The 72,089-nt window shown below is 43.9% G+C and overlaps 1 protein-coding gene across 1 annotated transcript; it reads right to left on the reverse strand.

Moving 5' to 3' along the window:
* Nucleotides 1–14,597: 14,597 nt before the first annotated feature.
* POLR2H (RNA polymerase II, I and III subunit H) lies at nt 14,598–36,698 on the reverse strand. The gene is made up of 6 exons (XM_073626605.1): nt 36,549–36,698; nt 28,585–28,672; nt 19,869–19,952; nt 18,529–18,622; nt 14,937–15,020; nt 14,598–14,848 (listed from the first exon to the last, which is right to left on the reverse strand). Exons 2-6 carry the CDS (start codon nt 28,655–28,657, stop codon nt 14,731–14,733), a joined length of 453 nt encoding a protein of 150 aa, XP_073482706.1. The 5' UTR covers nt 28,658–28,672; nt 36,549–36,698; the 3' UTR covers nt 14,598–14,730.
* Between the last annotated feature and the right edge of the window lie 35,391 nt (nt 36,699–72,089).

Consider the following 72,089-nt stretch of genomic DNA (forward strand, 5'->3'; position numbering starts at 1 on the left):
CAAGCATCATATTTTTTTTGCTATAATCCTCACCATGTTACATCATCTGGCACATACACAGATGTGTTAAAGGGCCCTATGGCACATGCTGAGATCTGGGACTTCCATGTTGCTTTTTCATGCATGTGCAAGTAACTTCCCCCTGCGTTAGCAGATGTGCCACAGGTCTCTGCTGGGACCCTGGGATCCCAATGTAAAAGACTGGTTGGAACCTGAATCAAATAAACTTTGAAAAGGGATTCTGAAAGCACTGTGGTTAAACTAACAGACTATCTTCTTTCAGGAAGATTGACTTTTACTGAAACCTTTTACTGAGTCGGGCTTTCACACTGAAGAGACAGGAGCGGCTCTTTCAGGGCTCTTTGCAGGCGCTGTTTTTAGCGCTGTAGTGCCTGCAAATTGCCTCAGTGTGAAAGGGATCTTAGAGAAGCTGGTTATTAGCGCTCTTCTCCTCTCCTCATGCTGTCAGCATTAGGAAAATAGTGGCGATAACCGCTTTCTGTTGAGATACGTAATCAGCTGTGATTGGACACAGCTGATCATGTGGTAAAGAGCTGCTGATTGGCTCTTTACCTCAATATGTGATCAGCAGTGTTCTTTCGGATACTGCAATCACAGAGCACTCTGCCTGCGCCCCGCTGCGGGTGCGATCATGGGATGCTGTCATGTGAAGGCATTCCACAACTAGATGACTGCACTGTAGCTGTCATTCAGCTATACCATGGTCGGCAAGTGGTTAAGCACTAGCAAAAAGGTTTAAACTGCATGTCGGGGCATATAAAAGAAAACATATGACATACATCTCTATATAATGAATGCACATTTCCTCATGTTTTATCCATTTAAAGATCCTTGAAGATTAGATCTGCCAGAAATAAATGCAGCTCCCAAGTCCTGTTGTGGGATGACTGCACACAACATTTTTGTGTAAGTAGTGTCAGCACTGCCCAGTTGTCTTTTGCTAAACTACTCAAACTCACCTACTAATTCTGTAGTCCAAGATATGAAATAGGAGGGCTAGTTGGTCTCAATAGGTATTTTTGAACTAAAACGGATACAACAAAAAGATGTTTTATTGGTATAATTAACAGGTCAAAAATAGCAAATATAACAAATTTGTTGAGGTTTACAAAACAGTTTATTAGCATTTCTGTGGGTCATATTTTACTATATATACCATATAACACTACCATGGGTTATGCTGTTTGGTTACATTACAAAGTGTTTATCCATGGCATGAGAAATTTCACACAAAATGCTGCCTTCGAAAGAGTATCCTCTGATGCACTCTAGTGGCAGAATATGTTGTGTAACAAAAAAACTGCAGCAAATGTTGATAGAAAGGGCAACACTTAGACTCCTTTCACACTGGGGAGGTTTTCAGGCGCTTTAGCGCTGGAAATAGCCTCTGCTAAGCGCCTGAAAACCGCCTCCCAATCATTCAAGTGTGACTTCTCACACTAGGGGGGGGGTGCGCTTGCAGGACATTACGGAAAGTCCTGCAAGCGGCATCTTTGGGGCAGTTTGGGGGCACTGTATTTAGCATTTCCAAAAAGCCCTGCTCATTGGAATGAATGGGCAGCGCTTTCAAAAGCGCCACAACACGTTAGTTTTTAACCTCTTTTTTGGGACTATAAATTAAAGACAGACCCAGCTCACAGCATTCTCCTTTTTGTCCTCACCTGATCAGGACTGGAGTCGCAATTTATCCCTTACCGATGGTTGCCCCAGCAAGATTCAGCCTCTCCTGGGTGGAAGTCCTTCTTGTACAGCCTCTAAATGAGCTATATGGTTGGAGCACCATTCTGGTGGTCTGGGGGGCATGGTTTAGCCTCTCCTGAGTGCAAGCTCCATTCTGGTGGTGCAGGTCTGTCAAAGAAACTTTAAGCCTTGGCGTAAGTGGCAGCATTTTCCCTTTGCTTTCCATATGCTTGGAGGAAGCGGCAACTGACAAAAAAGGGGTTGTCATCGAAGCAGCAGCCTTGATTAAAGAATTGGCCAGGGAGTCAATATACGAAGCATATTCCTCAGTCTGCGGCTGAATTGCCTAGAACTTCCAACCAGAGCCAGCAGGTGGTGTCCGAATTGGGGAGCTTGTCAGAGAAAGAAGACATTAAAGGCTTTGACGTTTGCCTAAGGCTGGATTCACACCTATGCAGTTTTAGTGCTTTTTGCATTTTGCAGATTTGCACTACAGTCCACTTAACATGGTTTCCTATGGAACACGTTCTGTAGTGCAAATCTGCGAAATGCAAAAGGCACTAAAACTGCATAGGTGTGAGTCCAGCCTTAGGCTCCATTCACACTAGCGCGTTTTTTGATGCATTTTGCATTTTGCAGAAATGCATGGGAATTTTTTAACATGGGTTCCTATGAAACATGTTCACATCAATGCATTTTTGTACCTCTGCGTTTTTGGAAAGGTTCAGGGACTTTTTTCATGCAAAATGCAGCGTTTTGCATGTAATAGAATTCAATGGACCAGCATCAAAAATGCAAGTACAGAGTTTTTGCAGCGTTTTGCGTTTTTGGCAGTTTTTTTTTTTTTAGACTGTATACAGTTTAAAAAAAACAGTAAAAAAAACCAAAAAAAACGCAAAACGCTGTAAAAACACTGCAAAAACGCTGCTCAAAAACGTGGCAAGCATCACAAAAAAACCCCCAGAAACGCTCAAAAGCAACATGCATAGGTGTGAATCGAGCCTTATAGAGCCTTTTGCAAGGGCAGTTAAGGAGGCAATTGCCTGGGGTGAAGTGGAGGAAACTCTCCACAAGGTTAGAAAGTAAACGAATGAGCTATTGCGCTGACTGGAACCCATCTGTCATTTAACAGAGCACATAAGAGGGCCAGGAGAGTGGTAGAGAACATCAGGTTTAATGGATGAAGCTCCTCTCAGATTAAGTTCTAATGCACATATAAAAAACAAATACAAGAGGGTGCCTCCAACTAGGTGTAATGATTTATTAAAAAAAGTATAAAAGACAACAAAAATGCACTCACTAGATAGAAGTGGAGCAAGGCTTATCATAAACCCATATAGACCCCCATAGGATTACCATGCGGTTGCAGAGCTCTGCAGGCATGTGGCTAGTTGAAGCAGAGATATTGATGGAAGTACAGCTGTCAGGCTTCAGGCTGGAACATAGGCATTAGCAGCTTCCAGAAGTAGCAAGATGGCTGTGGCTCCAAACAGCGCCTCTCTTGGCTGGTGATGACAGGAAGTGGAGGGGATGTGGCTCCATGTTTCAGGGCAGACATTAGCGCCCCTTTATCAAACCATAGGAAAAGAACTCTGCTTCAACTAGCCACATGCCTGCAGAGCTCTGCAGGCTCATGGTGATCCTATGGAGGTCTATATGAGCTTATGACAAGCCTTGATCCACTTTTACCTAGTGAGTGCATTTTTATTGTCTTTTATACGTTTTAATAAATCACTACACCTAGATGGAGGCATCTTCTTGTGTTTGTTTTTTACAAGGTTAGAAAGTACTTTCTTTCCTGCTCTGGAAGACTTAAGAGCATATTCAACCAGGGCAGTGCCAGCTCTGCGGAGAGTGTCTTCTGAGGCTATTTGCAAGTCAGCAATATGGTCCTCCCAGAACACCTTTATTACTTTTTATTAGGTGAACCCGGCTCAGCTCACAACAGTAAAATTTAGAAAATTTGTTGTCCAGGTGCATACTTACGCTACTGACCATTACAAATTTGTTTCTGCACCCTCCCGTATGGCATACTGTATATACTGTTTGTATGCTGCCATGATGCGCCAGGAAATGGAAAATTGTATACTCACCTTTCCATAATTTTTCTTTCCTGGTGCATCTTCATGGCAGCATACACATTCCCAGCCAAATGATGGGAGTTACAGAGAATGCTGTTAGCTGGGTCTGTCTTTGATTTATAGTTAAGCAGTCCTTTTAGGTTGTGGGAGCGGAGGCACAGTATGCTGCCATGAAGATGCATCAGGAAAGGAAAATTACGGAAAGGTGAGTATACATTTTTTTGTTTTATGACTTTAGGTCCACTTACAGTGATACTAAAGTCTCGTTAATTTCGTAAAAAATAACAAACATGTTACACTTACCTGCTCTGTGCAGTGGTTTTGCACAGAGCAGCCCAGATCCTCCTCTTCTTGGGTCCCTCTTCAGTGCTCCTGGCCCCTCCCTTCTGTTGAGTGCCCCCCCAGTGACCCAGCCCCACCCCCTTTCTCTCCTCATTGGTTCACTGACTTTGATTGACAGCAGCAGGAGACAATGGCGCTGTGCTGCTGTCTTAGCCAATGAGGAGGGGAGTCCCGGACAGCCGAGTCTCTTGTACAACATCGCTGGATCTAGATGGCCTCGTGTAAATGTTAGGGGGGCTGCTGCACACAGAAGGTTTTTATCTTAACGTATTAATATAAAAAAAACTATTGCCTTTACAACCATTTAAAAAGAACATCTACCAAAAAATGAAAACATTTTTAATCCTTTCTGATCCATTAAAGTAGAGCTACCTTTTTCATTTTGTATAGTGTAATGGAGTGTTATAAACCTTGCAAGGTTTTGTTTTTGCCATCTGTGTCCTATTGGGGAGATATCCCTTCACCAGGGTCACCAGATCTAGTGTCCTCATTGTAAAATTTCCTATCGTTTACTGTTCTGGGGACAACCAAAAATGTGGGACAAATAGGATAAATCTCTAGAGATTAGAGGTACACCTGACGGGTGGTCTAATCCTTCTCCACCCTATCCAAAACTAAAAAAAAAAAAAAGTTTTGCATTTAGTTACACTAAACAGCACTTTTTTATTTTTTTCAAAAGGTACCATATTCAGAATGTTTTCATTAATTCTGCACACACAAATAACTTTTACAAAAAGGTCAGTTGGGAAGAATAATGGACAAGCTATTTGGTGCCCTGTAATAATATTATTATGAAAAAATAAGAAGAAAGGTTTTACTTTTTTATGTATTTTGTTTGAATCAGGTATAATGGCATCAAACTGGGTGGAGTACTTAATCCCCATTCTCTTGGGGTTCCTGTTTGTCTCACTTGTATGGAAACGCCACTAATCCTTTAACTGTTTAACTTGTATTTCTTCTTTTTAGTATTTGAAGATTACATTGAGGTCTGTTTTTCCTATTGTTTGATTGAAAAGGAAGCATGAACTTGCAAATATGCAAAGGTTACTTCTTTGTAACGTCTGCTAGACTATGATATGCTGAGACACTGCATGGTGATGCACATGGGCAGTAGTAGAGACAAGCAAGATTGTTAGGCTCCTTTCACACGGGACGGATCCATGGTGATCCGCCCCGTGAACATCCACTTGCTCAGCGGGGATCGCTCAGTTGATCCCTGCTGAGCCGGCGGATGACAGGGCGGTCCCTGCACATTGTGCAGGGACCACCCTGCCAGATCTCCACTCTCCCCTATGGGGGATCGGATGAACACGGACTGTCTGTCCGTGTTCATCTGATCCGCTCTGCAGACGGATAGAAAAATAGGATTTTCCTCCGTCTGCAGAATCGGACGATAGCGGGGACGGATGATATCAGGTGTCAGCGGATGTTCATCCGCTGACACCCGCTATCCCATAGGGATGCATGTATGTCCGTATTTCATCCGAAAACGGATGGATGAAATACAGACATACTGCCCGCACATGTGAAAGGGGCTTAAAGGTGGAGGGGTACAATACTGCTTGCAACGCATGATATTTCAATTAATAATACACCTTCAGCAGGTGTTTTCTACACTGCAAATGCAACTATTTAAATAGCTAAACTGTTTGCCTAATCTGAGTTCCTTTAGAACACTAGATATCACTTGGCACTTAAAGGGTGACTTGGAGCTCATTATCCTTAAAATGGTTCTAAAAGCAAAAGTTTTATTTTACCTTAATGCATTAAGATCAAAAACCTTCTGTGTGTAGCAGTCCCCCTAGCCCTGCCTAATACTTACCTAAGCCCGATCCCGAGATGTGCATGAGAGCCTCAACTCTCCAGCAACTCTCCCTCCTCATGGGCTGCCATTGGCTCCAGCTGCTGTCAATCACAGCCAGTGAGCCAACGAGGAGAGAGGGGGCAGGGCAGAGCCACAGCTCTGGGTATGAACTGACATGCAGAGTAGCGGCTCAGGAGCGAGCTTGCTTGGGTGCCCCCATTGCAAGCCACTTGCTCTGGAAGCACTGGGCAGGAGGGAGGGGCCAGCAGTGCTGGCAGGGGACCCGAGAAGAAGAGGATCAGGGCTGCTCTGTGCAAAACCATTGCACAGAGCAGGTTAATATAACATGTTTGTTGGTTTTTTTTTTTTTTAATAACAAACTTTTGCCTTTAACCACTTCAATACAGGACATTTATACACCTTTCCTGCCCAGACCAACTTTTAGCTTTCAGCGCGCTCACACTTTGAATGATAATTACTCAGTCATGCTATATATCTAAACAAAATTTTTATCATTTTTTTCTCACAAACAGAGCTTTTTTTTTTGGTGGTATTTAATCACCGCTGGATTTTTCATTTTTTGCAATATAAGCAAAAAAAGAGAGAACATTTTGAAAAAAAAAACACTTATTTTTTAGTTTCTATTGTAAAATTTTGCAAATTAGTAATTTTTCTTCATAAATTTGGGCCAAAATGTATACTGCTACATATCTTTAGTAAAAATAACCCAAATTAGTATATATTATTTAGTCTCTGTGAAAGTTAGAGTCTACAAGCTATGGTGCAAATCATTGAAAATTGATCACACCTGATGTACTGACGGCCTCTCATCTAATTTCTTGAGACCCTAACAAGCCAGGAAAGTACAAATACCCCCCCAATGACCCCTTTTTGGAAAGCAGACATTCCAAGGTATTTAGTAAGAGGCATGGTGAGTTTTTTTGAAGTTGAAATTTTTTCCCACAATTCTTGGGAAAATTAAGAATTTTTTTTTTTTTTTTACACAAAATTGTCATAATAACAAGTTATTTCTCTCACACAGCACATGCATACTTGCAATGACACCCCAAAATACATTCTGCTACTCCTCCTGAGTATAGCGATACCACATGTGTGAGACTTTTACACAGCCTGGCCACATACAGAGGTCCAACATCCAAGTAGCACCTCCAGGCGTTCTACGAGCATAAATTGCACATCCAATCCCAATTTTGAAAAGCTAACACCCCAACGTATAATCTATGAGGCATAATGAGTCTTTTGAACGATTCATTTTTTTCCAGAAGTTTTTGTAAAATGTGGAAAAAAAATGAAAACGCATTTTTTTTTTACACAAAGTTGTCCATTTATGAGATGTTTCCAACACACAGCATGTACATAGCAATAATGGCACCCCAAAATACATTCTGCTATACATTCAGGCGTTCTACGAGCATAAATTGCACATCTCATTTGATGACAACATATCACACTTTTGAAGGCCCTGGAGCACCAGGTCAATGGAAACGCCCACAAAATGACCCCATTTTGGAAAGCTAACACCCCAACGTATAATCTATGAGGCATAATGAGTCTTTTGAACGATTCATTCTTTTCCAGAAGTTTTTGTAAAATGTGGAAAAAAATGAAAACGCATTTTTTTTTTACACAAAGTTGTCCATTTATGAGATGTTTCCAACACACTGCATGTACATAGCAATAATGGCACCCCAAAATACATTCTGCTACTCCTCCTGAGTATGGTGATACCACATGTGTGACACTTTTACACAGCATGGCCACATACAGAGGCCCAACATTGAAGTAGCACCGTCAGGCGTTCTAGGAGCATGAATTACACACATAAACTCCTGCCAACCTATCACACTGTTGAAGGCCCTTCATATTTCTAACACATAGCATGTACTGTACATACCAATTACAAACCAAAATACATACTGCTGAGCAAAGGGTAAAGAAAAGATTACCTGTGGTTTTAGTAGTGCAGGGGACCACAGAGCATCGGTCCAGGCAACAGGCAGGAACGTGGACAGTGACAGCAAAACAGGCAGCAGGCAGGATCAGTCAGTACAGGTAGAGATGTCAGCACAGCCAAAGCATTGGTCCAGATAGCAGGCAGGGATGTGGTCAGCAGTAGCAAAAGGATCATCCATGCAGCAGGCAGGAATACTGTCCATAGTTAGTACAGTACATGCAGCAGGCAGAGATATGGTCAGTACAGCCAAAGTATTTGTCCAGGGAGCAGGCAGGACCATCAAGCTTAGGGCATCGGTCAGGAAAGAATGGGGACAGGGGTAGAGGCTTCTCCCACCCAAATCACTTTGAAGCCTCCGGACAACCAGCCCCTGTTCTGGGAACACAGAAAACCAAAAACTGGTTTTCTCAACTCAGAACACTATTCTGGAGCCGCTCACATATGTGAGACCCCTGTGTAGCAGGGTGAAAGATCAGTCCAAGGGGCAGGCAAAAACATGGTCAACAGGCCGAGGTCAGTGCACATAAAAGGCAGAAATAGACGGTAGGCAGAGGCATAGTCGATACAGTCCAGGGTCAGTTCACGTGAAAGGCAGAAACATGGCGGATAAACAATGCAGACGGCAGGTCAGTTCACATGGAAGACAATGATATGGTTGAAAATGGGGAAATGGCAGTCTATTGGAAATATGGGCTAATAGTTTACAAGAGTGTGATAGTGTTTGAAGCATTCTCCGATGCAAAGGCCAGGTTTGGAGGGACATTGAGGACAATGGAAACTGGTGTCTTTCCTAACTCCTCTTTTGGTGCACACCTGACATTCTTTTTGGCGTCGTCTTCCAGATCCTGATGGTGGAATATTGTCAGGAGAATGGCGCTCATGTAGTCTGCTGACACAATCGGAGCAAATGCTTTCTGGGGGGATACTTGTTGATAGATCAGGGCAGTGACAATGGCTTCAATAAACTTTAGAAAGGTGTTGGGTGTTTCCATCGATTTTTGGTAGGTTATGAAAGAATTATACATGGCCAAATGAAAAAAGTAAATTGCGACTTTTTTGTACCAGAAGAGGGATTTTCGTGTTGATAGGGCTGCAACATTTGATCATTTAAATCCAGCCCCCACCCCCACCCCCCTGAATTTATTGTACTCAAGGATACAGGAAGACTTTCGAATGGGACCGCGTCGTCTGCGAAATTCCACCGAGGTGTCATCATGGATGGTGGACATGATGTACACATCTTTCCTATCCCTCCACTTCACAGCCAACACTTCCTCGTTCTTCTTTTTGGACGGACTACTTCCTCCTCTGATTCAGATCCTGCTGTGCTGCCTTTGACGGGCTCATATTCTGAACCAGAACTGTAACTGGGCGATGAGAGCTCCCCGTTGCTCTCATCGGCCAGATTCAGTATTTGGTTTGCCTCTTCTGGCGTGTATACCTTTCTGGACATAGTGGCTGTATGACGGGTGACACTGATGGGCTGCACGTCAGGGACTAATGGGCTAAACGTCAGGGACCAATGGGCTGCACCTTGGTAGTAATTGGCTGCAGACAGGTACTCTGATGGGCTCACGGCACAGGTACTCAGATGGGATGACAGGTACTCTGACAGGATGGATGAACAGGTACTCTCAAAGCTACTGATGACGGGTACTGATGGCAGGTACTCTTTATTCGGGGGGGGGCAATCTGGGCACAGTAAAAGTGTAATGGCACAGTGGTGTGGTGGGAGCACTCTCGCCTAGCAGTAAGAAGGGTCACTGGTTCGAATCCCAACCAGGACACTACCTGCCTGGAGTTTGCATGTTCTCCCTGTGCCTGCGTGGGTTTCCTCCGGGTACTCCGGTTTCCTCCCACACTCCAAAGACATGCTGGAAGGTTAATTGGATCCTGTCTAAATTGTCCCTAGTATGTATGAATGTGAGTTAGGGACCTTAGATTGTAAGCTCCTTGAGGGTAGGGACTGATGTGAATGTACAATGTATATGTAAAAGCGCTGCGTAAATTGACGGCGCTATATAAGTACCTGAAATAAATAAATAAATAACTCACTGTTAGCTCGCTCTCCTCCTACTCACACTGGTTTGGTGTGTGAGGAGGAGAGCCCAGCAACAGCCGTTACACTGCAGTTCGTTTACATTTGTGACCAGCTGTGATTGGACACAGCCGGTCACGTGGTAAAGAGCCATTTCATTGGCTCTTTACCCTGATTGGGGCTGGGCTTTGTCCGAGGGAAAAGCCTCAACCCCGAAAGCCCGCCCGCCGCTCTGCATAGTGACCGGCTGTGATGGATACAGCCGGTCACGCTGCTTTCTAGGCTCCGCCACCCACTCATTACTCTCATCGGGAAACGGCTGTGTCCCGAGGGCCACGCTGGATCCCTGATCGCCGCCGAGGATGTCATATGACGCCCGCCCAGGATGGGAGATCCCATCTGCGAACGTCATATGACAATGGCTGGGTAATGAAGAGGTTAATATCACTTTAAAAACGTAATTTTGTATTCTAAGGGTAATGTGGTTTTATCTTAGATAAAGCTATTCTAATTGATTCCAAACTCTCAAATATTCTACTTTTGAATTCAACATGTGACTATATTACACTGGGGAGGAAATTTTGTACAGTATAGTCATAACATGTCCATAGTCAGATGTACAGTGAGGGGGAAAAAAAGTATTTGATCCCCTGCTGATTTTGTACATTTTCCCACTGACAAATGATCAGGCTATAATTTTAATTTTAGGTTTATTTTAACAATGAGAGACAGAATAACAACAAAAATATCCAGAAAAACGCATTTCAAAAAAGTTATAAATTGATTTGCATTTTAATGAGTGAAATAAGTATTTGATCCCAATCAGAAAGATTTCTGGCACCCAGGTGTCTTTTATACAGGTAACGAGCTGAGATTAGGAGCACTCCTAATAACAGCTTGTTACCTGTATAAAAGAAACCTGTCCACAGAAGCAATCAGATTCCAATTTCTCCACCATGGCCAAGACCAAATAGCTGTCCAAGGATGTCAGGGGCAAGATTGTAGACCTACACAAGGCTAGAATGAGCTACAAGACCATTGCTAAGCAGCTTGGTGAGAGGGTGACAACAGTTGGTATGATTATTCACAAATGGAAAAAACACAAAATAACTATTAATCTCCCTCAGTCTGGGGCTCCAAGCAAGATCTCACCTCGTAGAGTTTCAATGATCATGCGAATGGTGAGGAATCAGCCCAGAACTACACGGGAGAATCTTGTCAATGATCTCAAGGCAGCTAACACGGAGGTGGAAACATTATGCTTTGGGAGTGTTTTTGCTAAGGGAACATGATAACTTCACCACATCAAAGGGACGATGGACGGGGCCATGTACCATAAAATCTTGGCCGAGAACCTCCTTCCCTCAGCCAGGGCACTGAATATGGGTCGTGGATGGGTATTCTAGCATGACAATGACCCAAAAAAGTAATAATGAAAGGAACGCTCTCACATAGCCACATCCATAAACTGAGGGATTGAATTAAGGGAAAAAAAAGGTGTACTATAACAGTAAACCTAGGTCGGACTTTAAAGGCATAGGAAACAACAAAAAGTTATGAAAATAAACACTATTTATAGAAAAATACACAACATGAATAGAATACAGAAAGATTTTAAATCATGTATACTGATACATAATGTGCAGTGAGCCCTTGTGTATTTATGCGTTTCACCATTAAGCTTATTCAGGATACAGTCAAGGTTCTACAGATGATAGCAAATAAAGAGAACGGACCTCACTGTCTTGCAGAGAGACAAGTCTCAAATATAAGTATCCAGAAACTGGTTCAGAGGGTACTATCCCACTGGAAACAGGTTCTACTACACCACCGTCAGGATCTATGCACAGATAGGTCAGGCCAGCCCAATCTGCTAGTAAGAGAGGAGCAGGAAAAGCCAGACGGTTCCAGGGACAGGGGCAAAATAATGCACAGAGTGTGGACTCAGTACCAAAGAGGGAGGGGAGCCAACTATGGGCTTCAAAGCCCACCAAGCAATGAGGACACCCACCAGGAAAAATAGTCCCAATATGAGACTGAAAGATTTACCACAATGCGTAGCAAAATTTTAATATTTAGACAAAGATGTATGGCCCCTGGGAGACAGCCTTGTGCTAGTCACATGTCCCAAAAAACACACGGCCAAGGCAACAAAGGAATGGTTTAAGAAGAAGCACATTAAGGTCCTGAAGTGGCCTAGCCAGACTCCAGACCTTAATCTCATAGAAAATTTGTGGAGGGAGCTGAAGGTTCGAGTTACCAAACATCAGCCTCAAAACTTTAAGCATCTGCAAAGAGGAGTGGGACAAGATCCCTCCTGAGATGCGTGCAAACCTGGTGGCCATCTACAAGAAACGTCTGACCTCTCTGATTGCCAACAAGAGTTTTGCCACCAAGTACTAAGTCATGTTTTGTGAAGGGGTCAAATACTTATTTCACTCAATAAAATGTAAATCAATTTCTAACTTTTTTTTAAATGCGTTTTTCTGGATAATTTTGTTGTTATTCTGTCTCTCAATGTTAAAATAAACTTACCATTAAAATTAGACTGATCATTTCTTTGGCAGTGGGCAAATGTACAAAATCAGCAAGGGATCGAATACTTTTTTCCCCCCTCACTGTAGCTAGGTCTATAAAATCTTACAGAAAAAAAAAAAAAAAAAAAAACGTAGAACAAGTGTTTTATTTACAACGGAAAATCATTTGACAACAGCTTTCAACTTCTCTAAAACGTATTACTGAAAAGAAGGCCAATTTCAAAAACTAGTAAAATATATGTACATCTAAAATTAAATTCCACCAGCTAGCCTTGGGTCACATTATGCAAGAAATATGAACACCATTAAAGTGCAGCTGTACCTTTATTAATAAAGAAAAAAAAAAAAAAAAAAAAAACACACGTAGTAAGCATTCTTACAAAATAGTAAAATGTATGCCTGTTAGCTCCGACCATGAGCACTGCACACCACAGCCTGCTTCCAGTGTTCAGAGCCGCTGGCCATGCTGTTTCTATCAGTGATTCATGATGTAGACATGTCTGTTTCATACTGTCCACTTCATGAAAGGACAGACCAGAATTACCAAAAAGAACAGCACGGCCACTGAACGATGCATCACTAATGGTCAGAGTACACAGTTAAAGTTTTAGTTCACCTTTATTTAAAAAAAAAAAAAAAAAAAAACACACACAAACAAAACTCTATGCCATTTGTCAATTACGAGACCCGTGGGCTGAATCCGGCTACCAGGCCTTGTTATATGGTCCTCGCACCCAGTTTTGCAGCAGGAACATAGTGGAACTCCATTTCGCCACTTCCAGCTCTCGCCCCCTGCTCCTGTTTTTACCTGTATACACAGAAGCAGTCTGTGTATAAAAGAGACAGCTTTGCACTCTGTGGCACCTGTATCTAATAGTTCCCTGGACGCACTCATGGCAGGGACAGATCTCCAGAATCAGAGAAAGAACAATCTTCTTGCAAGGCGAGGCAGAGTTACCTACACAGGGAGGTACTAGAGCCGGATACATGTGTAGTAAAGCCATCTACATAGGGGGGTACTAGAGCCGGGCCAGCTAGGAGAGAGTATGCAAGGAAACTTTCGGAATGGGGGTTGCACACTGTGCATAGTGTGACCCTAAAACCTGCACAACATTCCTGAACCCTGCATGCCGTGTTCTCCTGAGTACTGTAGCCAAATAGATCAGTAGTCTTACAGATACAACCGGCCTTTTGAGGGCAACCATAATGTTGATGCATTCCACAATTAAATTGAGTTTTACATCCTTGTATACTAATCAGATTTTAAAAATATGCATTTACGCTCCTCCCATACCTGTAGACCATTTGTGCATGGAGTGAAGCCTGCCCAAACTCCCCTGCCAACGTCATACTATCAGCAAAGCAAGGGGCGGGAGGAGCTGCAGATCGAAATAGAAAGCTCCTCTCGCCCCTTGCCCTGCTAATAGGATGACATTGTCGGCTGGGCGGAGGGGCTGGAAGAGGACACGCATGCATGGCCGCACAGCAGGTGAACGGCGACCGTGGTCTGCGGCAGCCTCGTTCAGACTGTGGTCGCCGCACATCAGTTTTCACAGGACCATCCTGTCCTTTTCTAGGACGAGTTAAGATTAGTGCTGTCCTTTTTCTGAGCCCCGCACATGAGTTTAGTGGCTGCGACAGGAAAGAGAGCTGTTGAGGTCATCTTTGGCAACAAGAGACAGTATTGCGCATATGCTAGGTGCTCGATCTTGTACCACTATGGGGCATTTGTCCTAACAGCTGACCCGTCCTAGAGAAGAGGACAGGACGGAGCTTTGGGGCAGGCTTCATTCCGTGCACAAATGACGTACAGATATGGGAAAAGTATCAATGCATCTTTAAAAATGGGATTCGTTTAGCATTAAGGAATGTTTTTTTTATGGACTGCACAGGGGTGTTTTTTTCTTCTTTTTTTTTTTTTTTAAGGTGAACCTAAATGTATTTACTAGGGTAGCCCACTGCTTCTTTATGCATGTTATAAATGCTGCATATTTTTTTTAGAAGGTATAGCTTCCATTAAACATTTTTCTTATGCAGTTTCCATATTGAGAACTGCGAAAGCTTCATAGAACATATTTTAAGGATTAATGCATCCTGCATGCAAAAGAAAAAGCAACCATAAAAAAAATATAGTTTAATTAAATACAAAAATACAAAGGTCAGAGAACTTTTATAATGAATCCTAGGCTAAATTGTTACATTCCATCAATGCATATTACTACACAATAACTCTCTTTTCCAAATAGCCATCTTTAGAAGGCAAGTTTCTTCATCATGAGGTAAATACGGGAATCCACTTCAAAACCATGAAGATTATTAGCATCTCCCTGTAGTCTCATCAATAGACCACCATACGATACATATGCAGACCTGAAGGGAAGCAGAACATAGTAAGTAAAAGTTTTGTAACAGAAAGATGACTGTGATAAAGTGTAGATAAAGAAAAATAAATGCTTACAGGCGAGTAGCAGCTTCTGTGGATGTTTCGTCCCCTTCTATCCTGTAGACTTTTCCATACATGACATATTCAAACTGGTCAGCTCTGAAAAGAACCATAACATCTCATGAACTACACGAGTCACAAAGAAAACAATATCCTTATTTTCCAAAAATAATCCACATCCACTACTTTATGTCCTTTAATCCAGGAGTCCCCAAACCCTCAGGCCACAGACCGCCGGTGTGTGGCCTGTTGCTGACCGGGTCATACAGCGGGAGATGAGCTGCGATCGCAGTCAGCACAGGCCACGGTCGCCGCTCACCTCCTGCTGTGCGACCATGCCCGCGTGTCCTCTCCCGGTCCCTCTGCCCACCCGGCCGACAATGTCATCCTATCAGCAGGGCAGAAAGTGAGAGGAGCTCTCCATTTCGATCTACAGCTCCTCCCCCCTTTGCCCTGCTGATAGTATGACATCGTTGGCCGGGTGGGGGAGCTGTGAGAGGACAGACTGTTAGCCTCTGCTCTGCAGGTAGGAGTCCTGAGCAGGGGAGGCAGAGATTGATGTTAGAGAGAAAAGAAGGGGAGGGGGCAGACAGCAGGGGGTCTGTGATGTAAAGGGGGCACTGTAATATTAAGGGGACTGCACTGTAAAGTGGCACTGTTACAGTGCCCCTTTACACCACAGTCTCCCTTTATTTTACAGTGCAGTAGTCCCCTTTATATCACAATGCCCCCTTTACATCACAGGGGACTGCACTGTAATGTAAAGGGGGTCTGTGATGTGAAGAGGAACTGAGGACACTGTGGGACTGCTTGAAAGGGGGATTTGTGATGTAAAGGGGGACGGTGAACACTGATATAAAAGGAGGGCTTTGCTGTAAAGAGGGGTTATGGTGTGAAAAGGGGCTGAGGACAGACTTTGTGAATATCCCATCCCCCGACCCATCCACTACAACCATCACAAATCCCTGTTCTGTAAGGAGAGACAGATCGTGTGTTCCTACTAGCTAGGAACAACGATCTGTCATCTCCTCTAGTCAGTCCCATTCCCCTACAGTTAAAACACACACAAGGGAACAGTTAACCCCTTAATTGCCCCCTAGTGTTAACCCCTTCCCTGCCAGTGACATTTACATAGTAATCAGTGCATTTTTATTGTACCGATAGCTGTATAAATGTCAATGGTCCCAAAAATGTGCCCCCTTTACATCTGATCTGTCCCCCATAATGTTGCAGTCCCGATAAAAAAAAAAAAAAAAATTTATCTCACTGATCACCACCATTACTAGTTGACAAACAAAAATAAATAATAAAAATGCCATAAATCTTTCCCCCATTTTGTAGATACTATAACTTTTGCGCAAACCAATCAATATATGCTTATTGATATTTTTATTACCAAAAATATGTCGAAAAATGCATATTGACCTAAACTAAGGAAAAAATTAGCTTTAAAAATTGGGGATATTCATTATAGCAAAAAGGTACAAATTATTGTTTTTATCAAAACGGATGCTCAAAGAGAGATGATCAAATACCACCAAAAGAAAGCTCTATTTGTGGGAAAAAAAAGGACATCGATTTTGTTTGGGTACAGCATAGCACGACCACGCAATTGTCAGGTAAAGCAACGCAGTGCCGTATCGCAAAAAATGGCCTGGTCATTGAGCAGCCAAATTTTTTGGGGCTGAAGTGGTTAACATCCTCTGTGAGAATGGCTGATCGATCCTTCTATGTCTATGTACTGATTCAGCTAGCTGGCTCCTATGCGACAACGTCCTCTTTCCAGCCACACAGTGACCAATGCATGCTTTGCCATCCCCTCTGTGTTTTATCACAAATGTGATATCTCATAGTGCTGATATTATGGAACACATCTAGCTGCATCAGTGAGCTCCATGCGTGTCTATGAAATATTCTACCTGCTTGTGTGTGTCAGATTTAAATACTGTGTAGCTTTCTCCTGCACGAGCACTAGACTTAGACAATGGCACTGTGGGATATGTAGTTTTCTCACAAGTGTCAGGTCTCACACTACAGAGGAGATAATTAATTACCCTGTGCAAGTCATGCCTATATCCTCATATTTCCACACAGACAGCAACTGCAGACACAGGAATGTGAAGATTTACTCTACTCTTAGGATGTGAGTACAAGGCAACAAAGGACACCATGAAACTCCATGATCAATGCACATCTTATGCAGGTGTAAAACATAAGGTGCATAAAAGGTTTACAATTCCTTCAATAAATTGTGTAAATATTCACTTCAAATTATCCAACCATGTTAACCACTTCCCTATCCACATATAGTCATATGACGTCCTGGGATGGGATCTCCCATCCTGGGTGGACGTCATATGACGTCCTGGGATTCCCGGCCGTCTAGAGGGCGCGCATGCACCGCGTTGCTCGGGACTCGGTGCGTGTGCCCGGCAGCCGCGATGTCCGCCGGGCACACGCGATTGCCCGTTAACCGGGCCGGACTGTGAATCTGTGTGTGTAAACACACAGATCCACAGCCTGTCAGGTGAGAGGAGAGCGATCTGTGTTCCCAGAACGGAGGAACACTGATCGGTCTCCTCCCCTTGTACGTCCCCTCCCCCTACAGTTAGAAGCATTCCCTAGGATACATATTAACCCCTCCCCGCCCCCTAGTGGTTAACCCCTTCACTGCCTGTCACATTTACACAGTAATCAATGCAATTTTATAGCATTGGTCGCTGTATAAATGTGAATGGTCCCAAAAATGTGTCAAAAGTGTCCGATGTGTCCGCCATAATGTCGCAGTCACGAAAAAAAATCGCAATCGCCGCTAAAAACATAAATAAATATTTTTTTTTTAAAAATGCCATAAATCTATCCCGTATTTTGTAGACGCTATAACTTTTGCGCAAACCAATCAATATACGCTTATTGCGATTTTTTTTTTACCAAAAATATGTAGGAGAATACGTATCGGCTGAAACTGAGGAAAAATTTTTTTTTTTTTTTTTTTTAAATTGGGATATTTATTATAGCAAAAAGTAAAAAATATTGTGTTTTTTTCAAAATTGTCGCTCTTCTTTTGTTTATAGCGCAAAAAATAAAAATCGCAGAGGCGATCAAATACCACCAAAAGAAAGCTCTATTTGTGGGGAAAAAAGGACGTCAATTTTTTTTTGGGTACAACGTTGCACGACCGCGCAATTGTTGTTTAAAGTGCGACAGCGCTGAAAACTAAAAATTGGCCAGGGAAGGAAGGGGGTGAAAATGCCCTGTATTGAACCAGTTAAAAGCAAATTCCTGTTTATTTTGAATATCCAATCATTTGCAAGTAAAATAAGTAAAGAGGAATTTGCTTTTCACATGACTGAATAGTTAAAGTGAATATTCACAATATTAACTTTTTTAAGTGAAGATTCTCATATCCTTGAGTAAAGAAGCCCATGTATGAAGAGAACGGGCTTTTGGGAGATGTAGATTTGGGTGCATGTCAAAGAACTGGGCTCTTAAGTGCTGCCCCTGCAAGAATTGTGCAAGCTTGGTGATGTCACCAGGTAATGCTCAAACACACCCTTTAATTTGATAACCCACCCAGCTTTTGTAGGAATTAGAATTGGTAATTCACCTGGAAGGGCGGTCATCATTGGGGTTGTACTCTCCATCATCTAATGTTCCATCTTCATATAGGGTATTGGCAATAACCAAGCGAAATTTATCACCTGAGAACAAATATACCAAAGGTATTACAGGTATACACTACAAAAAAGAATTCAATAAATAATTATATATAAATAATAATAATTTAAAAGTTCAATGAGAAGTGCATCTGGCCTGCAGTCAACCTCTGACATGATTGCGGATGCAGATTTTGCATTACCATAGACTAGTATGGGAAAACAAAAAAAAAAATCCCATTGACACAGGCCCCAAGTCTGTTTGCTCTGGTTTTTGAAGTCTCAGAGGGGAAAGCAGACAGTAGTAAAATATTTCAAGTATACTGTTGTGTGTATATGGTGTGAAGCATACAATGTACGGCACTATGTAAACAGGGAAACATGGACGTACTTCATACTGTTCTACTGTATGCAGAGCTCACCATATGTTCCACATTACTACTTTGTATATTGTGTAAAATATATTATACTTCTTCATTCTATGAATATACCACACTGTAAGCGATATACACCATAGTAGAGAATGTACATTTTGATGGACATTGTGAATCACCATTAAACAGATTGTGACAACATTATCGTTCTTTTTATGAAGCTAGATTAATTTCAAATGAGTTTTTATTTGCCACCTGTGTCCTATTTGGGAGCTTTCCATTCACTTCCTGTCTCATATACTAGACAAATATAGAGGGAGAATCTCCCTAAAGTGGCACAGACAGCAATAAAAACCTGGCAGGTGTTCTAATCCCTCTCCACAAGTTTTGACTTTAGCATTTCAGACAATTAAAATCTGTCAGCTGCAAATAACAGAAAGAAGCACCGTCTTACACAGCATGGGCAGGTTACTGTAAACATACATGACAGAAACAGTGGCAGCCAACAGATATGAGAGGGAAGAGAAACAGTCACAACCACAGGAAGCAGAGAAGAAAAATAACTGGAACAGGATATGGGAAGCATAAAGGGCTTACGGACTAGGCAAATGACTGAGCTGCCAGTGTGGCTATGAATGAAGAAAAGAATAGAGATAATAATAAGCAGTACAGTGGAAATCACAGATCACTAAAAATAGAGGTAGTCAAATAGAAAGTTAGGTGGGAAAGACCGGTAGTGACAGCTGTGAAGTGATTTAAGGGAACAATGAGGCAGAACCAAGCAGCCTTACAGCAGGACAGCAACATATGCATAGTAAGAAAAATGTAATTTTAGTGGCAGAATACTCCAAGACTAAGAATCTGATATTTCATACTTTCTTTATAGTACATGAAAAGCAAAAGTATCAAAAACTAACCAAGATCCACAGGATATATCTGAATGTTTACATCAAGGATAAGGTCCATCTTAAAAGACTCACTTTCACAATGCAGCCTGGAGACTGGGGAGAAAAATATAACAAAATGTAACCGTGTTCTAGACAGACTTTAGATTTACATTGCTTTTTTAGTTTTTCCCTTTCTTTTGTTAAAAGTTGTTCCATGAATGTGAATAAAGCATGATCATTATTCACTGCATCTAATCCATGCCAATACATAATGGTGCTCTTGTTTTCTTATCTTTATCTTCAGTTAAACTTGAGAAATAAGCTCACAGTGCATATGTAGTTATTGTACATGTAGAGATACACAAATAAAGTAATAAAACAGTGGGTTAATCTTCAATCGTCTGTCTGACCTATATGTGCATTTATTTTATTACAAAGGCAAGCTTGTGGTTTTGGTTTGCGGGTAGGAGGGTGTGTAAACTGGGTCAAAGGATGGAGGTTTAGGAATAGGAGAAAGGGAAGGTATTTGGAAGTTGTGGGTCAGATAGAAGAGTCTGTTGAGGGTTTCAGGGTGGTGGGAAGAGGAGAAGATAATACTGCACAAAGTGCAGGTTTCAATGCAGCAGTCAGGATGGCAAATTAAGGAAATAAGTTATAAGTAATTTATTAAAGCCCACCTTATATGAGATATCATGCTTGATATCAAAAAGTCAAATTGTGCAAGACTGGATTAGGAATGCAGTAGTTGCTAACTACTACCACACCTCCTCAACATACAGTAGACAGGTGTGGGGTCAGTAGCAAGGGCTTGTAATAGATATGATGAATCCAGGTGGCCTATGTGTTATAAAATTTATAATGGTTCTCTTTTAAAACAAATCTCCAAACCTCCTCTCTACCCCCTCTACAGCATGCCCCTAGTAATAGTTTTCCTTTTACCATCTTCTATAGTTATAAACAAGTTTTATTACTCTCTATTATGTCATCGACAGGCTTTGAAAAATCTTGCAAGAGAAGCTGCTCGGGGGGGGGGGGGGGGGAATCACTAGGCCATCACGTCAGTACCAACTTATATAGGCATATCCCTCAAGGTCCACAGCATTCAGCCTTCTGATTGCCTAGAGAAACCCATCTAAATAGCTCAAAACCAAATTTTAGATTTTGCACTAGAGAAGTTCTATAAACTAAAAAGGAGCATGCTCTGGAACAACCTTTCTCAACCTGGGTTTCTTAATTTGTGGCAATCTACTTCCCAATTTTATAGTGCCTGGATAGTTCTACACCAATGCCACTTGGAGAACTAACTGCATGTCACCAATGATTTTTTTTTTTATTTGTCTGTAAGGTAACATTCTGTCCACCACTGTAAAAATAGGATTTTTTATAACGGCTTACCTGTAAAATCCTTTTCTTTCCATGTACATCACGGGACACAGAGCCTCAGTAATTACTGATGGTTATATAGGTATCACTAGGTGATTGGACACTGGCACACCCTAACCAGGAAGTTCAACCCCTTATATAATCCCTCCCCCTACAGGGATACCTCAGTTTTGTAGCAAAGGAATATAAGTGTATTAGAAGAGGGGTGGGACCTCTGTGTCCCGTGATGTACATCGAAAGAAAAGGATTTTACAGGTAAGCTGTTATAAAAAATCCTATTTTCTTTCTCATACATCACGGGCCACAGAGCCTCAGTAATTACTGATGGGATGTCCCAGAGAAATGCTATCTGAGGGGAGGGGAACCACAACCAAGTAGGGTGCAATCAGACCTGAGGACCCTGTACCGCTGCCTGCAGCACACTACGCTCAAAGGCGATATCATCATGCCTTTTCACATCCACCTGATAAAATCTGGTGAATGTATGGACTGAAGACCAGGTTGTGGCCTTGCAGTTCTGAGCCATAGAGGCCCGGTGATGCACTGCCCAAGAAGCACCAATAGCCCTTGTGGAATGTGCCTTAATCTGAAACGTAGGAATCTTCCGTTTCAAACCGTAAGCCTGAATAATCATTTGTCGAATCCATTTAGAAATGGTAGCTTTTGACGCTGCCTCTCCTCTCTTGGGACCCTCTGGCAGTACAAACAGAACATCCGTCTTGCGGAATTGAGCAGTTGCTTCCAGATAGGCCTTGACTGCTCTTACTACATCCAAAGAATGTAGTGACCTTTCTTCCGAAGAACAGGGATCTGGAAAAAAGGAAGGCAGAACAATGTCTTGATTTAGATGAAAATCTGAAACCACCATCGGTAAAAAACTAGGATGAGGGCGCAGTACCACTCTATCCTTGTGTACAATCAAATAAGGCTCTTTACAAGAAAGAGCTAATTCTGATATTCTTCTAGCAGAAGAAATGGCTACCAGAAAAATTAACTTCCTTGTCAACAAGACCAAAGGAATCTGACGTATTGGTTCAAAAGGCTGTTTCTGTAAAACAGAGAGAACCAAGTTCAAGTACCAGGGATTTAGGGGCGCCTTAACCGGAGGATTAAGACGCGACACCCCCTGTATAAAGTTTCGGACCAAGGAATGCGAAGCAAGTGGTCGTTGAAACAATACTGATAAGGCCGAGACCTGGCCCTTGATGGTACTCAAGGCCAGCTTCATCTCTAATACCAATTGTAGAGAATCAAGAATTCTACCTATCACATATTTTCCGGGATGCCAACCCCTGGATTCACACCAGGATACATAAGCTTTCCAGACTCTATGATAAATTACATAAAGAGAAAGAAAGAAAGAGCGCACCAGCCTAGTGCATTATCCTTGACAAATTTATTAATTAAAAACAAAATAAAATCTACTCACAAAGGTAGAAGAAAAAATCGCATTTGTATATGGTACAGCGGCGATTAGTCCAATGGTAGCAGTCTTCCAGGTCCCGGGAAGGAGGCGTACGGACTACTGCTGGCTAACGCATTTCGAAGGTTGCCCTTCTTCATCAGAGCCTTCTCTGATGAAGAAGGGCAACCTTCGAAACGCGTTAGCCAGCAGTAGTCCGTACGCCTCCTTCCCGGGACCTGGAAGACTGCTACCATTGGACTAATCGCCACTGTACCATATACAAATGCGATTTTTTCTTCTACCTTTGTGAGTAGATTTTATTTTGTTTTTAATTAATAAATTTGTCAAGGATAATGCACTAGGCTGGTGCGCTCTTTCTTTCTCTTTATCTAATATTAGGACATCCCATCCTTAAAGAGCAGCAAGGCCGAAATCCACAGTCCTTTCCGAACCCTTGGGATCTTTTAGCTTATACACCTGTGCGCAAGAGTATTTTTTGCTTTTTTGTCTATGATAAATTACTGTGGAAGCTGGCTTCCTTGCATTGATCAAGGTAGCTATCACAGGACCTGAAAGCCCACGATCTTATAGAATGTGCGTTTCAATAGCCAAACCATCAAATTTAGCGTTTGTAAGGCAGGATGGCACACTGGACCTTGAGATAACAGGTCAGGTCCACGGAGAACCAACCCATCCTTACTATTTCTGTATACCAAGTCCTCCTGGGCTAAGCTGGGGCTACCAGGAGCACCGACTTCCTTTCCCGCCTGATCCTGCGAAGGAGTCACGGCAGTAGCAGAATAGGAGGGAATACATAAATCAGTGAGAACCGGTGCCACGGAATCACCAATGCATCTGTCCTGCATGCAAGGGGATCCCTTGTCCTTGCCACAAATCTGTCCATCTTTTTGTTGAATCGGGATGCAAAGAGGTCTACATCTGGAACCCCCCCATCTCTGGCATATGGCCCAAAAGACATCGGGATGCAGAGACCATTCCCCTGGGAGTAACTGCTGGCGACTTAAATAGTCCGCCTGCCAGTTCTCTATCCCTGGAATGAGGACTGCCGATATGCATGGCACCTGCTTCTCTGCCCAGACTAAGATCTAGTTCACCTCTCTTTGAGCAGCTCGGCTCCTGGTGCCCCCCTGATGATTGATATAAGCCACTGCTGTGGCATTGTCGGGCTGGATCCTGACTGGGCAACCCTGTAGCCTGAGAGTCCAGGCTCTTAGGGCTAGGTATACTGCACGGATCTCCAGAATGTTGATGGGTAAGGTCCTCTCGGTTTGGGACCATACCCCCTGGACCGCAGACTGTTCCAGAACTGCTCCCCAACCCGAAAGACTGGCATCCGTTGTTACCACCGTCCAGGTAACCGGTAGAAAGGATTTCCCCTTCTGCAGGTTTTCGGGTACTAACCACCAATTGAGGCTCTGACGCACCGCCTGAGACAGGTGCATTGGAAAATCTAATGCCTGAACCCTCTTACCCTCTTGTTCCAGGTCGACAGGATACTGTGCTGCAGTAGTCTTGAATGAAACTGAGCATAGGGGACTGCTTCGAAAGCAGACACCATCTTTTCTAGCAGCCTCATACAAAGGCGGACAGAGGGACCCTTCTTGGTCCTGACAGCCAGAATCAGCTCCCTTAAAGCAGTGATCTTTGCCTGAGGTAGAAATACTTTCTTCTGGCTTGTATCTATAATCAGATCCAAATATTCCAGTCTTCTTACTGGTTTTAGGAAAGATTTTTCTAGGCTGAGAATCCAACCTAGGTGTCAGATACTTGACTGTAGTCCTCAAGCTCTCGTTCAAAGAGGCTACCAACTGGTCTATCAAAAGCAGGTCGTCTAGGTATGCTATGACAGTTATACCTTGGGCCCTTAATCTGGCCAGAGGAGGAGCCAAGATCTTTGTAAACACTCGAGGTGCAGTGGCTATCCTGAAAGGCAGAGCCACAAACTGGAAATGGCGCCCTCCTATCTCGAAGCGCAGAAACTTCTGAAGAGCAGGAAAAATGGGCACATGCAGATATGCATCTCTGATGGAGACTACTGTCCAAATTGATTCCATGCGAAAGAACCGAATCCTTAGGAATCGATTCAGGTCCCTTAGATCCAGAATGGGTCTGACATCCCCATTTGGCTTTTGGACCATAAAAAGGTTGGAATAGAATTCTTGATCCTTCGTGGGGACCACCATAATGACCTCTTGCGACAAAAGCCGCTCTAACGCTAGAAGGAGCGTCTGCTTTTTCTCTGGATCTCTGGGAACACTTAATCTGAGGAAACGAGGAGAAGGGAATTTGTGGGACTCCAGCTTGTACCCTAAGGTTACCGTGGTGATTACTCATCTGTCCTGGAAGTCCTCCTGCCAGAGCTTTGAGAACTGTAGCAGTCTTCCCCCCACTCGAGCGAGCGGGGGCGCCCCTTCATAAAGAGGCCTTAGTGTCTTGTCTAATAGACTTCTTCCCCCAGGACTTCTTTTGTCCCTAGGGTTGACTCTTGTTTCTTGACCCAGACGGAGGAGGCCGTCGCGACTGCCTGGAGGCTGATGCCGCTGGCGCTGGGGAAAGAGTCCGTTTGAAAGAGGGATGCTTACTCTTTCTCTTAACAGGTAGAAGAGTGCTTTTCCCACTAGAGATCCTTTGGATTTAGTTATCCAAGTCTTCTCCAAACAGCCTTGCACCACGAAATGGGAACCCAACCAGGAGTTTCTTACATGGTGCTTCAGCTGACCAATTCTTTAACCATAAGATTCTATGCATATGCACCAACCCAAGTGAAAGACGAGGGGTTTGCATGATAGAATCTCTGATGGCGTCAACAGCAAAACATAAGGCCGCTGGAAGGTTAGCCAACCCCTGGGCCTGCTGTTCAGGTAAAACTTTGATGACCTGCTTAACATGGTCTCTTAAGTATTGACAGACTCCAATCGCTGCTATTGCAGGTTGAGCCACTGAGCCAGCTAAGGCAAAAACATCTTTCAACAGGGATTCCATCTTTTTATCCACAGGATCCCTGAGCGTCTGAGCATTGTCTACAGGACAAGTCAGACTCTTATTTACGGAGGATATGGCGGCATCAACGGCCGGTATTCCCCACATCTTAACAAACTTTTCTTCCATAGGATAAAGTGTTGAAAACTTTTTCGGTGGAAAAAAACGTTTATCTGGGTGATTTCACTCAGAATAAAGGAGCTTTTCAAGTAAATTATGAACAGGAAAAGCATGTGCTGTTTGAGGAGGCTTCAGTGACCCCAACGAAGAAGAGGGTTCTTTAACTGATTCAGATACAGGCAACTTAAATGTGGAGCGGACCAATCCAGCAAGGATCTGCATTAAGACTTTCTCATCCTGAGAAGCTGCAGAGGGCCCTTCTCCACCTGATTCCTCTGAAGAGGAATCATCCGTCCCATCCTGATCCTCTGAAAGGGATTCTTCTCCCCTATCCCAGAGCTCCTCAGCCTGAGGGTCTTGGGTAGCAGAGGAAGGCCTAGTGCGTTTTCTTCCACTGAAAACGTGATCATGGCCATTAATCTTTCCTCTAATCCATTAATGGTTGAGAAAAAAACCTCCTGCATAATATATACAGGGGCTGAAGTGCCAGTAGCCCCTGACCCCAACGGCTCTCCCTGACTATCCATCCCTGGCCCCTCAGGGGGGGAAGATGCTGCAGACAGGGGGCCCTCAGAACCCGAAGGAGATCCCCTAGAGCCTCTGGTTCTTGGGGTATGTGAACCTCTTCTACCCATAGTGCCAAGCAACAAGGTGGAGATATCACAAAATGAACACTGACTGCTGAGCGATGTAGTCTTAGCCACAGCCTTGCTACCAATGCCCAGTCCAAGTGTTCCTTAGTAAATGCTGCCTAGGGGAATGCCTGTGTTCCACCTTACATGCGACCAGTCAGCTCTATGTCCCTCCAAAGGCTGAGTGCACCTGTAAAGTGTGCCTCTTATAGCCATGCAGCCGGCAGTGAGGGCGTCTAAGAACACTGAGACCGTGCTGACGCCCCCCCCCCCCCCCTTTCCAAAAAACGCGCACTTCCCGCGCGAGCCAACCCTCCTGTTCTGCCAAGCATGGGGGAAAAAGGCCGGGGGAGGAGGAAGGAGAGAGGCCGGCAGTGATGAGGCCTGCACGTGGCAATGGCGGTGACAGTGCAGTATACTACCGCCTCACAGACCACCTGTGGCCCCCCCCTATCTGGAATCACCCAGAGTAGAAACCCCCCATCCCATCCTACCTGGAGCTCGGCTGGAGGAGCTGTGTAGCGTGAAACACTGAGACAGACGGCATGAGAAGGTATGTGCTCTTGGCAGCCCCCGGTGGCGACAATAGGCATAGCATGCATTTACTACAAAGGAGAAACCCACTAGAACTAAAAAATTCTATGGAATCTCCCTTACCTTATCCAGCCGCAGGGTTCTGTTATACAGACCCAATCTTCGCCTCTCACTGTGGGCTCTGTTTTGGAAAAACCTTCAGAGACTGGGGCCCCCTACAGATAGGGGGATCTGCAGTTCTGAGCCTGTAAAGCACCCAGCCAGAAATAAGGCTAGAAAAACCATTTTCTGAAATGCGGGGTCCAGCTCTCTAAAAAGAGGAAGCGTTACAGGTAAAACCTCGTTTCTTCGGACACAAGGCCCGGGTACCATCCAATTCGGCCTAAAAAGGACACCTTGAGATGGATCCGGTTCGCCTGGCTTGCCCCAGTATAGGATATAGGATATTCCCTTTGGAGCTCAGCACAGGACATCTTTACACGTCACCTAAGACACTGGCGTAAAAACTGAGGTATCCCTGTAGGGGGAGGGATTATATAGGGGGTTGAACTTCCTGGTTAGGGTGTGCCAGTGTCCAATCACCTAGTGATACCTATATAACCATCAGTAATTACTGAGGCTCTGTGTCCCGTGATGTATGAGAAAGAAATGGTCATTTTTGACACTAATGTAAGGGATCTTGTTCCCACTGACCCCAAGAATTTATATTAGCAGGGTTGTGAAGAGGGGCAGGACTAAGTGGAGCTAGTCAGGGATCAAAGCAATGCTAAGCTGTGGAGAGGGGTGGGACTAATGCCACGTACACACACAAGCGGAATGTCCAACAGAAAAAGTCAGCCGGAAGCTTTTCCTCGTCTATTCCGATTGTGTGTGTGCCTCATCTGACTTTCTTTTTCGAAAATTCTGACGGACCTAGAAATAGAACATGTTCTAAATATTTCCGACTGAACCAATTCCTATCGGGAAAACTGCTCGTCTGTATGCTGTTCCGACGGACCAAAAATGACGCATGCTCTGAAGTACGAGACGGAAGCTATTGGCTTCTGGCTATTGAACTTCCTTCTTCTAGTCCCGTCGTACGTGCTGTACGTCACCTCGTTCTGGACGGTCGGACTTTGGTTTGACCGTGTGTAGGCAAGACCGTTTGAATGAAATTCCGTTGGAGAAACCTTCGGAGTTTATTCCGACGGCAAAACCGGTCATGTGTACAGGGCATTAAAGGAGTCATGTCAGAGTGGGGAGGCAGGAACTATCTGTGCTTTGATGTATGCAGTGATCGGCATATGTCAGCATTGCCTGAAGAAGGCTGGTCAAAGCTAATATAAAGGGGAGTCCTGTCTCCCAGAAAATAGAGGCGTGGCTGTAGTGACCAGCTCACTCCATTGAAGATTGAAACACTGACAAAATGATTTAAAAAAGAACTATAATAAAATGGACCCAACTATGGAGGAAACCATAGCTCTTCCATATATGGTGAGCACATTGCTGCATTTCAGCATCTTTTTATATTGGCCTGTACATAAGTTTTAAGTGCCATTTGTTTATAAGATGGGTGAATGGAATAAAACTGATTACTTACATTGTAATATGAATAGGTCAAAAATGTAGAATTTGCTTTGCAATAATGTGGAAAAGCATCATGAACTAGGGCAAAGTCAGATTTAAACTTTACCTCGATCAAATTTTCTTCCTTCAGGGTCAATATCCTTTACATCAAAGATATCTTCAAACAGAATTCCAGCCATGACGTCCTACAGACACTATGGGGAAAAGAATAAATGAAGTACAGCATTACAATACTGAGGGAAAAAAAGGATTTACTAAAGGGTTCAGGACATTTTCTTCTCACTCACTTGAGACTAGACTTCTCTAGTCTAGTGGATGCAGTTTTCATGAATAAACATGTTTACTTAGATACTGTTTTGCACTAAACTTGAGCTGGTACACATCCTAGATTACTTGTGCTCAGACTTAAAGCTTAAATGAATATATATTCCAAAATTTAATAGCTACCTGAAATCATCTGTTGTCATAACTATTCAATCACCGAAAAGTTGAGGTTTAAAGATAGAAGGGGGTCCTTCACTCAGCATAGGCACCATTTACAAAGCACCTTGCATTTTTCTTAAATGCAAAATGTTATCTGATTGGACAAAGTGGGGGATTGAGATGCCACCACCCCCTCTTCTCCACCAAAGAACACATTGCGTTCATTAAGAAAAATGCAAGGCATTCTGTGAATGGCGCCTGTGCCGAACAAACAACCCCATGTGGTTAATATGCAGCAGGGCGTTTGCAACTACTAGTGATTCTCTAATTCCACAATAGAACATTAGGTGCATAGGCCTGCTCATCATTTCATACGCATACCTGGAGTTCAGCTTTAAAGCATCTGTTACTTTAAGGCATGTTAAACAGCACAGTGCTTCTGCTGTGTAATTTGGCCCCCTGTATCACCTGTAATACCTGGCTGATTCTTCCTGGTTCTGCCCTCCCCCTGTAAACTGACCTCGGTTTATCATGGCTGCTGAGCCCTGGCACCATGGTCAGTTTACGTACCTCCGTCATCAGCAGCTCTCCTCTGTCCTCTCTCCCCTCCCCGCCTGACAGCTAGTGACAGTGCTCGTTCCTGCTGCTGAAATTACACACAATCCCCTCTGTTAGAAAACGTACTATGCCCCAGGGTCTGTGCTTTTTAAAAAAATATGTCCATTTCTACCTTATTCCAGAGCGCGGCTCAGCACTCACGTGACTCCTCGCTGCTCTCTTCTCGACTGACGTTAGCAGGGGATTCTCGGCCCCTCCCACTGTAGCTGTCAGATCGGGAAAGGGAGCAGTGAGGAGTCACGCGTGCGCCTCTCTGAAATAAGGTAGAAATGGGCATATTTACAAAGCACAGACACTGGAGCATAGGATGGTTGTCCAACACAGCTGATTGCATGTACATTACTAAGTGGCTTAACAATCACTTTAAAGTATATCGAACACCAAACCTGTTTTTAAGTGTATATTGCAGCAAAAAAACATATACAATACAGATCTACTATCAGTGACTGGGAACAGTGATCTCTGTCATGTTCCAGTGAGCCCATCCTCCCTACAGTTAGAACACACTTAACCCCTTGATCGTCCCCTAGTGTTAACCCCTTGCCTGCCAGTGACATTTACACAGTAATCACTGGCTATTTATAGCACTGATTGCTGTATAAATGTCAATGGTCCCATATAAGGATGCACCGTAATTTCGGCCACCGAAACATATCGGTCGAAAATGGCCTTTTCGGCAATTTGCCGAAAGAGAAATGTTGGCGTTTAAAAAGGGGCGGGGCCATCCCGCCGGGTGCCGCACATGTTTCATCCCGACGCACCCCTCAGAGTCTCCCCTCCCTCCTCTTCTCACTCCTGTCATACACAGCCTCCCCTGTGCCTGGTAATGCATGTCACGCTGTGTGTCAGAGCTGGATCTGAATCGTCGTGCAGCCGATGTAACGATGTCCCGCCTCCTAGACTGCCTCTTGTGATAGACGGCACTCTGATCCAATGCTAGGAATCATTGTGCCGTGTGTCATAGGAGGCGAGACATCGTTACATCGACTGCACGGCGATTCAGATCCAGCTCTGATGCACAGCCTGACATGCATTAACAGGCACTGGCAGGCTGCACATGATGGGCACTGGCGGCTGCAAGCCATGGGCATTGGCGGGCTGCTGCTTCTGATGAGCACGAGCATTGGTGAGGCTGCATGGCATGGGCACTGGCGGGCTGCTACATATGGACACAGGCACTGGTGAGGCTGCATGACAGGCACAGACAGGCTGCTGCATCTGATGAGCACAGACACTGGTGAGGCTGCATGAAGGGCACAGGCAGGCTGCTACAAGCTGCATTTGACAGGCACTGGTTTTCTGCATTTGATGGACACTGGTGAGGCTGCATTGATCTCCTGTACCATGTCCCCAGTCTCTGACCATCTCCTGTACCATGTCCCCAGTCTCTGACCATCTCCTGTACCAAGTCCCCAGTCTCTGACCATCTCCTGTACCAAGTCCCCAGTCTCTGACCATCTCCTGTACCAAGTCCCCAGTCTCTGACCATCTCCTGTACCAAGTCCCCAGTCTCTGACCATCTCCTGTACCAAGTCCCCAGTCTCTGACCATCTCCTGTACCAAGTCTCTGACCATCTCCTGTACCAAGTCTCTGACCATCTCCTGTCCCCAGTCTCTGACCATCTCCTGTCCCCAGTCTCTGACCATCTCCTGTACCAAGTCCCCAGTCTCTGACCATCTCCTGTACCAAGTCTCTGACCATCTCCTGTACCAAGTCCCCAGTCTCTGACCATCTCCTGTACCAAGTCCCCAGTCTCTGACCATCTCCTGTACCAAGTCCCCAGTCTCTGACCATCTCCTGTACCAAGTCCCCAGTCTCTGACCATCTCCTGTACCAAGTCCCCAGTCTCTGACCATCTCCTGTACCAAGTCCCCAGTCTCTGACCATCTCCTGTACCAAGTCCCCAGTCTCTGACCATCTCCTGTACCAAGTCCCCACATCTCCTGTACCAAGTCCCCAGTCTCTGACCATCTCCTGTACCGTGTCCCCAGTCTCTGACCATCTCCTGTAATGTGTCTGCAGTCACTGACAATCTCCTGTACCGTGTCCCCAGTCTCTGATCATCTCCTGTACCATGTCCCCAGTCTCTGACCATCTCCTGTACCAAGTCCCCAGTCTCTGACCATCTCCTGTAATGTGTCTGCAGTCACTGACAATCTCCTGTACCGTGTCCCCAGTCTCTGATCATCTCCTGTACCATGTCCCCAGTCTCTGACCATCTCCTGTACCAAGTCCCCAGTCTCTGACCATCTCCTGTAATGTGTCTGCAGTCACTGACAATCTCCTGTACCGTGTCCCCAGTCTCTGATCATCTCCTGTACCATGTCCCCAGTCTCTGACCATCTCCTGTACCATGTCCCCAGTCTCTGACCATCTCCTGTACCATGTCCCCAGTCTCTGACCATCTCCTGTACCATGTCCCCAGTCTCTGACCATCTCCTGTACCATGTCCCCAGTCTCTGACCATCTCCTGTACCATGTCCCCAGTCTCTGACCATCTCCTGTACCAAGTCCCCAGTCTCTGACCATCTCCTGTACCAAGTCCCCAGTCTCTGACCATCTCCTGTACCAAGTCCCCAGTCTCTGACCATCTCCTGTACCAAGTCCCCAGTCTCTGACCATCTCCTGTACCAAGTCCCCAGTCTCTGACCATCTCCTGTACCAAGTCCCCAGTCTCTGACCATCTCCTGTACTATGTCTGCAGTCTCTGACCATCTCCTGTACCATGTCCGCAGTCTCTGACCATCTCCTGTACCATGTCCCCAGTCTCTGACCATCTCCTGTACCAAGTCCCCAGTCTCTGACCATCTCCTGTAATGTGTCTGCAGTCACTGACAATCTCCTGTACCGTGTCCCCAGTCTCTGATCATCTCCTGTACCATGTCCCCAGTCTCTGACCATCTCCTGTACCATGTCCCCAGTCTCTGACCATCTCCTGTACCATGTCCCCAGTCTCTGACCATCTCCTGTACCATGTCCCCAGTCTCTGACCATCTCCTGTACCATGTCCCCAGTCTCTGACCATCTCCTGTACCATGTCCCCAGTCTCTGACCATCTCCTGTACCATGTCCCCAGTCTCTGACCATCTCCTGTACCATGTCCCCAGTCTCTGACCATCTCCTGTACCAAGTCCCCAGTCTCTGACCATCTCCTGTACCAAGTCCCCAGTCTCTGACCATCTCCTGTACCAAGTCCCCAGTCTCTGACCATCTCCTGTACCAAGTCCCCAGTCTCTGACCATCTCCTGTACCAAGTCCCCAGTCTCTGACCATCTCCTGTACCAAGTCCCCAGTCTCTGACCATCTCCTGTACCAAGTCCCCAGTCTCTGACCATCTCCTGTACTATGTCTGCAGTCTCTGACCATCTCCTGTACCATGTCTGCAGTCTCTGACCATCTCCTGTACCATGTCCCCAGTCTCTGACCATCTCCTGTACCAAGTCCCCAGTCTCTGACCATCTCCTGTAATGTGTCTGCAGTCACTGACAATCTCCTGTAATGTGTCCCCAGTCTCTGATCATCTCCTGTACCATGTCCCCAGTCTCTGATCATCTCCTGTACCATGTCCCCAGTCTCTGACCATCTCCTGTACCATGTCCCCAGTCTCTGACCATCTCCTGTACCATGTCCCCAGTCTCTGATCATCTCCTGTACTATGTCCCCAGTCTCTGACCATCTCCTGTACCAAGTCCCCAGTCTCTGACCATCTCCTGTACCATGTCCCCAGTCTCTGACCATCTCCTGTACCATGTCCCCAGTCTCTGACCATCTCCTGTACTATGTCTGCAGTCTCTGACCATCTCCTGTACCATGTCCCCAGTCTCTGACCATCTCCTGTACCAAGTCCCCAGTCTCTGACCATCTCCTGTAATGTGTCTGCAGTCACTGACAATCTCCTGTACCGTGTCCCCAGTCTCTGATCATCTCCTGTACCGTGTCCCCAGTCTCTGATCATCTCCTGTACCATGTCCCCAGTCTCTGACCATCTCCTGTACCAAGTCCCCAGTCTCTGACCATCTCCTGTAATGTGTCTGCAGTCACTGACAATCTCCTGTACCGTGTCCCCAGTCTCTGATCATCTCCTGTACCATGTCCCCAGTCTCTGACCATCTCCTGTACCATGTCCCCAGTCTCTGACCATCTCCTGTACCATGTCCCCAGTCTCTGACCATCTCCTGTACCATGTCCCCAGTCTCTGACCATCTCCTGTACCAAGTCCCCAGTCTCTGACCATCTCCTGTACCAAGTCCCCAGTCTCTGACCATCTCCTGTACCAAGTCCCCAGTCTCTGACCATCTCCTGTACCAAGTCCCCAGTCTCTGACCATCTCCTGTACCAAGTCCCCAGTCTCTGACCATCTCCTGTACCAAGTCCCCAGTCTCTGACCATCTCCTGTACTATGTCTGCAGTCTCTGACCATCTCCTGTACCATGTCTGCAGTCTCTGACCATCTCCTGTACCATGTCCCCAGTCTCTGACCATCTCCTGTACCAAGTCCCCAGTCTCTGACCATCTCCTGTAATGTGTCTGCAGTCACTGACAATCTCCTGTAATGTGTCCCCAGTCTCTGATCATCTCCTGTACCATGTCCCCAGTCTCTGATCATCTCCTGTACCATGTCCCCAGTCTCTGACCATCTCCTGTACCATGTCCCCAGTCTCTGATCATCTCCTGTACTATGTCCCCAGTCTCTGACCATCTCCTGTACCAAGTCCCCAGTCTCTGACCATCTCCTGTACCATGTCCCCAGTCTCTGACCATCTCCTGTACCATGTCCCCAGTCTCTGACCATCTCCTGTACCATGTCCCCAGTCTCTGACCATCTCCTGTACCAAGTCCCCAGTCTCTGACCATCTCCTGTAATGTGTCTGCAGTCACTGACAATCTCCTGTACCGTGTCCCCAGTCTCTGATCATCTCCTGTACCGTGTCCCCAGTCTCTGACCATCTCCTGTACCATGTCCCCAGTCTCTGACCATCTCCTGTACCATGTCCCCAGTCTCTGACCATCTCCTGTACCATGTCCCCAGTCTCTGACCATCTCCTGTACCAAGTCCCCAGTCTCTGACCATCTCCTGTACCAAGTCCCCAGTCTCTGACCATCTCCTGTACCAAGTCCCCAGTCTCTGACCATCTCCTGTACCAAGTCCCCAGTCTCTGACCATCTCCTGTACCAAGTCCCCAGTCTCTGACCATCTCCTGTACCAAGTCCCCAGTCTCTGACCATCTCCTGTACCAAGTCCCCAGTCTCTGACCATCTCCTGTACCAAGTCCCCAGTCTCTGACCATCTCCTGTACTATGTCTGCAGTCTCTGACCATCTCCTGTACCATGTCTGCAGTCTCTGACCATCTCCTGTAATGTGTCTGCAGTCACTGACAATCTCCTGTACCGTGTCCCCAGTCTCTGATCATCTCCTGTACCATGTCCCCAGTCTCTGACCATCTCCTGTACCAAGTCCCCAGTCTCTGACCATCTCCTGTACCAAGTCCCCAGTCTCTGACCATCTCCTGTACCAAGTCCCCAGTCTCTGACCATCTCCTGTACCAAGTCCCCAGTCTCTGACCATCTCCTGTACCATGTCCCCAGTCTCTGACCATCTCCTGTACTATGTCTGCAGTCTCTGACCATCTCCTGTACCATGTCCCCAGTCTCTGACCATCTCCTGTACCAAGTCCCCAGTCTCTGACCATATCCTGTACCATGTCCCCAGTCTCTGACCATCTCCTGTTTAAAAATATTTGTAAAAACAGTCACTTTTGGTAACGGTTTTTGGCCTAGTGTATTTTTCATTTTTGGTATCGGCACCAAAAAAACCCATTCGGTGCATCCCTAGTCCCATAAAAAGTGTCAAGTGTGTCCGATCTGTCCGCCGCAATCCCGCTAAAAATCGCAGATTGCCGCCATTACTAGTAAAAGAAAATAATAAAAATGCCACAAATGTATCCCCATTTTGTAGACGTTATAACTTTTGCACACACCAATCAATACACGCCTATTGCGATTTTTTTTTTTTTTTTAACCAAATATATGTAGAAGAATATATATCGGCCTAAACTGATGAATAAATTTGTTTATTTTTTTGGTATATAATATAGCAAAAAAAAAAAATTCTGAAAATTGTCACTTTTTGTTTATAGCGAAAAAAATAAAAACTGCAGGGGGTGATCAAATACCACCAAAAGAAAGCTCTATTTATAGGGGGAAAAAAATGGACATTCATTTTGTTTGGGTACAGCGTTGCATGTCCACGCAATTGTAAGTTAAAGTGACGCAGTGCCGTATTGCAAAAAATGGCGTGGTCATTAAGGGGGCACATCCTTCCAGGGCTGAAGTGGTTAAAGGCTCTGCAATTAGAGAAAAAATCAGTTGATCTGCTAGAAATGTACTTGGCTCCTAAGGGGGAAGTTTTTTTTTGCGGCGGGGGGAGATGTAGAACCAATTTCATCATATTAAGCCTCGTTTGAAAGGGGGGGTCATGCACCTGCATCCACACAGATGTTCTATTAGGACACAGTGGCTTTTCGCAGACAAAAGGCCATCTAGGAGCAGTGCAGCGCCTCTCCCAGAATTGTAGCGCAACCAGGAGAAGGGACGGTTGCAGCGTCCAGCCCCGGCTGCAGCTGAACACTGTACCAGTATGAGTTCAGGAGTACCCCACTGGGCCCTAAATACAGGTACCACTCTGTACAGCGTTCTGCACCATCCAGCCACAAGCTGCCAGCAGCGGGGCTGATCTGGTTACAGGAGACTGGAATGGGGTTGTTTTTGGCTACAGCATTGTACACACATTGTCGGCTCTGGTTCAGTGTATAGGGCAAATTATCTGTGATATGAGGCGATGGGATGATGAAACAGGAGCTTGCATTCCTACAAGTCTTCTCTATGCCATGTCACAGTCCGATCAGAAAGTATTGCATAGCCGAAGACCAGGGCACACTGTGTACTCAGAATATTACACAGCACCCCTGACTTGTTACTTTCATCTCAACGCAATGTAACATCTAATATAGACGGACACGGTACATACCTGTAAACACCGGATAGACAATCCGTTTGGAGCCTTACAGTCACGCTGCTCAAGAGTACCACTACTTCCGGGGGTCGCCACTTCCGCTTCCCGTCAGCTATGTAACCTTTGGTACTCTGCTGGAACGCACCGTGCGTTCCAGTGCAGAGCTCGTGGTGTGTCTGTGATCTGTTCCCCTGTCTCGTCAGATTAGGCGACTCGTCAGAATGTGTAACGGAAGTGACGTTCTGTCACCGCCGTAAGGATACACTGAGAAGGCGGCAAGCGGACATCTTGTTACACCCACCGGAGTTCTGCATTTTACTTTTTTTTTAACAGTAAACTGAGTTTATATAGTGAAATACAGTGCTTACAACTACCATAGCTCTCAACTGTCCCTGATTTTGAGGGACTGTCCCTGATTTGGAACAATGTCCCTCATTCCTCCTCATTTTGGTCTGATATGTATAGTTGTATATAAAATTCAATTTTTATCTATCAAAAAGTGTTTTCCAGTGCTAAACCTTTCATCTGATTTCTAAATTGCTGCACTGGTAAATTCCAAAAGCCAATATAAAGGAATAGTAATGATAAAAAAAAGCACTTTTGGGCACACCTCCCAACTTTTTGAGATGGCTCTAGCCATGCCCCCTTAAAGGAGAATTGTTCAAAAAAACAAGATTGGTTAAACCCACAAGTGCTTTTTTACCACTACTATTCTTTTATATTTGCTTTTGGAATTTACAAATACAGCAATTTAGAAATCAGATGAAAGGTTTAGCGCTGGAAAAAACTTTTTGAAAGATAAAAAGTGCATTTTATATACAACTATATAGATCAGACCAAAATGAGGGACAAATGAGGAGGAATGAGGGACAAAGGGACATTGCTCCAAATCAGGGACAGTCCCTCAAAATCAGGGACAGTTGGGAGCTATGCTTGTGGGTTTAACCACAAGCATAGCTCCCAACTGTCCCTGATTTTGTACAATTCTCCCCTGTTTTTTTGTACAATTCTCCTTTAAGGGGGCGTGGCAAGGGGTGTGTCCTATGCCTGCATACTTTTGCTGATAGGTGTCCCTCATTCCCATCTCAAAAAGTTGGGAGGTATGAACTACGTGTGAATGTTTACATTTTGAATTTTAAAAGCAGCAAACTTCTGTCCCATTAGCAAACATGTGAGATCAACAGGCTTGCCGCAGCTTTTAAAATTCAACATCTAAACAGTAAGACGGAGTTCTAAGTACTGTATTTCACTGTATAAACTCAGTTTACTGTGATAAAAACATGTAAAATGCAAATCTCCAGTGGGTGTAACTAAATGTCCGCTTGGCCCTTCTCAGTGTATCCTTACTGTGGATGTGTCCAGGCTGAAGCAAGATGGCAGCGACGAAACGTCACTTCTGTTACACACTCTGACGGGTTGCCTAATCTGATGAAACACCGTCAGATATGGCGACCCATCAGAATTGGTAACGGAAGTGCCACCATCTTGGCTGAGCCATGAGAAACAAGCACAAACCATAGCAACCATTCCCATTTTACCTTTCAGTTCATGGGAAAATCGAACTTCGTTTTAGCTGCAATTCAGCCCTTGTGCTGTTTCTTTTCTCCAGTTTCAATGAACCAGTTCCAAGGGATCATTGCCACCAGGGCTGATCCTAGGGTCACCGGCGCCTGGGTGCAGAAATATTTCTGGCGCCCCCACATGGGCGTGGTCATCTTACCAACTCCTCCCCTTTATAAATGTTTATATGGCAACGACTCAAACAGAGATGCTCTCCTAAGAAGTCTTTGTTACCCTAGGATCCTCCCATGATCTTTTAACAATAAAAAAAAATACAGGAAGAGCGTACACTAATGAGACCTGGAGGGGAGTCTCTCTGATGCACACAAAGAGGGCTTCTGTTAGAGAGTCTGTTAGAAAGAGCCCCCAGACATAGTACAGGAGATGGCCAGAGACTGCAGACATGAAACAGGAGATGGTCAAAGACTGCAGACATGATACAGGAGATGGTCAGAGACTGCAGATATGATACAGGAGATGGTCAGAGACTGCAGACATGATACAGGAGATGGTCAGAGACTGCAGACATGATACAGGAGATGATCAGAGACTGCAGACATGATACAGGAGATGGTCAGAGACTGCAGACATGATACAGGAGATGGTCAGAGACTGCAGACATGATACAGGAGATGGTCAGAGACTGCAGACATGATACAGGAGATGGTCAGAGATAGCAGACATGATACAGGAGATGGTCAGAGACAGCAGACATGATACAGGAGATGGTCAGAGACTGCAGACATGATACAGGAGATGTTCAGAGACTGCAGACATAGTACAGGAGATGGTCAGAGACTGCAGACATAATACAGGAAATGATCAGAGACTGCAAACATAGTACAGGAGATGGTCAGAGACTACAGACATAGTACAGGAGATGGTCAGAGACTGCAATCATAGAACAGGAGATGGTCAGAGACTGCAGACATAGTACAGGAGATGGTCAGAGACTGCAGACATAGTACAGGAGATGATCAGCGCCTGGGTGCAGAAATATTTCTGGCGCCCCCACATGGGCGTGGTCATCTTACCAACTCCTCCCCTTTATAAATGTTTCTATGGCAACGACTCAAACAGAGATGCTCCCCTAAGAAGTCTTTGTTACCCTAGGATCCTCCCATGATCTTTTAACAATAAAAAAAAATACATGAAGAGTATACACTAATGAGACCTGGAGGGGAGTCTCTCTGATGCACACAAAGAGGGCTTCTGTTAGAGAGTCTGTTAGAAAGAGCCCCCAGACATAGTACAGGAGATGGCCAGAGACTGCAGACATGAAACAGGAGATGGTCAGAGACTGCAGACATGATACAGGAGATGGTCAGAGACTGCAGACATGATACAGGAGATGGTCAGAGACTGCAGATATGATACAGGAGATGGTCAGAGACTGCAGACGTGATACAGGAGATGGTCAGAGACTGCAGACATGATACAGGAGATGATCAGAGACTGCAGACATGATACAGGAGATGGTCAGAGACTGCAGACATGATACAGGAGATGGTCAGAGACTGCAGACATGATACAGGAGATGGTCAGAGACTGCAGACATGATACAGGAGATGGTCAGAGACAGCAGACATGATACAGGAGATGGTCAGAGACTGCAGACATGATACAGGAGATGTTCAGAGACTGCAGACATAGTACAGGAGATGGTCAGAGACTGCAGACATAATACAGGAAATGATCAGAGACTGCAAACATAGTACAGGAGATGGTCAGAGACTGCAGACATAGTACAGGAGATGGTCAGAGACTGCAATCATAGAACAGGAGATGGTCAGAGACTGCAGACATAGTACAGGAGATGGTCAGAGACTGCAGACATAGTACAGGAGATGATCAGAGACTGCAATCATAGAACAGAAGATGGTCAGAGACTGCAGACATAGTACAGGAGATGGTCAGAGACTGCAGACATAGTACAGGAGATGATCAGAGACTGCAGACATAGTACAGGAGATGTTCAGAGACTGAAGACATAGTACAGGAGATGGTCAGAGACTGCAGACATAGTACAGGAGATGGTCAGAGACTGCAGATATTGTACAGGAGATGCCCAGAGACTGCAGACACAGTGCAGGAGATGGTCAAAGACTGTAGTTATGATACAAGAGACGATCAGAGACTGCAATCATAGAACAGGAGATGGTCAGAGACTGCAGACATAATACAGGAGATGATCAGAGACTGCAGACATGTTACAAGAGATGGTCAGAGATTGTAGTTATGATACAAGAGACAGTCAGAGACTGCAATCATAGAACAGGAGATGGTCAGAGACTGCAATCATAGAACAGGAGATGATCAGAGACTGCAGACATAGTACCGGAGATGCCCAGAGACTGCAGACATAGTACAGGAGATGATCAGAGACTGCAGACATAGTACAGGAGATGATCAGAGACTACAGACATAGTACAGGAGATGATCAGAGACTGCAGACATGTTACAAGAGATGGTCAGAGATTGTAGTTATGATACAAGAGACAGTCAGAGACTGCAATCATAGAACAGGAGATGGTCAGAGACTGCAATCATAGAACAGGAGATGGTCAGAGACTGCAGACATAGTACCGGAGATGCCCAGAGACTGCAGACATAGTACAGGAGATGATCAGAGACTGCAGACATAGTACAGGAGATGATCAGAGACTACAGACATAGTACAGGAGATGATCAGAGACTGCAGACATAGTACAGGAGATGCCCAGAGACTGCAGACATAGTACAGGAGATGGTCAGAGACTGTAGTTATGATACAAGAGACGGTCAGAGACTGCAATCATAGAACAGGAGATGGTCAGAGACTGCAGACATAGTACAGGAGATGATCAGAGACTGCAGACATAGTACAGGAGATGATCAGAGACTGCAGACATAGTACAGGAGATGCCCAGAGACTGCAGACATAGTACAGGAGATGGTCAGAGACTGTAGTTATGATACAAGAGACGATCAGAGACTGCAATCATAGTACAGGAGATGGTCAGAGAAAGCAATCATAGAACAGGAGATGGTCTGAGACTGCAGACATAGTACAGGAGATGGTCAGAGACTGCAGACATAGTACAGGAGATGGTCAGAGACTGTAGTTATGATATAAGAGACAGTCAGAGACTGCAATCATAGAACAGGAGATGGTCAGAGACTGCAGACATAGTACAGGAGATAGCCAGAGACTGCAGACATACTACAGGAGATGGTCAGAGACTGCAGACATAGTACAGGAGATGCTCAGAGACTGCAGACATAATACAGGAGATGGTCAGAGACTGCAGACATACTACAAGAGATGCTCAGAGACTGCAGACATAATACAGGAGATGGTCAGAGACTGCAGACATAGTACAGGAGATAGACAGAGACTGCAGACATACTACAGGAGATGGTCAGAGACTGCAGACATAGTACAGGAGATGCTCAGAGACTGCAGACATAGTACAGGAGATGGTCAGAGACTGCAGACATGTTACAAGAGATGGTCAGAGACTGCAGTTCCTATGGACACTAGTACATAATGGCCGATCGGCCCTCTCACCTGACCCAGCTATGAGTAAGCGCTCTATGGGAGCGTGAAACGCGTCAGCGGTTATGCTGTATCACTTCAACAGAGCAATGTACACATTTTATACCATGTCATTTTTTCAATAAAGAAGATTTTACCTTTATTATTCCAATCCGGAGTGTGGCAGTCCAGATTTTTCATTGCACCTATACCATTGGAATAGCAATCGCCAGCACCTGGAGCTCTCACAATTCACCCAGCGGAGGACGGGAAATTCAAACCCAGTTACCTAGAGCGGTGGTCACCAACCTGACCCAGCGATACAGCGATGGTTTCTCTGATCAGGAGTCAGCTCACTCTGAATTGCCCATGGTGACTCCGCTGGGTAGCACCCAGATCTGTATTCCTGCAATGACTCCATTCTTTTCTCTGCCAGGGATGGTGCCAGGCTGTGTGGCTTTCCCTCTGGTGGCGCAGGGCAGCGGGGTTCTCTCTCTGATGATGTTCTCTCAGCTCTGTCCTCACCCTCTGGAGTCCTGGGTGTACTTCCCTGAAAGCTTTCCCAGGCTCCTGTCTCTCTCTCTCTTTCCCATTCAGCTGAGCATGCTGTGTGGGCTGCAGTTTCCGTGTTACAGTGGGGCTGCCAGTCCTCGGGACTATATGTCCCACAATCCTCTTCTCTGCTCCTTTTTCTATTCTGTTTCCTCCCTGGTTGATATGAAGGCGGGGGAAGAAACATAGTGGGCAGCTGTGCTGGCAAGCACCGCTCACTAGTACAGCAGCACGCAGGAGGAGAGGGAGGGGGAAAAGGAGAGGGAGGGGGGAAAGGAGAGCCCGCAGCTGCATTGGTTTCACTAGGGTTAGGGTCACCCCCCTTCCACCAACTATAGTCGCCCCTCAGTACAGACCCCCCTCCACTACATATAGACCCCCCTCCATCAGTGCAGAACCCGCACTAAGTATAAACCCCTCCCTCAGTACAGACCTTACTCAGTACAGATCCCCCCCAGGTAACCCCCCCTCTATTAGTACAGACCCCACCAGGACAGATCTCCCTCTCCATTAGTACAGACCCCACAGGACAAACCACCCCTCCATTAGTACAGACCCCCCAGGACAGACCCCCCATTAGTACAGACCCCCCAGGACAGACCCCCTCTCCATTAGTACAGACCCCCCCTCCATTAGTACAGACCCCCCTCCATTAGTACAGACCCCCTCTCCATTAGTACAGACCCCCCAGAACAGACCCCCTCTCCATTAGTACAGACCCCCCCTCCATTAGTACAGACCCCCCTCCATTAGTAAAGACCCCCCTCCATTAGTACAGACCCCCCAGGACAGACCCCCCTCCATTAGTACAGACCCCCCAGGACAGACCCCCTCTCCATTAGTACAGACCCCCCTCCATTAGTACAGACCCCCAGTACAGACCCCCCATTAGTACAGACCCCCCTCCATTAGTACAGACTCCACCTCAGTACAGACCCCCCCATTAGTACAGACCCCCCCATTAGTACAGACCCCCTCTCCATTAGTACAGACCCCCCCCTCCATTAGTACAGACCCCCCCTCCATTAGTACAGACCCCCCCAGGACAGACCCCCCCTCCATTAGTACAGACCCCCCTCCATTAGTACAGACCCCCCAGGACAGACCCCCTCTCCATTAGTACAGACCCCCCCTCCATTAGTACAGACCCCCCTCCATTAGTACAGACCCCCCCTCCATTAGTACAGACCCCCCAGGACAGACCCGATGTCATCTCCGGCTGGGCTGGCAGCTGCTCTCTTTCTCTGACAGGAGGAGGGGTTGAGCAAGTTTTTTCACTTGTACCTACAGGTAAACCTATAATAATTCTTATGCCCTGTACACACGATAAGATTTTCCGATGGAAAATGTGTGATAGGACCTTGTTGTCGGAAATTCCGACCGTGTGTAGGCTCCATCACACATTTTCCATAGGAATTTCCGACACACAAAGTTTGAAAGCCTGCTATAAAATTTTCCGACAACAAAATCCGTTGTCGGAAATTCCGATCATGTGTACACAAATCCGACACACAAAGTGCCACGCATGCTCAGAATAAATTAACAAACGAAAGCTATTGGCTACTGCCCCATTTATGGTTTACATCACCACGTTCAGAACGATCAGATTTTCCGACAACTTTGTGTGACCGTGTGTATGCAAGACAAGTTTGAGCCAACATCCGTCGGAAAAAATCCATGGATTTTGTTGTCGGACTATCCGATCAATGTCCGACCGTGTGTACAGGGCAATACTTGTAGGTACAGTGAATATCTCCTAAACGTGCACAGTTTAGGAGATATTTACACTGCATTCAGCCGGTGATGTCACCGGCGCATGCACTCTAAAGGGACGGCATAATCGTGCCATCCCTTCAGAGCTCTATGCCACGGTCCGTGACTCCCGCGCACATGCATCATCGCGGCTCAGCCAATCAGATGGCAGGAGCACGCAAACCCGGAAGAAAGACCAGGTGAAGATGGAAGCCCTGTCAGCGTGCTGCTGGAGGACTTCATTCTAAGGTAGGCATTTCATAATGTGCTAGTATGCAGTGCCACTGTCTTGCAAATTTTTTACTACCTCTTTAACAAGGGGCACAAGCCCATTTGTTAAATCGGAACAATCAGCTCTCTGTTTTGTGACACAACGCAGAGAACAGAAGAGCTGGAGCTGCATACTCCAATCGTTCTGCCCATCCACACCCTCCGCTCAGCCCAGAGCGGAGAGATGAGGGTATTAACCCTGATTGCTCTGCTTGCGTAGTGTAATCACTGCAGGGGCAGAGAGAGAGAGAGGTTTGAGTTATCTACTGACAGCTCACAACCCATACAACCAGATCACACTTGGCTGGAATCTGCAGAAGTTTTCTATGTGGAAAACTGCCATATTCCCTCTGTTATTCAGGTGCAGACCTGCACTGGTTTTTGCTTCATTCTGAAAAATAAACTGGCGCAGATAGACCTGAAATAGGTCTATTTGCTCCGTTAATGTGGCACACACCACTTTGTGCAGTTATAATTACTCAGGAAGCTTAGTTAAATCTCCATATTCCAATGAGGCTGTTCACATCTGTGCGCTGTGTTGTAAAAAATTAGGCTTGTTGAATTTACCATGCATTTTTCTAGCCTGTTAAAGTGATTCTAAAGGTTTGTTATTTAAAAAGAAAAAAAAGATATCCTACTTACCTGCTGTGTCCAGTGGTTTTGCACAGAGCAGACGCAATCCCCCTAGTCCCCCACCGGCACTCCTGGCTCCTCCCCCTTGACCAGTTCCCCCAATAGCAAGCAACTTGCTATGGGGGCACTGGTGTGTGCTTGCTCCCAAGCCCTGCTCTGTCCAGATAAATCTTGTGGCTGTAGCCCCAGGTATTCAGCACTGAGAGGTACTACCCAGACGTTTTAGGTGATAATTTTTAGAAAGTCCACCTTGAGGGGTATTTGGAATGCAGGTGGATGGCCTCATCCACCTGCTGCATTTCCTTCTCCAAGATCTCCTCTTCCGTATGAGGAGGAATGTAGGGGTATAAATACCTGTAAATTTCTGCTACTTTCTTAATGATGATATGTTGGATCTTAGACTGCCGAGCCAGGGTTTTAGAGTCCCCGTACCCAGATAGAACCCAAGCATCTGGGGCACACTGAACTAGATATCCAGCAAACGCCTCCGGCTTGAGATCCACTTTGGAGTTTGGTATGGGCATAATAGGCCAGGCTGCAGGAACCCATTAATTCCCTTGATAATCCTCAAAGGACCTGGCAATGCTAATCAGCGGAGCTGCACTGGCCGACAGCATAATCTGCACACTTGCGGTAGTAGTAGCAGGTGTCTTATCTTCCTGCACATTACTAGTTAACTTTTCATCACTCTCTCACCACTTCCCTGAGTAAGACAAAGTGTCCGAAAAGAGTTCCGTGGAGGTAGGCTTGGGGAGGTAACCTCAAACAGATGCTCCCCACAGTGTCCACAGACAATCCAAGGCCTCAACTGCGTTGTCAGGCCAGAACATTTTCCACAAATCAATCCCAGAGACTCATAGCCCCGAGCCGTGTATAAAGCAAGCTGACCATTCGGTGTGTACCGCACTCCGGTATCGGTCACGACAGGTTTTCCGCCACTCGGGTCAACGTAGACACCCAGAGCGTACTTTCCCCAATCTGCCATCTCACTCATGAACTAGTCTATAAAAAGGCTAAATGTTACTTGCCACATTCCCACGGAGCCAGGCGAAGTCCCTATGGAGCTGAAGCTGGTTGCTATGGGCAACTGCTGCAAAGACAACACCTTAAACCCAGCGTTGGGCGCCAAATGTAGCAAAGTCTTTAACCTCTTCCAGTCTAATGAGAACCTTCAAGGCCAAAGACAGCTGACATCCTTCAATATGTAGTGGGTTGTGAGGCATAGTGGGTGCAAAGATGGTGAAAGTCATTGGGTGCCAGACACTTCTTGGATGCAAAAGAGGTTTTATTTCTTTTAACAGTCCTTTTTCATATTTTGAAGGGAAAGAGGGTTAGGGCCAGGACACCCTTGAGTAGTTTCAATTTCAATTGACAGACTCCGAGACTTCAATAGAGGACAGCTGTACAGGAAAAGGCCCCAGCAAGGCGCCACTTCTGCACGTGCAGGATTGCTGTCTCCTATGGCAACAGTACTTGACAGTTCCTAACACTAAGTTCAACAGTTCTCTCAGCTTCACTATAACGTCCACTTGTAGTTCTTCAGCCCCTTGAGCTCCTAGTCTCTCACTGGACTCTCTGATTCACTGACTCTGAATCCCATGAGCTCCTCAAGGCTTTTGTGTTGGTATCTCCCTCAAGCGTCACCCACACTTCCCTGCTGGATCCCTAGCTTGGCACTCCAGATACTCCTCAAGCTTCACCCCTGCTAACCGGCTCGGTCCCTGGCTCGACAAACAGAGCTGCTCTGCAAGCGTCACCTCCGCTGGTTGGGTTCCTGACTTGATCACCACCTGAAGTTTCACGGTTCTCCACCGTGCCCATTCGGTGAGAATGTTGCTCTGGTACTTGCTTCAGTTACTCACTGTGGTCCATGGTAAAGCCGATTGGTCCCTTAATGGCAACAGCTTCCCTTCCACCTCCAACCACCACAGGTTGTCCGGCCGGCAGAACCGTCACTTTTGGTTGGACTGCAAGCCGCAGTCCCAACCCTGCGCTGCCCTCTTACTTCTGGATAGGCCCTCACACAGCCTGGTAGCCAAATGCCCCCCGGAATAGGCTCAATCTCCGGCCTAGCAGCCCGGGGTGTACAACACACGTCCACCCAGACAGCGGTCTAGGTGCACAGAACATAGATCACCTGACTCCACCCGAATATATAGATTCTCCCAGCAGGCTAGGGGATTCAAGAAAACCCCTGCCCATTGGCTGAGATATCCCATATACCCATAACTTGACCTTGAAATGTCCTTCGGCCACCTAGTGGCAGAAGAGAAAAATACAACAAGGCCAAACTTAGGGATAAATCAATGGATCTCTAACAACTATCTACAGTAGCTATTCCTGACAAGGAATTTGGTGAGGAGCTCCCTAACTAAACCCCAGGGCTCTACATCATACTTCTCTTTCAACCAGATTGCTACACATCAACACAAGACTACATTCACCTCTCTCCCCACTTTAGGGATTTGTTTTACTGAAGCTCATAGAGTTATAATTCACCAAGAACTCTCTGAACGAGCAGGTTGAATTGCAATATAGTTCTCTTTGCTAAAGGTTGTACTTGTTATTTACTGTTTCTGCATTTATGTGTGAAGGAGCAGTAGAGAGGGGTCTGACGCTCATAAGAGCCATTCCTCTGCTCTCCTGTAGCCTGTTCACATAGGCATTATATGCACTCTATTGAGCGCAAAGGGTGAATGTTTGAATCTTATAGGTGATTGTTATTTAGTTATTAATAGCATTTCTGTAGGAGACAACATTTTAAAGTGTAAACCTAAGTTGATTCTCTGATTTCTTTTACTTCTATCTGATTAAGTACATTTTGCTTATTCAAACAATTCTGGTGTATTTCTTTCTTCTTGCTGTCATTTGATGGAGAGAAAAAAAAAGTATGAACCCAGAGTGTCAGAGGTGGCAGAGGACTCACAGGGTCATGGCAACCAGGGGGGGTATTGATTTATCTTGCGACCCTCAAGAGGGCAGCACTACAGAATGATTTTGTTCCATTCGATAGGTGCAGAAATATAGATTAAATGGATATATTCTATTACTTGTGGGGAAATTCATGTTATGCCAGGTATGAAGCTGGGTGGGTATTGATGATTATTAAGTATTAATGTTGTGGGGGGTGAGCTGTGGACCTAGGAATTTCATATGCGGGTCTGATGTTAGTATTTGATGGCAGTTGGTATACCATAGCTGTGTGGAGCTAGAATACTATAATTATATAATTATAATATAATTATATAACTAATAACTAATTACTATATAACTAAACTAATATAACTATAACTAGAAAAGCTACAATTTCTGGGGAAATTGTGAAAAGTGTTCTTGCCTCTACAACTGGAGTGGGCGGAGTAACTGGGTGGAGTGGCTTGAGTAACTGTGAAAAGTGTTAAAAAGCTTAATATTTTAAAAAGTATAAATAGTAGTAAAACAGTTGAAGTCCCATCATTAGCTGAAAGAGCTGAACATTTTTTCAAAAATGATTTTTTTTTTCAAAAATGATTTTTTTTTCAAAAATTTTTTTTTTCAAAAGTAAAAAAAAGTTAAAAATTTTTTTTTTTCAAAAATTATTTTTTTACTTTTTTCAAAAAAATTTTTTTTTTTTCAAAAATATTTTTTTTTTTACATGGGGCGGTCATAATGTTTTGGCTGATCATGGGGTTGTCAGCTTTTGTCACTTCCCACTCTAGTTTTGAACATTTCGCCATTCATTCCTATGGGACCAATTTCGCCGCAAAAACGTCATTTCGTGGACCATTCGGCAAAACATTCCACAAAGTAATAACACACCAATCGGGAACAATCCGCTCGTTTCGGTATATTATTTGTCTCTGTAGTGTGAAAGCTGTGGGAGGAGTCTACAAGCATTATCAAGTCTAGCAGATGAAGTCACATGCATTTGGAGTGTCTCAGCATCTTGTGTTTACAACCACTGTTTCCTAGCAACGCTCATGCCCTGTTTATGCTTCCCAAATACTGCTTCATCAAAACTGCCCCATCAGAATTACCCCATCAAAACTGCCCCATCATATTCCTCTATTATAAATCAGTACATGGTGTGTCTGTCCCCTCCCCCGGGCTCTGTAATCAGCTGAGATGCTCCAGCCACCTTCCCCCCTGTGTATAACAGAAGCTTGGGTAACCATGGCAACAAAACAAACACTAACAGTACACTCTGATTAATGGCTAAAATTTCCTGAAATGACCTCTAAACAAATGGCCGTATTTTAAAAACTATACATCCTACAGCGAAGATCTTTATATTGTGAGAATCACAAGACCCAGACCTAGATTTTGATGTATAGTATGTCTCTGAAATATTAAAAATGAAGGCACAGTCGCAGTTTAGAAATTGCCCTTCAAATTTGGAGGGGGCTAGAGTGTAGTTTCAATGAATGTCAATGGACGGCGTGAGTTGCAAACAAATGGTCATATTGTGAAAACTATCAGGACTATGGCTTAGCCGTGGACATGTTTAGTGGCAGCAGGGATAGCTGAACGTTTTGATATAAGATTTGTGTAGGTGGGCTTGAAAATGAGGGAGTGGCGGCAGTTTAGAAATCATGTTCTGATTTTCCAGCTTTTGTCATCTCCCACTCTAGTTTCCCCATTCATTCCTATGGGACCAATTTCGCCGCAAAAACGACGATATTTCGTGAACCATTCGGCGAAACGTTCCACAAAGTAATAGCACACCATTCGGGAACAATCCGCACGTTTCGGTATATTACTTGTCTATGTAGTGTAAAAACTGTGGGAGGAGTTAGGGTGGTAAATTTGGCTATAATAATAAGAATAATATATATGTGAGATAACAGTAAGTGGTCTTGCTATGCAAGAACACTTAATTATAACTAGAAAATGTACAATTTCTGGGGAAATTGTGAAAGTGTTCTTGCCTCTACAACTGGAGTGGGCGGAGTAACTGGGTGGAGTGGAGTGGCTTGAGTAACTGTGAAAAGTGTTAAAAAGCTTAATATTTTAAAAAGTATAAATAGTAGTAAAAAAGTTCCATCATTCGCTGAAAGAGCTGAACATTTTTTTCAAAAGTAATTTTTTTTTTCAAAAATGATTTTTTTTTCTTCAAAAATGAATTTTTTTTTCTTCAAAAATGATTTTTTTTTCAAAAGTAATTTTTTTTTTCAAAGGTAATTTTTTTTTTCAAAAATGAATTTTTTTATTTCAAAAATAATTTTTTTTTCGAAATTATTATTTTTTTTAAAGTAATTTTTTTTTCAAAAATAATTTTTTTTTTTCAAAAATATTTTTTTTTTTCAAATATATTTTTTTTTCAAATATAATTTTTTTTTTAAAAGTAATTTTTTTTTCAAAAATATTTTTTTTTTTCAAAAATAATTTTTTTTTTTCAAAAATATTTTTTTTTTCAAAAATATTTTTTTTTTTTTCAAAAATGATTTTTTTTTTCAAAAATTATTTTTTTACTTTTTTCAAAAATTATTATTTTTTTTCAAAAATATTTTTTTTTTTTACATGGGGCGGTCATAATGTTTTGGCTGATCATGGGGTGGTCATAATGTTTTGGCTGATCATGGGGTTGTCAGCTTTTGTCACTTCCCACTCTAGTTTTGAACATTTCGCCATTCATTCCTATGGGACCAATTTCGCCGCAAAAACGTCATTTCGTGGACCATTCGGCAAAACATTCCACAAAGTAATAACACACCAATCGGGAACAATCCGCACGTTTCGGTATATTACTTGTCTCTGTAGTGTGAAAACTGTGGGAGGAGTCTACAAGCATTATCAAGTCTAGCAGATGAAGTCACATGCATTTGGAGTGTCTCAGCATCTTGTGTTTACAACCACTGTTTCCTAGCAACGCTCATGCCCTGTTTATGCTTCTCAAATACTGCTTCATCAAAACTGCCCCATCAGAATTACCCCATCAGAATTGCCCCATCATATTCCTCTATTATAAATCAGTACATGGTGTGTCTGTCCCCTCCCCCGGGCTCTGTAATCAGAGCTGAGATGCTCCAGCCACCTCCCCCCTGTGTATAACAGAAGCTTTGGTAACCATGGCAACAAAACAAACACTAACAGTACACTCTGATTAATGGCTAAAATTTCCTGAAATGACCTCTAAACAAATGGCCGTATTTTAAAAACTATAAATCCTACAGCGAAGATCTTTATATTGTGAGAATCACAAGACCCAGACCTAGATTTTGATGTATAGTATGTCTCTGAAATATTAAAAATGAAGGCACAGTCGCAGTTTAGAAATTGCCCTTCAAATTTGGAGGGGGCTAGAGTGTAGTTTCAATGAATGTCAATGGACGGCGTGAGTTGCAAACAAATGGTCATATTGTGAAAACTATCAGGACTATGGCTTAGCCGTGGACATGTTTAGTGGCAGCAGGGATAGCTGAACGTTTTGATATAAGATTTGTGTAGGTGGGCTTGAAAATGAGGGAGTGGCGGCAGTTTAGAAATCATGTTCTGATTTTCCAGCTTTTGTCATCTCCCACTCTAGTTTCCCCATTCATTCCTATGGGACCAATTTCGCCGCAAAAACGACGATATTTCGTGAACCATTCAGCGAAACGTTCCACAAAGTAATAGCACACCATTCGGGAACAATCCGCACGTTTCGGTATATTACTTGTCTATGTAGTGTAAAAACTGTGGGAGGAGTTAGGGTGGTAAATTTGGCTATAATAATAAGAATAATATATATGTGAGATAACAGTAAGTGGTCTTGCTATGCAAGAACACTTAATTATAATTATTGTTAGTATGCTCATGTTTCAAGCCTCAGAGTTATACTGAGAGCCCAATGCTGAGACGTGTTTTTAATTTTTTGTTGGGGAGTGAGGCCTGTTATCAGACTATATGTTATATGTGTTATATGTTATATGTGTTTGTTTTGTGTATGTTATTTAAAAATTCAATAAAAAGAATTTTAGAAAAATAAATATATCTGTTGATTTCACCAGAAATCTTGCGAGCTGATACTTCCTGTGCCCTTTGTGAACAAGGAGGGATTATAGAAATGAGAAGAGGTCTGTGCTCTTTGTAATCCTTAAGAAATTAAAAAGGCAAGGCTAACACAGCATGCTTTGGAATTCCGAGCTAAGGCTGGGTTCACATATCTGGGGTGCAGTTTGCAGTCTGGTGTCCTATGCATTTTTCTTCACCGGTTCAGGTGTGGTTCAGGTCAAATTTTCCCCTGAATTCAAAACGCACAGGACCCTTTTTAAAACTGCACTGCAACCACCCCGGACATGTGTGAACTGGCTCCATTGAAAGCTGTTCAAACTCACATGTTATGCGAATTGGATGCAGTTTAAACGCATCCAATTCGCATATGTGTGAACCCAGCCTAAAAATATAAAACTGGCAGACAGAATTTGGATCAGCTGTGCATGGCAACCAATCAGCTTCTATCTTACATTTTCAAAGCTTAACTGAGCAAGCCGAATATATAGGCTGACTGGTTGCCATGCACAATTTTCTGCTGCAGTTTTGATAAATTACCTCCAATATGTTGTCATGACAAAGAGGTAGTTAGAAGATTAGATTTCTGGCACATCAACAGTTTTTTTTTGTACTTACAGCGTGTTTAAAGGGATAAAAGGGAAAATGTGCATGTATTCCAAAGATGTATTAAATATGTTTTTTTTACATTTTCCGTTGACATACACTTTAAGTGGGTTCTGCATTCTTGTAGACTTTAATGAGAATGCAATAACAGATACACAAGTCCATTAACACTGCCTTTTCTGTGGCCATGACTATATGCTTAGTAATCAATTACTTTAGGCCGTAGACCTGCCCTGGCACAGGAAGTGTTGTATCTGCTTCAGTGGGTTGGAACAATTACGTCAGCTCTTCCCTGCAAGGGTGTCTTCATGCTCAAACAGCTACCATTTTTCTAGTTAAAAAAATAGGTTTCACACTTTGCTGTCGATTTCTCTTGGCTTTCAGATTGTTATTTTGTTCCATTGTAATGTGTTTCCCATGCACTTGCCATTTCACTTGGCTCTTTTCCCTTCACAATAGTGACCTCTGGTAGACTTTATCACTGTGGCCTAGAGTCAGTAAAAGGCTAGACCATGACAATGACAGCTGTGAAAGATCCTAAACCCTGTCTCAAGCTTACCTTGGCATGCCCTATGTTGTTGTAAGGTGAGCCCTCATGTGGGCTCCAAGTAAAGTTTATTGGAATATGAAAATATCCAAAATGACACCAGAGGACAACAGTAGTGGTCAAGGTAGACGCATTTCACACAACAGAAATGTGCTTAATCATTTTGGATATTTTCATATTCCAATAAACTTTACTTGGAGTCACGTGAGGTGCAACCGTTTCTTATTTTGACAATTTACCACAGAGGCGAGCCGGGGCTAGCACTCGGGTGTGTGTTCCAGTGGGCGTATCAGTTACACCTGGAGCAGTGCGTTCTTTTCATTTGGTAAAAACATGTGATGGAGATACCATGTGATACAATATGAAAGGAAGCAGTATAGGGTCCAGGGACAACAGATACATTATCACTATAGCATAGGTGTGCGCAGCCTATTGCATTAGGGTGTGCACCCCAAAGCTCAAACACACACTACCGATCGCTCACTGTGTTCATTCAGAAAGGGAAGGGGCCAGTAAATGACATATTTACTGGCCCCTTCCTCCATCCATATCCATCATAAAACATCCCTGCTGCAACAGCTGTCGGGGGAGGAGAGGAGAGAAGCCAACAGCATTGCTGGGGGAGGGGAGGGGGCTAGGGCAGTAGGGGGAATCTATGCTACACAGGGTGATTAGGGTGTGCCTGGGCACACCTGGCACACCCTGTGCGCACGCCTATGCACTATAGGCAAACAGGGTAGGAATAACAAATGTTCTCTACCACCAGCCCGAGATAACATCCGTGGGCATGTAACACTTTCCACTTAACTCAAGGAAACTACACACTACTGGGGATTAAGCAGGTCTGGCACTGGGTTTCCTTACATTGGGGTGAGGGAACAACACAGGGGTGAAAATAACAGCACCCTTCAAATATCGGGAAGCAGCAGCAGGTTGTTACAAAGCATTCAATTTAATAGGTAAGAGAAGCAATTAAAAAAAAGGAAGGGGGGGGGGGGGCGGGGTGTAGGTGAAAGGTAGGCAAAAACAGCATGCACATATAAAATGTTGGGAATCACTTCAAATGTAAACTAAGGTTGTCTACCTGAGAGTCAGGTCAACAGTACAGTTAGAAAAGGAGAGCTGTCATGGAAGAGTACAAGTCCAGTAAGAGCCATAGCAAGCGAATAAGGTGCCATAGGCATTGACATGTTCAAGTTGTATCTGCGTGAGAGTTCAAAGAGGGAGCCCCTTACTGAATCCAAGGTACAGTAGGGATAGCTGCCAAGTGATTTAACATTATCGCTGACTCAAATGGTGCAGTTAGTATGGGGAATTCAACTAGCAGTAAGATGCAATGAGGGGGGATATGATTGTTACATTTATGGCACTCTTCTGTCTCCAAGAGTGAGAATAAAGGAGGCGTGTGCATTTGCCACACGCAACAATGGTTAATGCCATCCAGTAAATCGGGTAGAAAAAAACAATGAACAGGTCAATAATCATACTATATACTGTATAAGGCACATACGCCAGTAATGAGCAGAATAAAGGAAAAAAAAATGTGTTGCAGCCATATAAATACCAGGCCTTCTACCGATGCACTCACATCAGGATTTAATGCTACTAGACTGTCTGCTCTCCCAAGGCCAAGCTGTCCTGCTGGCGGCGTTTCTTTTTATTTTAATAGTTTTTATTGGGTTTTGTACAGAAAGAATAAACATACATAAATTTAATGTTAGTTTTATACAATGCCCAAATAGCTGCATGTTATTATCCATATACTGTACAGCATATCATAAAAGGCACACGACTTCAAGGTATAGCAGGATACATTCAAATAGCTCAGATGGTAAACAACATACAAACAAGGCCAAGGATAAATCCAAGGAAAAAACCAAGCTTACTTACCGACCAGCCCACAGACAACTGAATCAACCTGTCTAACAGTATGCGTTAAAAACAGGGGTTTAGTCTGCACGCATTTGCAAATGCATGCGTAAGCTACAGAGCTCACCAAGGCACCCTGGGATCTGTACCTATCCATCAGAATGCATGTGCCTCCACTGTGGGGTCACTCATTAGTTAGTGATAGGTACTCCAGATCCCAGGGTGCCTTGGTGAGGCTCTGTAGCTTATACATGCATTTGCAGACTAAACCCGTTTTTAACGCATACTGTTAGACAGGTTGATTCAGGTGTCTTTGGGCTGGTCGGTAAGTAAGCTTGTTTTTCTTGGATTTATCCTTGGCCCTGTTTATATCGTATGTGCCCTCCAATGCTGCTTACTGTAATGGCCAGCTATAGGTGGGGGCAGTGGTCCCCTTTTTTGTATCAGATGGTAAACAAGCAGAAATTTGCTGGTGGCATTTCAAGGTAGATTGCTCTTTTAGATGAGGGTTTCCTTATGAGAGTTAGGTGCTTATAAATGTTAGAGAATGTGGTAAAAAAAAGGCTGGCATGCCTCCAGCATAGGCTTTAAATATGTCTGATGTCAGTGTTCTTAAACTTCATCTTGCGCTCCACCTAGTGGCCAAAGAGCACAACCCGATATGAAATCATGGAATTGTTTACTAGTTTTTTGACCTCTGCAAAGCTTCCATTATCCCTCTTTCTAAAAAGCAGAATACAGGTGTACCCCAATAAGCCCAGACTCCACTTTGAGGCTGGGTTCACACCGCAGCAGGGAGCACCTCACAGTACCAGGGTCCGGTGCGTCCCAGGTCCGATTTTAGCCCGAATTTTTGGCTGAATTCGGACCTGAAATGGACGAAAAAGACACACAGGGCTTCTGTGCAAATTGCCCCGGAGTCACAGATGTGTGAACCGGCTCCATAGAGAGAGAAATTGGATGCAGGGAAACCCACATCCAATGTGCAATAGTATGAACCCAGCCTGGGAGGTGCATGTGAAGGAGAAACGTGGTGGAGCCCAGCCGCCATCTTTTTTACATGCTTGGCGAAGTACATCTGTGATTCCTCTTAGCGGCAGGTGTTTGTGTGGTGCATCGGTGTAGTTGTCACTGCAACCTTTTCCCATTAACAGCATTATATTTGATCACTGTCAAATTGGTGTGTTGGTTAGTCTAAAAACAGTATCCCTGCAAAGCATATACTTTGTTGGCCAAAGTAAATTTATGTGAATGAACCCAGATCACAACATATGCAAAAATTGCAGGAAAAATATAACACGATATTACCTGATTCAACCCACTGCAGCAATCTTTCTTATCACCAGTGTATGTTTCTATCTCACCCCACCTTTCCGTTCATACTTCTTACCATGTTCCTTATGATGTTCCCTATCCATGTATCCTCAATGTTCATTATATGTATCGGAGTCTCTGGGGTTGATTTACTAAAGGCAAATACACTGCGCACTTTGCAAAGTGCAGTGGCACTCTGCACAAGCAGTTGCTCCAGAGCTTAGTAAATGAGCAAAAGCTCTGCTTTAAGCTTTGGAGCAACTGCGCTTGCAAAGTGCGCAGTTCTTTTGCCTTTAGGCTACTTTTACACTGGGGCGGTGAGAACATCGGCAGTAATACGCCGCTAGTTTTAGCAGCGCTTTACTGTCATTTTGGCGGCGCTTTTCGGCCGCTAGTGAGGAGCTTTTAATCCCCGCTAGCAGCTGAAGAAGGGGTAAATACCACCCGTGTAGCTCCGATGCCAAAACGGTTTGCAAGCGCTTCGGGAGCACTGCCCATTCATTTCATTCATTTAGAGTGGTGTGTATACCGCTCCCACACCGCCCCAAAGATGCTGCTTGCAGGACTTTTTCTTGCATCCTGTAAGTGCACCCATCCAGTGTGAAAGCACTGGGGCTTTCACACTGGAGTGATAGGAGAGGCGCTTTAAAGGCGCTATTTTTAGCGCTAAAACGCCTGTAAAGCGCCTCAGTGTGAAAGTGGCCTTAGGAAATGAAGCCCCTATGTATCTCTCAGCACAGTTGCAGTCAGTTCAGTCCACTTTTTGCCATCTAACCTTTAGATTCATATTTTCTCTTTACTACATTCTAATGCTTTGTACACACGACCGGTTTTCCCGTCAGAATAAACTCTGAAGGTTTTTCCGACGGAGTTCCGACGGAATTCCGCTCAAGCGGTCTTGCATACACACGGTCACATCAAATTCCGACCGTCCAGAACGCGGTGACATACAACACATACAACGGGACTAGAAAACGGAAGTTCAATAGCCAGTAGCCAATAGCTTTCGTCTCGTACTTGCATCAGAGCATGCGTGAGCATGAAAAGCTCCTGTTGGACTTTTTCTGTCGGACATTCCGCTCGTGTGTAAACAGCATAAGTCTTCCTTTGTTCTACATAACTCTTTATTCTTTTGCGCCTCACTCCCCCAGTCCTCTTTTTGCCTTTTCTTTGCCATTTCTATTTTGTATCCTGTTCTTCTCACACCAGTGTAACCCCTTTTCCCTACTATCAGAACTTCCCCCAGTTCACCAAAACCACAAACACAGCGGATGCCAGTCAAAACATGCATTGGAGTTATTGCATGTGGATTTGGACACTCTTTCATTTACAGTAATGTATGTTTTTATTCAAACTGTTCCATTTGCTTCACATTCAAGGGGTTGAATGAAATGCAATTCTTATTGATGTGAACTTTTTTACACTACAATGTTAAATCATAGTAAAAACAAATTTTTGTCATGTAATAATAACTTAAGTCTTCTCATTAAATACATTTAAACGTTAAATGCTTGATGCATTGCAACATAGTCTTATTGAATACAACTGACAGCACAACATCATAGTCTTTGTGTGTGTCAATGGAACCACTGCAGAATATCTGGTGGTTATGACCATAGCATTAAACCTGTTGATGGGAGGATCGCTACTAATGCCTTGCATTCATACAAGGTTTCTCTGTAATGTTAGAATTAAATCCATTTTATAAGAGGCCTCTGTAAAATTCCAGATGGTTAAACATGGAACTTCAGGATAGCTCAAATAACCACAGCGCTAGCAACTGTTTTCTGTAAAAATTGTTTATATGACATTGTCTGTTAATATGAATTTATACCATCCAGGTAATACAGCATGTTTTTTCAGTGAATTTGATTTTAGCCAGTAGATATGCCATTTCTTGGTATGCGATACAAGATCAACTTTACAAATGAAGTAGCAGTTTATATTTTTTATTTCATTTAGGTTCCTTGAAGACAGTATTACTAGCTTGAGGTTGAACCGCATGGCTGGATTCGGTCAACAGTTGCAGACAGTTGATGATGTAAGTAAAAATAGTTATGAGCAGATGCAATTGTGTCCTTATGTTAGTTCCAGTCTGCAGATTTCATAGTTATATCCAGGTGCCCGTGTTATAAAAGGACTAGGAATCATCTGCAGTTGCCTTTTCTTAGGGTCTGCATAAGAAAAGTCACTTTACCCTGAAGAAGTTTGGAAAATCTTTGAAAGATGTCCATGATGTCAGAAGAGTTGCTGGTTGCCAAATGGTGTGAACCATTATTTGCTTCTGGGTTAAGATGAGTGTTGTTGTTTACATACCTCCATGCTTTATGTACAAGACCTTGAGTTTCTCTTACACTATGCCTAAGTTTCTTTAGCTGTTTGGAAAAGCACTCTGTAGTATTCATATTTTGTGTGACATTCAGAATATGTTTCAGGTGTGAGAAGACCTCAGTCCCCTGTTGAGCTGCCTACAAAATGAAAGACCAATGATAAAAATGGCAATATTTAAAATGAAAATTATCGCTAATTATAAGTAATTGAAGTAAAAATTGAGGTGTGGGCGCCAACTCCAGCATTTAATGTATCTGATGCTGCACCAAAATTAGTGTGTAACTAATAAAGCATAAACAAGTGAAAAATGGCACAAACAGACATATAAAATAATAATATAAAACTAATGTTTAAATCTCACTATATGAATTAATACCAAGTGCACAGCCAACATATTCTTAAGTCAATAAAAAGTCCATATAAACTGCAACATTATAGTGAAATAGAAAAAATTCTTCTGTATATCCTCCAATCACCGTGACTTTCTAAAGTGCAATATACTTCACTTAAAGTGCTTCACCCGAAGTGGTAAATCAAAACGCTCACCAGATAACATCGTCCAACAAGTGACCACCAGGCATATAGTATAGGGAATCCTCAAATCTCCGATGTGTCCTCCCAGGAATCACACAGCATGAGGCATCTATGGTTAGATAGACCAATTCCCAATCCAAACGATCATGGCACATATATGTGTATACTCCTTTATGATAAGCGCATATCCGAATCATCTGCATGCCGAGCACCACGGGGCAATTTAACGGTGACGGACCAGCTTCTGCTCTCCTTCTAAACTGTATTTCCTATTCCTGCTGTATCTTACACCGCATATATGGTCATGTAAGTGCTGCATTTTAAACTATTAAAAAACGTTATTACACTATCCACGCCTTCTGTGGCTCTGTTCGGAGGAGCCATTTTTTCAGATGATTTGGATATGAGCTTATCATAAAGGAATATACACATATATATGTTATGATCATTATGACACCCAAGGGTGGTTGATGCTAGCCCTGCCAGCCAGCATGATCTGGAGATGGGGTTCCTGTCCCTAGGGAAAATGGGGTTCCTGCCCTTAGGGGAGATACGGTCCCTGTCCTGAGGGGAGATGGGGGACTCGTCCCTGGGGGGGATGGTGATAGGATCCCGTCCCCAGGGGCGATGGCGTCCCTGTCCCCAAGTGAGGAGGGGTCACTTTCCCCAGGTGAGATGGGGTCCCTGGCCCCAGGTGAGATGGGGTCCCTATCCCCAGGTGAGAGGGGTCCCTGTCCCCAGGGCAGAAGGGATCCCTGTCCCCAAGTGAGAAGGGGCCCCTGTCCCCAGGGTAGATGGGGTCCCTGCCCCCAGGGGAGAAGGGGTCCCTGTCCCCAGGTGAGTAGGGGTCCCTGTCCCCAGGGGAGAAGGGTCCCTATCCTCAGGGGTGATAGAGGCCCTTTCACCCAGGTGATAAGGGGTCCTTGTCCCCAGGTAAGAAGGGGTCCCTGTCCTCAGGGGTGATGGGGTCCCTAATAGGGTTCCCCCATTGCAGTGTCCTCTGTATCCCTTCACATCACTCCCATAGTGTCCTCTGCCTCCCCTCCCCACACCTATAGCAAGTTTCCTGTGCCCGCACAGCAGTGTCCTCTGTCCCCTGCACACCCCCCCCCCCCCACTGTAGTGTCTCCTGCACCCCACCCACACACACACAAAAACACACTGTGTAGGTAGAACTCTCCTACCTTGCACAGGTGTACAGCAGAGCAGAGATCTGCATCTGGATGGGGCGGGAACTGCTGAAGTTAACTTTTCACATTAACAGGTAGGCAGGTGATTGGTTGCTAGGATCGCCCAGCAAACAATCACCTGCTGTTTAACCACTTGCCTACTGGGCACTTAAACCCACCCTCCTGCCCAGACCAATTTTCAGCTTTCAGTCCTGTCACACTTTGAATGACAATTACTCAGTCATGTACTCAAATTAATTTTTTGTCCTTTTTTCATACAAATAGAGCTTTCATTTGGTGGTAATTTGATCACCTCTGGGTTTTTTATTTTTTGTGCTATAAATGAAAACCGAAAATTTTGAAAAAAATAACACATTTTTCTTAGTTTCTGTGATAAAATTTTGCAAATTAATCATTTTTCTTCATTAATTTTGGCCACAATTTATACTGCTACATATCTTTGGTAAAAATAACCCAAATTAGTGGATATTATTTGGTCTTTGTGAAAGTTAGAGAGTCTACACGCTATGGTGCAAATCATAAAAAAAATGATCACACTTGCTGTACTGGTGGCCTATCTCATTTCTTGTGACCCGAACAAGTCAGGAAAGTACAAATACCCCCCAAATGACCCCTTTTTTGAAAGTAGACATTCGAAGGTATTTAGTAAGATGCATGGTGAGTTTTTTGATGTTGTCATTTTTTCCCAAAATTCTTTGCAAAATGAAGATTTTTTTGCCTAGGTGTGAATCCAGCCTTTTGGCCCGTACACACGATCCGAAAATCGGATGAAAAATACCGCTTTCGAAGCAATCGTAGGATAATCGGATCGTTAGTACAGAGCTTTCGAGAGCCGATCACGACAGTTCATCTGATATTATCCGATGGGACAAGCACAAAAAAATTTCTCGTATGATACCAGATTGTATGATTTTCGTTTAATCAGAACAGTTGTCATCCGAAAACACAATACAAATACACTACAGCACATGACATAATTTCCGATTTTTTATTCTGTCGTACGAGAAGTTTCATAACTCTAGTAAACTCTCCATTTTTGATATGCAACAAGCATGCAAAAAATAAAAAAATAAAATGGACGATCTGTCGCCCGATTTTCGGATCATGTGTTCGGTCCATTAGGCTGAAAACTTCTTCTGCATTGCAGGTGTCTGCAGGGTTTTTTTTAAATTGAGCTCTCAGTAATAGAATGTACTATGTTCTTCCCAAGTACTGAAAGAGAAGGTTGTCATCAGAGCGGCACTGGGGGCAGATGCTGCCCAAGGCAGCCATTTTTGATGCCCTGCCCCCTTGGAAAAGATGGCCAACTTGGGAAAAAATTGTTAGAGAAACATTGTAGGGAGAGCTGCAACCAGGAGCAGTGGATGAACTGGACAGTGAATGAACAAAACACAAAGTAAGGTCCATAAAGATATGGATGAGTGAGTTTGGGGGAGAAGAACTTGATTGGCCTGCACTCTTGACCTCAACCCGATAGAACACCTTTGGGATGAATTAGAGCAGAGACTGCGAGCCAGGCCTTCTCATCCACATCAGTGCCTGACCTCACAAATGTGCTTCTGGAAGAATGGTCAAACATTCCCATAGACACACTCCTAAACCTTGTGGACAGCCTTCCCAGAAGAGTTGAAGCTGTTATAGCTGCAAAGGGTGGGCCAACTCAATATTGAACCCTACAGACTAAAACTGGGATGCCATTAAAGTGCATGTGTAGAGACAGGCGTCCCAATACTTTTCATAATATAGTGTATCTACTAGACATGTGCACACTGAAATATTTTGTTTCGGAATTTCGTTTTCGTCCGAAAAATAAATTTATTTAGTTACTCCCGAAATTCGTTTTTCTTTATTTCGTTTTTCGTTAAAAACTTGCATTTGTCCGAAAATCCAAATGAATTAAGGTCAAATCTGTCATTGAAGGCTTATGGTGTCTGTCGAATGTTCAAAGAAGATTCGACGGAGCAGCGAAACTGTACGACGCCGTTCTTCTTAGAACTTTCAATAGACACCATAATCGTAAATGAAAGTAAGTTGGCTGTACGTGTGTTCTTAGTTCTAGCTATTTTACTGCCCCTCCTCTTTGGTTACAATCGGCCAATAACATTCATCATCATCATTATTTTTATTCTACTTCCCCCACCCAATTCTAGCAGCGATCTTTTCTCCCCTATGTTGAATCTTTTCTCTCTATGTCAAATCTTTTCTCTCTATGTCGAATCTTTTCTCTCTATGTAGAATAATCTTGGACTAATAGAATTAAGGTTAGGCACATTCGACCACAGGTTTGATAGACACAGATTGTTATTGTCAGCGTCATGTCGAATCTCCTATCTATATCGAACTGTTGTCGCAACGAAAATGAAAATAAAGCATTTGTTTATGTCGGATCTTTCTTTTTTCGGATTCTGCACTTTCGTTATCGTTTGTTAAAACGATGACGAAAATACCTGAAATTCGGACGAAAATGCATTCGGACGAAAACGAATGCACATGTCTAGTATCTACCAAAGTAACACCCTTCTGCTAGAATCTCATTTACACAGAAAATTTACTTGTTTAACTGGCTGTAACCTGGCTTAAAATATTGTGACAGCAAGTAAAAAAGCTTATATGCAATGAATGTTGTTTGGAAAAAATGCAGGGCCAGTAACTATGGTGGGAACAACTACTTCTTTCCCTGTGCTGCCTATAAGCACAAGCCTACCTTGCAATTGTAAATCTATCTTTGGTTGGGTTAGAAGCAAACACGAGGTAAACATAGCTCCCAATTGTCCCTGATTTTGAAGGACTGTCCCTCTTTCCTCCTCATTTGTCCCTCATTTTGGTCTGATCTATAGAGTTGTATATAAAATGCACTATTTATCTTTCAAAAAGTGTTTCAGTGCTAAACCTTTCATTCAAATTCTAGCTGTGGGTCCTGCTGGGAGCTGGCTGCTGGACGCTGCAGAGCAAACACTGCCAAGCATCTGGCAGTAAGCAGTGACTGGTAGCAAGCAGTAACTACCACTATATATACTAGTTTATTTTTTTTTTTTGAAGCTTAAAAGTTTGCATGCGGCCCCCATGGGATATGAAAACTCGTCCTGTGGCCCTTAGGTAATTTGAGTTTGAGACCCCTGCTCTATAAGCATAGGCGTGTGCACAGCATGTGCCAGATATGCCAGGGCACACCCTTATCACCCCATGCACATTAGCATTATTGCTCTGTGTGCTGGCAGGAAGATGGGAAAGATCTCTCTCTTACCGGCTCTGCCATAAGAGCCCTTTCACACTGGGGCGGGCGTCGGTGTCGGCGGTAAAGCGCCGCTATTGTAAGGTTTTACCCCCCGCTAGCGGCCGAGAAATGGTTAAAAACCACAGCAAAGCGCCTCTGCTGAGGCGCTTTGCCGGCGGTATAGCCGCGCCGTCCCACTGATTTCAATGGGCAGGAGCGGTGAAGAAGCGGTATACACTCCGCTCCTTCACGCTCTGAAGATGCTGCTAGCAGGACTTTTTTTACCTGCCAGCGCATCGCTCCAGTGTGAAAGCCCTCGGGGCTTTCACACTGGAATGAAAGCAGCGGCACTTTCGGGTCGGTTTGCAGGTGCTATTATTAGCGCAATAGAGCCTGCAAACCGCCCCAGTGTGAAAGGACCCTAAGAGAAGTATTTACACTCTTCTATTACACTGGGAGATCAATGTGCTAGGGTTATTTATTTGTAGACGCACACACACACACATACACACATGCTTGTTTGAGCTTTAGGGTGCACACCTTAATGCAATAGGCTGCACACACCTATGGCTATAAGAAGCTGGACAGAGCAGAGAATCTTTATGTGTTGTAAGCGATCAGTTCGATTTTAGCTCTTTTCTAGGCTCTGAGCACTCTCAGAAAACATGGAGGAACGCTCAAGTAAAAACAAGAGATTTCAGTCCCTTTAAACAACATATAGTATAGGATGCAAAATATTTAAAAGTACAGTATATTTACTTTTTAACTCATGTCATTTGTGTGTGGATTTCATGAGTTTTTGAAGCATTTTTGACAGACAGTGGAATAGAAACATGAATTTTGAATTTGATCTTATGGACAAGTGCTTTATATATACAGTAAAACCTTGGTTTGAGAGCGTCATGTCACAACTGAGTATAAAAGAGAAGATAGGCGCCTCTAAGTGTAGCAATGTGGTTAAAAAATGTGTCAATGGGGAATGCATAAATCAGAATCCAGCAGGAGCTACAGAGTATAAAAAAGAAGAGAGACGCCTCTAAGTGTAGCAATATGGTTATATTTAATGAAGGTACAACATTTAGCAACTCACATGATTGAAGATTAAAACAGGCATATCTTAGTATGCAGGCATCCGGGGTCAAGCTGTCCACATAGACTGTCCTCCGCACCGCCATTGACGTCGTCCCTTCCACGCTGCGCTCCATGAGCGCATCAAGCTTCGCTTTCAGAACGCTCTACTGCAGGAGGGTAGTCTTCACGGTCACGATTGACAGCAGTGAGATCTGGCGGTGTGGAGGATGGTCTATGTGGACAGCTTTACCCCAGATGCCTGCATACTTAGATGTGCCTCTTCTAATCATCAACCATGTGAGTTGCTAAATGTTGTACCTTCATTAAATTTAACCATATTGCTACACTTAGAGGCGCCTCTCTTCTCTTTTATACACTGTAGCTCCTGCCTTTATTTTGATTTTATTCCCCCTTGTGGAGGCTGCCATTAGTGGATGGACATTTTATGGTTACACAACCTGTCACACTGCTATAATCTTTTTATATGGAGTATAAACTGAAGGACCTATGAATAATTAAGTTGTGGAACAAATCTTTTGAGATTCCATTATTTCTTCTGGTGAAATTCACTTTGATATACAAGTGCTTTGGATTACAAGCATGTTTCCGGAACGAATTACGCTTGCAAATCCAAGGTTTTATTGTATTTACCATTTTAAATTTATTTCCATGTATCAAATGGCTTGCGCTAGCAGCTGTTGTTATATTTTATAAGGATGTTAACTCTGTTACTATCTCCCTCACAGTAAATGCAAGTGGTATTTACAGATTACAATCTCTGTGTCAGAAATGACATTGGTAATGGAAGGCACCGTGTGAATACATTTAGCAAAAGAAAAAGATGAGAAAATCATTTTGGTAACTTGTCTCCATCATTGATGTTACTCACCGTCATATTCTGCCATTCTGTAATTCTGACTTCAACACTTGGAAGAGTAATCGGAACTAGTAACGTGGTTTTTTCTGTGCACTGTGCCTGAGGAGAAATGCAGATTTTTGTTCAGTATATCAACACAGATGTTATTCAAATATGGGTCTTCCCTTTTATGGCATTCATCTAGACTTTTCCTATCTCCTTCTCAATGTTCCTCTGTGATCACTGTGCTCTTTATGGCATTAACCTGGGATCTTCCTATCACATAAAATCCCAATAAAATACATTTACGTTTTTGGTTGTAACATGACAAAATGTGGAAAATTTCAAGGGGTGTGAATACTTTAAGTCACTGTATTTTGACATTAATTGCATTTCCTATATCTCTTATTGTTAAGGGATTTTGGATTTCCTATTACTTTTTGTAACCAATGGTCACCAGGACCCAAACTTCTGCAATTAAATCTGATAGGAGTAGAGTAACCTCTCACTACTCTAAGCAACACTCAGTAGTCTATTTAAAAAAACATTTGTTGCATGAATGTTAGAAGCTTTCATGCAAGCTGAAAGAAATATCACAGTACTTTCTCCATGATATTAACCACTTAAGCCCCAGACCATTTGACCGCCAAAAGACCAGAGCACTTTTTGCGATTCGGCACTACATAGCTTTAACTGTCAATTGCGCGGCCGTGCGACGTGGCTCCCAAATAAAATTGACGTCTTTTTTTGCCACAAATAGAGCTTTCTTTTGGTGGTATTTGATTACCTCTGCATTTTTTGGGGTTTTTTTGCGCTATAAACAAAAAAAGAGCGACAATTTGGAAAAAAACACATTATTTTTTACTTTTTGCTATAATAAATATCCCCAAAAAATATATAAAAAAAAATTTATTTTTCCTGAGTTTAGGCCGATACGTACTCTTCTACATATTTTTGGTAAAAAAAATTGCAATAAGCGTTTATTGATTGGTTTGCGCAAAAGTTATAGCGTCTACAAAATAGGGGATAGTTTTATGGCATTTTATTAATATTTTTTTTTTAACTAGTAATGGCAGCGATCTGCAATTTTTATCATGACTGCAACATTATGGCGGACACATCGGACACTTTATTTTGGGACCATTCACATTTATACAGCGATCAGTGCGATTAAAAATGCATTGATTACTTTGTAAATGTGACTGGCAGTGAAGGGGTTAACCAGGAGGGGGCACTGCAGGGTTTAAGTGTGTCCTAGGGAGTTATTCTAACTGTAGGGGGGATGGGCTACGTGTGACACGACACTGATCAACGCTCCCGATTACAGGGAGCGATGATCAGTGTCAGTGTCACTAGGCAGAACGGGGAAATGCTTGTTTACATCAGCATTTCCCTGTTCTTCCTCTCTGTGAGATGATCGCGGGTATCCCCGCGGACATAGAGTCCGCAGGACCCGCGATCACACTCATGGAGCTCGCGGCAGGGTCGTGCGGCGGTCGGCCAGCGGTTAAGGAGGAGTTCCACCAGGTTCTGTGTTTATAAAAGGTCAGCAGCTACAAAAAGTGTAGCTGCTGACTTTTAATAAACACACACTTACCTGTCACACGATCCAGCGATGTGGGCTCCTGAAGCCTCGCTTCACTCCCCTGCCTGTCCACGGCACCGGCAATACTACTGTGGGCACCCGGCTGTGACAGTTTGCAACTTCACAGCCGGGTGTGCACTGTGCATGCGCAAGTCACGTTGCGCGTCCTGAATGGCTGTGCAATTTTCTGGGATTTGTGACATGTCCCAGAACATTGGAGGGAGGGGGAGAAGAGGAGTTGCCTAGGCCGCCTGAGCAGAAGTAGGAGCTGGGTACCTGTAAAAACTAGGTACCCACTCCCCCAAAAAAATGACATGCCAAATGTGGCATGTCAGAGGGTCAGGAGTTCCTCAAATGGAAGTTCCACTTTTGGGTGGAACTCCGCTTTAACCACTTGCCGACCAGCCACTGTATATATATATATATATATATATATATATATATATATATATATATATATATGGCGGCAGGTTGTCCCTCCTCCGCAAACTGTTGCACTTGTACAGCGACCTGTGCATGTGAAACTGTGGGCGCATGTGCGCCCGCTGCTTGCCACGGGGGCATGCCCTAGGGTCGCGCTGACGTGATTTCAGCTAGCCACCCGCGATCGCGATGAGGAGAGTCAGAACGGAGATCTACCTATGTAAAAAAGGCGGATCCCAATTCTGACAGCTAAGATCTGCTGTTCCCAGTGATCAGGAACAGCAATCTCTTTGTTGTCCCAGGCAGCCCAGCCCCCACACAATTAGAACACACTGAGGGAACAAAGTTAACCCTATGATCGCCCCCTAGTGTTAATCCCTTCCCTGCCAGTGTCATTTATACATTGACCAGAGCATTTTTATAGCACTGATCAAAGTAATAATGTCACTGGTCCCCAAAAAGTGTCACTTGGGGTCAGATTTGTCTGCCGCAATGTCACAGTCCCGCTAAAAATTACAGATCGCCACCATTACCAGTAACCACAATAAAAAATAAATAAAAGTCCCATAATCGATCCCCTATTTTGTAGACGCTATAACTTTTCAGTGTATATGCTTATTGCAATTTTTTACCAAAAAAGTGCACAGGTGCACTGTAGCAGAATACATATTGGCCTAAACTAATAGAAAAAATTTTTTTTTTATTAAATTTTTTGGGGGAAATGTAATATAGCAGAAAGTAAAAAATATTGTTTCCACCCCCCCAAAAAAATTATCGATCTTTTTTCTTTTATAGTGCAAAAAATAAAAAACGCAGAGGTGATCTAATACCACCAAAAGAAAGCTCTATTTGTGGGGAAAAAAAGGATGTCAATTTTGTTTGGGTACAACGCTGCACGGCCGCACAATTGTCAGTTAAATTGACACAGTGCCGTATCGCAAAAAATGGCCTGGTCATTAAGAGGGTAAATCCTTCCGGGGCTGATGTAGTTAATTCCTGTATCATCAGCTCCATCTAGTAGCCAAAACGGGGTATAGTTTTCTAATAGAGGTATTTCAGAAAAATATACTGCATTTTGGCCACTAGATGGAGCTCACTTTACAGGCATTAATCTCACACACAAAAATTGAAAAATTATGTTCACCTTGCACAAATGCTTCTGACATTTGTGCAATAAATGTTTTATAAATAGACCTCTAAACTAACAAGTTATGGCTTTAATAATAAATCCAGTATAAAGTCTCATACCTATTATGTCTGGAGAATATACTAACAAATGCTTATGATTCCATATTCGTTAATTTCTTGTAATCAATTGTTTACACATGTTTATACACCTCTGCAACATAATATTTTATAATTTAATTTGACAAGTTATTTACGTAATTATAATAACATGATGAGTTGATGTGACATGATGTAATTATGTGATGAATTATGTAACAAGATCAACATCATAGTGTTTATTCTAATCTTGGGAAAAGGTTTGCAATATCTCATTTTCCAGACTGAATAATGGATATTTTAGCTAGGTCAGTGAAAGGGTCCATTTAATATATTCTGCAAGATAAACATTAAAGTGTATTATACAGAATTGAAATAGGGTCAACAAATTGTGCAGCGCTTTACAAAAAAAAAGGTAGACAATACAGTTACTAAACAAAAGCGAGGGCCATGTTTCTGGGAGCTTACAATCGAAAGGGGATAGGCAAGCAATACAAAAAGTTATAGATGTGAGAGGATGAATTGATGGAGAAAGTAAAAATTCAGTATTTAGTTAAAGGCGGAATAGGATTCCTTGAAAAGATATGTTTTCAGGGATCCCCTAAAGTTGAACAGAGTAGGAAAAAGGACGATTTGGGTGATTTTGTTCAAGGCAGAGTTGTGGATTGCTTTGTATGTTGTTAGTATTTTGAATTGTATACTTTGGGTGAGTGGAAGGATTTCAGGGAACACGGAAAGGTTAGTAAGGTGGATGTGTCTGGAAGCAGGATTCAAGATAGAATTCAGGATAGTCTGTGTAGAGATAGGCCAACAAAAAGGGAGTTGCAGTAGTCGAGGCGAGGAATAGCAAGTGAGTTAATTAGTAGCTTGGTGGTGTCATTGGTTAAAAAGGGGCATGTACTATATTACCAAATTGGGACACTTGTCTTTACACACACATGAACTTTAATGACATCCCAGTCTTAGTCCTTAGGGTTCAATATTGAGTTGGCCCAACCTTTGAAGCTATAACAGCCTAAACTCTTCTGGGAAGGCTGTCCACAAGATTTAGGAGTGTGTCTATGGGAATGTTTGACCGTAAGCGCATTTGTGAGGTCAGGCACTGATGTGGACGAGAAAGCCTGGCTCTCAGTTTCTGCTCTAATTCATCCCAAAGGTGTTGATGTCAGAACTCACTTACTTTGTGCACTGGTCCAAATCATTTGGTGGAGAGAAGATTGTGGTGTGGGGTTGCTTTTTCAGGGGTTGGGATTGGCCCCTTCCTTCCAGTGAAGGGAATTCTTAAGGTGTCAGCATACTAAAACATTTTGAACAATTTCATTCTCTCAAATTTGTTGGAACAGTTTGGGGTTGGACCTTCCTGTTCCAACATGATTGTGTACCAGTGCAAAAACAAGGTCCATAAAAACATGGCTGAGCGACTTTGGGGGGGAGGTACTTGACTGACCTGCACAGAGTCCTGACCTCAACCCAATAGAACACCTTTGGGATGAATTAGAGTGGAGACTGCAAGCCAGGCCTTCTCATTTACATCAATGCCTGACCTCACAAATGTGCTTCTGGAATAATGGTCAAACATTCCCATAGACACACTCCTAAACCTTGTAGACAGCCTTCCCAGAAGAGTTGAAGCTGTTATAACTGCAAAGGGTGGGCCAACTCAATATTGAACCCTATGGACTAAGACTGGGATGCCATTAGGCTGGGTACACATCTCTGTGCGGAGTGGCTCCCAGTAGAAGTCTGGTGTGTCCCTGTTTATCGTTTCAGGTCCGATTTCAGTCCGAATTTTTGGCTGAATTTTGACCTGTAACAGACCAGAAGACGCACAAGACTCCTGTGCAATTCGTTCACCGGCCAGCCGTCCCGGAGCTGTGTGAATCGGCTCCATTAAAAGTCAGCCACGGCTCCTGACATGCGAATTGGATGAGTAGAAACCAGCCAATTCGCAATAGCGTGAACCCAGCCTTAACGTTCATGTGCGTGTAAAGGCAAGCATCCCAATACTTTTGTTAATATTGTGTATTTCAAGATAGGCAAAAGCAGCAAGATTTGGATAGAGAATATATGTGTGGCTGAAAAGAGAGGTCAGAAACCAGCACCACACCTTGCAGCCCGGGATGGAGGGGGGGGCATAGTAGTGCTATGGCTCTCGATTGAAAAGTCGGAGGGGGGGATAAATGAGCTCAGTTCTATAAAGACTGGGTTTTAGGAAGTGAAGTGATATTCTGCTAATATGTTAGTAAATTAGTAGGGATGCACTGATACCGGTTTCTTAAGACCAGGTGCGAGTACCGATACTTTTTCTTAAGTTATCAGGGCCTAGACTTGAACTTGGGACCTCTGCTGTGTCTGGCAATAACTCATCTTGCTGAGCTACTTGAGATGCTGGACAGCACCCTGTCTGATTCATTGGACAACCCTGCCTTGTGCCTTGACGTCTGCTGAACCTTGAACTCTGCTCCTCCCATGAACTTCCTGATTGAAGCCATGTCTCTGCACTTCCTTTATTGTTTGTCATATTATTGTGCTCTCTTCAGCCAGTATCTTATTCTTTTCTTCCCTGCTGCCGTCCATATTTTGCTACTATTCGTTATCAACCCTTGGCTTGTTTCTCAACTACGCTTCTGCCTGATCCCAACCTGAAACTACTCATTACTGACCTTAGGCTTGTTTACTGGCTATGTCTCCTTTTGATCCTTACCTGCTTATCAGCTACTGGATTCTGGCTTGCTCACCTCCTGGTGGGGCAGCAAAATCTATCTCCACCATCAGGAGCTCTGGTGAACACTGGTTAGCACTTAGACTCCACACCTCAGGTGAGCTTGCGTCATTCGCCAGTGTGACTGCCTGTATACCTATTCTGCTAGTCGATGGTGGTCCCCCTACTGCTATAGCACCTGGTCTTTGAGCCTGACTCCTGATCGTTACACAAGTACTTGCCGATACCGTTTACCGATACTTATGTTTAGTGTCATGTGACATGTTAAGGAGGCGTTTAGCCTCAGTTCACATATATGTGAATCGGATGCCTTTTGAACCACAACTGATTCACATGACATGTGAACCAAACCAGGAAATTCTATGGAGCCAGTTCATTTTAAAAAGAGTCAGGTACAGGTGCGTTTTTCAGTGTCATACATTTTAAAAATTTGCACTGGGCTCTTTTTTATGAATCGCAATGAAACCTTCCCCGCACATATGTGAACCCGGTCTTACAGTCTGCGGACCTGAAGGTATCGATTTTAGTATCAGAGCATTTGCATGAATATCAGCACTGATACTGGTATGGGTGCAACACTATAAATTAGTGATGTGCAAGGAGACTGAAGAGGTAAGCTAAGGAGTAGAGAGATAGATTTGTCAACAGCATAGCAGTAGCATTGAAAGGTATGGATGGCTATCAACTAACCAAGAAAAAAGGTATAGATAGAGCATAGGAGTCCAAGGACTCATTTACAAAAAGAAGAAGAGGAGAGGTGACAATGAAGTTGCAGGTGACACTAAAGGACAGCATAGATAGGTAGCAGGAAAATTGA

This window comes from Aquarana catesbeiana, linkage group LG04, assembly GCF_042186555.1.
Source record: "Aquarana catesbeiana isolate 2022-GZ linkage group LG04, ASM4218655v1, whole genome shotgun sequence".
NCBI lineage: Eukaryota > Metazoa > Chordata > Amphibia > Anura > Ranidae > Aquarana > Aquarana catesbeiana.

What these genes read in the sequence shown, in the direction of transcription:
- POLR2H (XM_073626605.1), bottom strand. Translation starts at nt 28,657, where the DNA reads ATGGCTGGAATTCTGTTTGAAGATATCTTTGATGTAAAGGATATTGAC. An exon ending in AGGAAGAAAATTTGATCGAG is followed by an intron (nt 19,953 to 28,584) that starts GTAAAGTTTAAA and finishes TTTTCTCCCCAG; the next exon opens with TCTCCAGGCTGCATTGTGAA. An exon ending in ACAGAAGCTGCTACTCGCCT is followed by an intron (nt 14,849 to 14,936) that starts GTAAGCATTTAT and finishes GCTTCCCTTCAG; the next exon opens with GTCTGCATATGTATCGTATG.